Source organism: Oncorhynchus keta, unplaced genomic scaffold (assembly GCF_023373465.1).
Source record: "Oncorhynchus keta strain PuntledgeMale-10-30-2019 unplaced genomic scaffold, Oket_V2 Un_contig_9458_pilon_pilon, whole genome shotgun sequence".
Taxonomy (NCBI): domain Eukaryota; kingdom Metazoa; phylum Chordata; class Actinopteri; order Salmoniformes; family Salmonidae; genus Oncorhynchus; species Oncorhynchus keta.
Genome location: NW_026290553.1, coordinates 2,081 through 63,640, shown reverse-complemented (window position 1 = coordinate 63,640; position 61,560 = coordinate 2,081). Strand labels below are relative to the sequence as shown.

The 61,560-nt window shown below is 48.7% G+C and overlaps 2 long non-coding RNA genes and 1 pseudogene across 13 annotated transcripts; all 3 read left to right on the top strand.

Annotated features, from left to right (window-relative positions):
• Positions 1-934: 934 nt before the first annotated feature.
• Positions 935-4,008, top strand: LOC127927121 (uncharacterized). Of its 8 annotated transcripts, none has more exons than XR_008126187.1 (5): positions 935-1,215; positions 1,622-1,703; positions 2,132-2,547; positions 3,176-3,663; positions 3,899-4,008. It is a non-coding gene; the product is annotated as an uncharacterized LOC127927121 (long non-coding RNA). The 8 variants fall into 8 exon arrangements; XR_008126192.1 differs by lacking the exon at positions 3,899-4,008 and having other exon boundaries at positions 2,132-2,336; positions 2,466-2,547; positions 3,176-3,659; XR_008126188.1 differs by lacking the exon at positions 3,899-4,008 and having other exon boundaries at positions 2,132-2,336; positions 2,425-2,547; positions 3,176-3,659.
• A 665-nt stretch (positions 4,009-4,673) lies between these two features.
• On the top strand, positions 4,674-49,309 carry LOC127927122 (N-acetylglucosamine-6-sulfatase-like; annotated as a pseudogene).
• On the top strand, positions 41,718-44,708 carry LOC127927120 (uncharacterized). Of its 5 annotated transcripts, none has more exons than XR_008126182.1 (6): positions 41,718-42,013; positions 42,286-42,742; positions 42,806-43,530; positions 43,790-43,854; positions 43,924-43,986; positions 44,563-44,708. It is a non-coding gene; the product is annotated as an uncharacterized LOC127927120 (long non-coding RNA). The 5 variants fall into 5 exon arrangements; XR_008126181.1 differs by adding an exon at positions 44,373-44,437 and having other exon boundaries at positions 43,790-43,986; positions 44,563-44,664; XR_008126183.1 differs by lacking the exon at positions 43,924-43,986 and adding an exon at positions 44,310-44,372 and having other exon boundaries at positions 44,563-44,628.
• Positions 49,310-61,560: the final 12,251 nt, after the last annotated feature.

The window sequence follows — 61,560 nt, the reverse complement described above, 5'->3', positions numbered from 1 at the left end:
CTCAGTATGGAAACTGTCTCTGTCTCAGTATGGGAACTGTCTCTGTCTCAGTATGGAAACTGTCTCTGTTTCAGTATGGAAACTGTCTCTGTCTCAGTATGGAAACTGTCTGTCTCAGTATGGGAACTCTCAGTATGGGAACTGTCTCTGTTTCTATGGGGAACTGTCTCTGTCTCAGTATGGAAACTGTCTCTGTCTCAGTATGGAAACTGAAAAACTGTCTCTGTCTCAGTATGGAAACTGTCTCTGTCTCAGTATGGAAACTGTCTCTGTCTCAGTATGGGAACTGTCTCTGTCTCAGTATGGGAACTGTCTCTGTCTCTGTCTCAGTATGGAAACTCACTCTCCTGTCTCTGTCTCTGTCTCAGTATGGAAACTGACTCTCGTTCTGTCTCTGTTTCAGTATGGGAACTGTCTCTGTCTCAGTATGGGAACTGTCTCTGTCTCAGTATGGGAACTGTCTCTGTCTCAGTATGGGAACTGTCTCTGTCTCAGTATGGGAACTGTCTCTGTTTCAGTATGGGAACTGTCTCTGTCTCAGTATGGAAACTGACTCTCGTTCTGTCTCTGTCTCAGTATGGGAACCCAGATGCAGGAGGAGTGGAGCACGTTCCTCTGGGATGGGACTACTGGGTCGGACTGGTGAGACTACATTTATACACCATATTACTAACGTCACAAACATCAGTCTAGACTTGGTGAGAACAACATGTCACCTCAGCAGTCTAGTGAGTCTAATCTAATGGTCCACTTTGACCCCCAGAGACGTATTCCTGACTCAATCATTAATCAACGGTGCTGCGTCTGCTGCTCCTGGCCTGGTTCTTCCTCTGGGAAGGGAAAATCACATCAATCAAAGATTGTTGACATACTTTGTTTAATATATCTGCAAGGGTAACTTGAGGTTAGAGGTCACTAAAGGTCAGGATCAGGAGAAAGTTGAGAATGTCCCGGCAGAAACACGACAGTCAACTTTATCTCCTCTGTAGTCTACTGAATCTAGAAACACGACAGTCAACTGTCTGTGTTCTATTCAAGAGAGGAACTCTAGGTACTACACTGTCTGTGTTCTATTCAGGAGAGGAACTCTAGGACCTACACTGTCTGTGTTCTATTCAGGAGAGGAACTCTAGGTACTACACTGTCTGTGTTCTATTCAGGAGAGGAACTCTAGGTACTACACTGTCTGTGTTCTATTCAGGAGAGGAACTCTAGGTACTACACGGTCTGTGTTCTATTCAGGAGAGGAACTCTAGGTACTACACTGTCTGTGTTCTATTCAGGAGAGGACCTCTAGGTACTACACTGTCTGTGTTCTATTCAGGAGAGGAACTCTAGGTACTACACTGTCTGTGTTCTATTCAGGAGAGGAACTCTAGGTACTACACTGTCTGTGTTCTATTCAGGAGAGGAACTCTAGGACCTACACTGTCTGTGTTCTATTCAGGAAAGGAACTCTAGGACCTACACTGTCTGTGTTCTATTCAGGAAAGGAACTCTAGGACCTACACTGTCTGTGTTCTATTCAGGAGAGGAACTCGGTACTACACTGTCTGTTCTATTCAGGAGAGGAACTCTAGGTACTACACTGTCTGTGTTCTATTCAGGAGAGGAACTCTAGGACCTACACTGTCTGTGTTCTATTCAGGAGAGGAACTCTAGGTACTACACTGTCTGTGTTCTATTCAGGAGAGGAACTCTAGGTACTACACTGTCTGTGTTCTATTCAGGAGAGGAACTCTAGGTACTACACTGTCTGTGTTCTATTCAGGAGAGGAACTCTAGGTACCACTGTCTGTGTTCTATTCAGAAAGGAACTGTCTGTGTTCTATTCAGGAGAGGAACTCTAGGTACTACACTGTCTGTGTTCTATTCAGAGAGGAACTCTAGGTACTACACTGTCTGTGTTCTATTCAGAGAGGAACTCTAGGTACTACACTGTCTGTGTTCTATTCAGGAGAGGAACTCTAGGACCTACACTGTCTGTGTTCTATTCAGGAGAGGAACTCTAGGTACTACACTGTGTTCTATTCAGGAGAGGAACTCTAGGACCTACACTGTCTGTGTTCTATTCAGGAGAGGAACTCTAGGACCTACACTGTCTGTGTTCTATTCAGGAGAGGAACTCTAGGACCTACACTGTCTGTGTTCTATTCAGGAGAGGAACTCTAGGTACTACACTGTCTGTGTTCTATTCAGGAGAGGAACTCTCGGTACTACACTGTCTGTGTTCTATTCAGGAGAGGAACTCTAGGTACTACACTGTCTGTGTTCTATTCAGGAGAGGAACTCTAGGTACTACACTGTCTGTGTTCTATTCAGGAGAGGAACTCTAGGTACTACAACTACACACTGTCTGTGTTCTATTCAGGAGAGGAACTCTAGGTACTACACTGTCTGTTCTATTCAGGAGAGGAACTCTAGGTACTACACTGTCTGTGTTCTATTCAGGAGAGGAACTCTAGGACCTACACTGTCTGTGTTCTATTCAGGAGAGGAACTCTAGGTACTACACTGTCTGTGTTCTATTCAGGAGAGGAACTCTAGGTACTACACTGTCTGTGTTCTATTCAGGAGAGGAACTCTCGGTACTACACTGTCTGTTCTATTCAGGAGAGGAACTCTCGGTACTACACTGTCTGTGTTCTATTCAGGAGAGGAACTCTAGTCTGTACTAGGAACACTGTCTGTGTTCTATTCAGGAGAGGAACTCTAGACCTACACTGTCTGTGTTCTATTCAGGAGAGGAACTCTCGGTACTACACTGTCTGTGTTCTATTCAGGAGAGGAACTCTCGGTACTACACTGTCTGTGTTCTATTCAGGAGAGGAACTCTAGGTACCTACACTGTCTGTGTTCTATTCAGGAGAGGAACTCTAGGTACTACACTGTCTGTGTTCTGTATTCAGGAGAGGAACTTCTAGGTACTACACTGTCTGTTCTATTCAGAGAGGAACTCTAGGTACTACACTGTCTGTGTTCTATTCAGGAGAGGAACTCTAGGTACTACACTGTGTTCTATTCAGGAGAGAACTCTAGGTAACACTGTGTTCTATTCAGGAGAGGAACTACCTACACTGTCTGTGTTTTATTCAGGAGAGGAACTCTAGGGTACCTGTGTGTTCTATTCAGAAGAGGAACACTGTCTGTGTTCTATTCAGGAGAGGAACTCTAGGTACTACACTGTCTGTGTTCTATTCAGGAGAGGAACTCTAGGTACTACACTGTCTGTGTTCTATTCAGGAGAGGAACTCTAGGTACTACACTGTCTGTGTTCTATTCAGGAGAGGAACTCTAGGTACTACACTGTCTGTGTTCTATTCAGGAGAGGAACTCTAGGTACTACACTGTCTGTGTTCTATTCAGGAGAGGAACTCTAGGTACTACACTGTCTGTGTTCTATTCAGGAGAGGAACTCTAGGTACTACACTGTGTTCTATTCAGGAGAGGAACTCTAGGTACTACACTGTCTGTGTTCTATTCAGGAGAGGAACTCTCGGTACTACACTGTCTGTGTTCTATTCAGGAGAGGAACTCTAGGTACTACACTGTCTGTGTTCTATTCAGGAGAGGAACTCTAGGTACTACACTGTCTGTGTTCTATTCAGGAGAGGAACTCTAGGACCTACACTGTCTGTGTTCTATTCAGGAGAGGAACTCTAGGTACCTACACTGTCTGTGTTCTATTCAGGAGAGGAACTCTAGGTACCTACACTGTCTGTGTTCTATTCAGGAGAGGAACACTGTGTCTCTATTCAGAGAGGAACTACTACACTGTCTGTGTGTCTATTCAGGAGAGGAACTCTAGGTACTACACTGTCTGTGTTCTATTCAGGAGAAGAACTCTAGGTACTACAACTACACACTGTCTGTGTTCTATTCAGGAGAGGAACTCTAGGACCTACACTGTCTGTGTTCTATTCAGGAGAGGAACTCTAGGTACTACACTGTCTGTGTTCTATTCAGGAGAGGAACTCTAGGTACTACACTGTCTGTGTTCTATTCAGGAGAGGAACTGTAGGTACTACACTGTCTGTGTTGTATTCAGGAGAGGAACTCTAGGACCGACACTGTCTGTGTTCTATTCAGGAGAGGAACTCTAGGTACTACACTGTCTGTTCTATTCAGGAGAGGAACTCTAGGTACTACACTGTCTGTGTTCTATTCAGGAGAGGAACTCTAGGACCGACACTGTCTGTGTTCTATTCAGGAGAGGAACTCTAGGTACTACACTGTCTGTTCTATTCAGGAGAGGAACTCTAGGTACTACACTGTCTGTGTTGTATTCAGGAGAGGAACTCTAGGTTCTACACTGTCTGTGTTCTATTCAGGAGAGGAACTCTAGGTACTACACTGTCTGTGTTCTATTCAGGAGAGGAACCTAGGACCTACACTGTCTGTGTTCTATTCAGGAGAGGAACTCTAGGTACTACACTGTCTGTGTTCTATTCAGGAGAGGAACTCTCGGTACTACACTGTCTGTGTTCTATTCAGGAGAGGAACTCTCGGTACTACACTGTCTGTGTTCTATTCAGGAGAGGAACTCTAGGTTCTACACTGTCTGTGTTCTATTCAGGAGAGGAACTCTAGGTTCTACACTGTCTGTGTTCTATTCAGGAGAGGAACTCTCGGTACTACACTGTCACTGTCTGTGAATGGGAAGCCTAAGAAGCATGGAGGGAACTACAGTGAAGACTACCTGACAGACGTCTGTGTAAGAAGATCTGTTAGTCTGTCCTACTGAAGGACACAGAATATCCTGTCTAACTACCTCTGTCTCTGTCCTATTCAGGAGACTTCCTCCAGTCTAACTACCTCTGTCTCTGTCCTCTCTAGACTTCCTCCAGTCTAACTACCTCTGTCTCTGTCCTCTCCAGACCAACATGTCTCTAGACTGTCTGTCCAGTATAAGTCTAACTACCGTCCGTTTCTCATGATGGAACTTCGACCCCCGCCCCCACGCCCCTGGACCCCGCCCGCAGTACCAGGACCGCTGTCTGGACCTCAAGGCCCCTCGAGACCCCAACTTCAACGTCCATGGGAAGGTAGGCTCCAAACATAGAAACAACCACAACAACCATACCACAACAACCATACCACAACAACCATACCATACCACAACAACCATACCACAACAACTATACCACAACAACCATACCAACCACAACAGACCATACCACAACAACCATACCACAACTGTTACTATACTGAACACATACCACAACAACCATACCATACTCACAACAACCATACCACTAACAACCATACCATACCACCAACCAACCATACCAACTACCACAACAACCATACCATACCACAACAACCATACCACAACAACCATACCAACCCTACCACAACAACCATACCACAACAACTATACCACAACAACCACAACATACCATACCACCAACAACCATACCACAACAACCATACCACAACAACCATACCACAACAACCATACCATACCACAACAACCATACCAACCATACCACACCAACCATACCATACCACAACAACCATACCAACCAACCACACCAACTATACCAACCATACCACAACCAACCATACCATACACCAACCATACCACACCAACCATACCACAACACACCAACCATACCATACACCAACCATACCATACCATACCAACCATACCACAACAACCATACCAACCACAACAACACACCAACCATACCACACCAACATACCATACCACACCAACCATACCACACCAACCATACCAACCAACCATACCACACCAACCATACCATACCACACCAACCATACCAACCATACCATACCACACCAACTATACCATACCACACCAACTATACCAACCATACCATACCACACCAACCATACCACAACAACCATACCAACCACACCATACCACAACAACTATACCATACCATACACCAACCATACCACACCACACCAACCATACCATACCACACCATACCAACCATACCACAACAACTATACCACACCAACCGTACCACAACAACTATACCACAAAACAACCATACCACAACAACCATACCACAACAACCATACCACACCAACCATACCACAACATTTACATTTACATTTAACCATTTAGCAGACGCTCTTATCCAGAGCAACTTACAAATTGGTGCATTCACCTTATACATCCAGTACCAACAGCCACACAATAGTGCATCTAAACCATTTTAACCATACCTGACCAAGGAACCATCCATCCTACCATTCCATAAAGAGGTACCATACCAGGTGTCACCGAAGGTGGTGATTGACTACCAACAACCATACCACACCAACCATACCACAACAACCATACCACAACAACCATACCACAACAACCATACCACACCAACCATACCGCAACAACCATACCACACCAACCATACCACACCAACCATACCACACCAACCATACCACAACAACCATACCACAACAACCATACCATACCAACCATACCATACCACACCATACACCAACCATACCATACACCAACCATACCACACCAACCATACCACAACAACCATACCAACCATACCATACCACACCATACACCAACCATACCACACCAACCACACCACACCACACCAACCATACCATACCACACCATACACCAACCATACCACACCATACACCAACCATACCATACACCAACCATACCATACACCAACCATACCACACCAACCATACCACAACAACCATACCACACCACAACAACCATACCACAACAACCATACCACAACAACCATACCATACACAACCAACCATACACCAACCATACCATACCAACCACACCAACCATACCACACCAACCATACCACACCAACCATACCACACCAACCATACCACACCAACCACCAACCATACCACACCAACCATACCACACCCAACCATACCACACCAACCATACCACACCAACCATACCACACCAACCATACCACACCAACCATACCACACCAACCATACCAACCACACCAACCATACCACACCAACCACACCACACCAACCACACCAACCATACCATACACCAACCATACCACACCAACCATACCACACCACACCACACCAACCATACCACACCAACCATACCACACCAACCATACCACACCACACCAACCATACCACACCAACCATACCACACCAACCATACCACACCAACCATACCACAACAACCATACCATACACCAACCATACCACACCAATCATACCACACCAACCATACCACACCAACCATACCACACCAACCACACAACCACACCAACCATACCACACCAACCATACCACACCAACCATACCACAACAACCATACCATACCACACCAACCATACCATACACCAACCATACCACACCAACCATACCATACCACACCATACACCAACCATACCACACCAACCATACCACACCAACCATACCATACCACACCACACCAACCATACCATACTACAACCATACCATACACCAACCATACCATACCACAACCAACCATACCATACCAACCACACCAACCACACCACACCAACCATACCATACCAACCATACCAACCACACCACACCAACCATACCACAACAACCATACCAACCACACCACACCAACCATACCACAACAACCATACCAACACAACCATACCACAACAACCATACCATACCAACCATACCATACCACACCAACCACCATACCATACCACACCAACCATACCACACCACAACCATACCATACCATACACCAACCAACCACACCACACCAACCATACCACAACAACCATACCAACCACACCACACCAACCATACCACAACAACCATACCATACCAACCATACCATACCACAACAACCATACCACAACAACCATACCAACCATACCATACCACACCACAACAACCATACCATACACAACCATACCATACCATACCACACCAACCATACCACAACAACCATACCACACCAACCATACCATACCATACCAACCACCAACCATACCATACCACACCACAACAACCATACCATACACCAACCATACCATACACCAACCATACCATACCACACCAACCATACCAACCATACCATACCACACCAACCATACCACACCACACCAACCATACCATACCATACCAACCATACCACACCAACCATACCATACCACACCAACCATACCATACCAACCATACCAACCATACCATACCACACCAACTATACCATACCACACCAACTATACCAACCATACCATACCACAACAACCATACCAACCACACCATACCACAACAACCATACCAACCATACCATACCACACCAACTATACCATACCATACACCAACCATACCACACCATACCAACCGTACCACAACAACTATACCACACCAACCGTACCACAACAACTATACCACAACAACCATACCACAACAACTATACCACAACAACCATACACAACAACCATACCATAACAACCATACCACACCAACCATACCATACCACACCACACCAACCATACCATACCACAACCAACCATACCACACCAACCAACCATACCACACCACACCAACCATACCACAACAACCATACCATACCAACCACACCACACCAACCATACCATACCACACCAACCATACCACACCAACCATACCATACCACACCACACCAACCATACCAACCACACCATACCATACCACAACAACCATACCATACCAACCATACCATACACCAACCATACCATACCAACCATACCATACCACACCACACCACCAACCATACCACACCAACCATACCAACCACCATACCACACCACACCTACCATACCAACCACACCAACCAACTATACCACAACAACCATACCACACCACACCAACCATACCATACCACACCAACCATACCACAACAACCATACCATACCAACTATACCACACCAACCATACCACACAACCATACCACCACAACCAACCATACACAACAACCATACCACACCAACCATACCATACACCAACCATACCACACCAACCATACCATACCACACCATACCATACCACACCAACCATACCACGACCAACCACACCACACCAACCATACCACAACAACCATACCACACCAACCATACCAACCACACCAACCAACCATACCACAACAACCATACCATACCAACCATACCACCAACATACCATACCAACCATACAACCATACCAACCATACCATACCACAACAACCATACCATACACCATACCATACCACACCAACCATACCATACCACAACAACCATACCACAACAACCATACCATACCATACCAACCATACCATACCACAACAACCATACCACAACAACCATACCACAACAACCATACCATACCACACCACACCAACCATACCACAACAACCACACCAACCATACCACACCAACCATACCACACCAACCATACCACACCAACCATACCACACCATACCATACCACACCAACCATACCACAACAACCATACCATACCACACCAACCATACCACAACAACCATACCATACCACACCAACCAACCATACCACAAACCATACCATACCATACCAACCAACCATACCATACCACACCAACTATACCATACCATACCATACCACACCAACCATACCACCACACCATACCACACCACACCAACCATACACAACCAACCATACCACACCAACCATACCACACCAACCATACCACACCATACCACACCACACCAACCATACCACACCAACCATACCACACCAACCACACCACACCAACCATACCACACCAACCATACCACACCACACCAACCATACCATACCACACAACCACCATACCAACCATACCATACCACAACAACCATACCATACACCAACCATACCACACCAACCATACCATACCAACCATACCACACCACATACCACACCATACCACACCACACCAACCATACCATACACACAACCATACCACAACAACCATACCACACCAACCATACCATACACCAACCATACCACACCAACCATACCACAACAACCATACCATACCACACCAACCATACCATACACCAACCATACCATACACCAACCATACCATACACCAACCATACCACCATACCAACCATACCATACACCAACCATACCACACCATACCATACCACACAACCATACCATAACCACACCAACCATACCAACCATACCACACCAACCATACCAACTACCATACCACACCAACCATACCACAACAACCATACCATACCAATCATACCACACCAACCATACCACACCAACCATACCACACCAACCACACAACCATACCACAACAACCATACCATACCACACCAACCATACCATACACCAACCATACCACAAACCATACCACACCAACCACACCATACCACCAACCATACCACACCAACCACACCAACCATACCATACCAATCATACCACACCAACCATACCACACCAACCATACCACACCAACCACACCAACCACACCAACCATACCACACCAACCATACCACACCATACCATACCACACCAACCATACCACACCAACCAACCATACCACACCACACCAACCATACCATACCACACCAACCATACCATACCACCACACCAACCAACCATACCATACCACACCACACCAACCATACATACCACACCATACCACACCAACCATACCATACACCAACCACACCACACCAACCACACCAACCATACCACACCATACCACACCAACCATACCACAACAACCATACCACACCAACCATACCACAACAACCATACCACACCAACCATACCACACCACCATACCATACCACACCAACCATACCACACCAACCAACCATACACCAACCATACCACACCACCCACCAACCATACCATACACCAACCATACCACACCAACCATACCACACCAACCATACCACACCAACCATACCACACCAACCACACCAACCATACCACAACAACCATACCAACCAATCATACCATACCACACCAACCATACCACACCAACCATACCACACCAACCAACCATACCAACCACACCACCAACCATACCATACCACACCAACCACACCAACCACACCACACCAACCATACCATACCAATCATACCACACCAACCATACCACACCATACCATACCAACCAACCATACCACACCAACCATACCACACCAACCATACCATACCACACCACACCAACCATACCACACCACACCAACCATACCACACCACACCAACCATACCACACCAACCATACCATACCACACCATACACCAACCATACCACACCAACCATACCACACCAACCATACCACAACAACCATACCACAACAACCATACCATAACACACCACCACAACAACCATACCATACACCAACCATACCATACACCAACCACACCACACCATACCATACCACACCAACCAACCATACCACACAACCATACCAACACCAACCATACCACCACAACCAACCATACCACACCAACCACCAACCATACCATACCACACCAACCATACCACACCAACCATACCACACACCAACCATACACCAACCATACCATACCACACACCAACCACACCAACCACCACACAACAACCATACCACACCAACCACACCACAACAACCATACCACAACAACCATACCACACCAACCATACCACACCAACCATACCACAACAACCATACACAACACCAACCATACCATACCACCAACCATACCACACCAACCATACCACACCAACCACACCACACCAACCATACCACACCAACCATACCACACCAACCATACCACACCAACCATACCACACCAACCATACCACAACAACCATACCACAACAACCATACCACACAACCATACCACAACAACCATACCACACAACCATACCACACCATACCACACCAACCATACCATACACCAACCATACCATACCACACCAACCATACCATACACACAACCATACCATACCACACACCAACCATACCACAACAACCATACCACAACAACCAACCATACCATACACCATACCAATACACCAACCACACCACACCAACCATACCACAACAACCATACCATACCACACCAACCAACCATACCATACCACACCAACCATACCATACCACAACAACCATACCACAACTACACCAACCAACAACATACCACAACAACCATACCACAACAACCATACCACAACCATACCATACCACAACAACCATACCATACCACAACAACCATACCATACCACAACAACCATACCACTACCAACCATACCATACACCAACCATACCATACACCAACCATACCATACACAACCATACCACAACAACCATACCACACCAACCATACCATACCAACCACACCATACCAACCATACCACACCAACCATACCATACCACACCATACCATACCAACCATACCATACACACCAACTATACCATATACCAACTACACCAACCATACCACACAACCATACCAACCATACCACAACAACCATACCACACCATACCACACCAACTACCATACACCAACCATACCAACGACCAACAACTAACCACAACCATACCACACCAAACCATACCATACACAACAACCATACCACAACAACCATACCATACACAACCATACCACAACAACCATACCACCACACCAACCATACCATACCACACCATACCAACCATACCATACTACAACCATACCATACCACACCATACCACACCAACCATACCATACCACACCAACCATACCACAACACCAACCATACCAACCATACCACACCAACCATACCACAACAACCATACCATACCAACCATACCAACCACACCACACCAACCACCACAACAACCATACCAACCATACCATACCACACCACAACAACCATACCATACCAACCATACCATACCACAACAACCATACCATACCAACCATACCATACCACACCAACCATACCATACCAACCACACCACCAACCACACCACACCAACCATACCATACCACAACAACCATACCACACCAACCAACACCACACCAACCATACCATACCATACCACACCAACCATACCACAACAACCATACCACAACCACACCATACACCAACCATACCACACCAACCATACCAACCATACCACACCAACCATACACCATACCACCAACCATACACCTACCATACTACAACCATACCATACCACACCAACCATACCATACCAACCACACCACACCAACCATACCACAACAACCATACCATACCAACCATACCATACCACACCACACCAACCATACCATACCACAACCAACCATACCACACCAACCATACCACAACAACCATACCAACCACCACACCACACCATACCATACCAACCATACCATACCACACCAACCATACCAACCATACCATACCATACCACACCAACCATACCAACCACACCACAACCATACCATACCAACCATACCAACCACACCACACCAAACACCAACCATACCATACCACAACCATACCATACACCAACCATACCACACCAACCATACCATACCATACCAACCATACCATACCACACCAACCATACCATACCATACCACCAACCAACCATACCACAACAACCACACCACAACAACCATACCATACCACACCAACCATACCATACCACACCAACTAACCATACCACACCAACTATACCATACCACAACATACCAACCATACCATACCACACCAACCATACCACAACAACCATACCAACCACACCATACCACAACAACTATACCATACACACAACCAACCATACCACACCATACCATACCACAACAACCATACCACACCAACAACAACAACTATACCACACCAACACCATACCACACCAACCATACCACACCAACAACCAACCATACCATACCAACCATACCACCAACCATACCATACCACAACAACCATACCACACCACACCAACCATACCACACCAACCATACCACAACAACCATACCACAACAACCATACCATACCACACCAACCATACCACAACAACCATACCATACCATACCACACCACACCAACCATACCATACCACACCAACCATACCACACCAACCATACCACACCACACCAACCATACCATACCACACCACACCACACCAACCATACCACACCAACCATACCACACCAACCATACCACACCACACCAACCATACCATACCACACCACACCAACCATACCATACCACACCAACCATACCACAACTACCATACCACACCACACCAACCATACCACAACTACCATACCATACCACACCACACCAACCATAACATACAACACCAACCATACCACACCACACCAACCATACCATACCACACCAACCATACCATACCACACCAACCATACCACACCACACCAACCATACCACACCACACCAACCATACCACACCACACCAACCATACCACACCACACCACACCATACCAACCATACCACAACAACCATACCATACACCAACCATACCACACCAACCATACCACACCAACCATACCACACCAACCACACCACACCAACCATACCACATCAACCATACCACACCACACCAACCATACCATACCACACCACACCAACCATACCACACCAACCATACCATACACCAACCATACCACACCAACCATACCACACCAACCATACCACACCAACCATACCATACACCAACCATACCATACACACAACCATACCATACCATACCAACACCAACCAACCACACCACGACAACCACACCACGACAACCACACCACAACAACCATACCACAACAACCATACCACACCAACCATAAAATACACCAACCATACCATACACCAACCATACCACACCAACCATACCACACCAACCATACCATACCCATACCATACCAACCATACCATACACCAACCATACCATACCACACCAACCATACCATACCACAACAACCATACCACAACAACCATACCATACCAACCATACCATACCAACCATACCACAACAACCATACCATACCAACCATACCACAACAACCACACCACAACAACCATACCATACCACACCACACCAACCATACCACAACAACCATACCAACCATACCACACCAACCATACCACACCACACCAACCATACCACACCAACCATACCACAACAACCATACCATACCACACCAACCATACCACAACAACCATACCACACCACAACAACCATACCAACCATACCATACCACACCAACCATACCATACCATACCACACCAACCATACCACACCACAACAACCATACCATACCAACCATACCACACCAACCACCAACCATACCACAACAACCATACCATACACCAACCACAACAACCATACCAACCATACCATACCACACCAACCACCAACCATACCACAACAACCATACCATACACCAACCACACCAACCACACCAACCATACCACAACAACCATACCAACCACACCAACCACACCACAACAACCATACCAACCATACCATCCCACACCACAACAACCATACCATACACCAACCATACCACACCAACCATACCATACACCAACCACACCAACCACACCAACCACACCACACCAACCATACCACAACAACCATACCAACCACACCACACCAACCATACCAACCACACCACAACAACCATACCAACCATACCATACCACACCAACCACACCAACCATACCATACCACACCAACCATACCATACCACACCAACCATACCAACCATACCATACCATACCACACCAACTATACCAACCATACCATACCACACCAACCATACCACAACAACCATACCAACCACACCATACCACAACAACTATACCATACCATACACCAACCATACCATACCACACCATACCAACCGTACCACAACAACTATACCACACCAACCGTACCACAACAACTATACCACACCAACCGTACCACAACAACTATACCACAACAACCATACCACAACAACCATACCACAACAACCACACCACAACTACCATACCAACCATACCATACCACAACAACCATACCATACCAACCATACCATACCATACCACACCACACCAACCATACCACAACAACCATACCATACCACACCAACCATACCACAACAACCATACCACAACAACCACACCATACCACACCACACCAACCATACCATACCACAACAACCATACCACACCACACCTACCATACCACACCAACCATACCAGAACAACCACACCACACCACACCAACCATACCACACCAACCATACCACACCAACCATACCACACCAACCATACCATACCACACCACACCAACCATACCATACCACACCAACCATACCACAACTACCATACCACACCACACCAACCATACCATACCACACCACACCAACCATAACATACACCATACCATACCACACCAACCATACCACACCATACCACACCATACCACACCAACCATACCATACCACACCAACCACACAACACCAACCATACCACAACAACCATACCATACCACACCAACCATACCACACCAACCATACCATACACCAACCATACCATACCACACCAACCATACCATACCATACACCAACCACACCACGACAACCACACCACGACAACCACACCACAACAACCACACCACAACAACCACACCACAACAACCACACCACAACAACCATACCACAACAACCATAAAATACACCAACCATACCATACACCAACCATACCAACCACACCATACATACCATACCAACCATACCATACCATACACCAACCATACCACACCACACCACCCATACCATACCACAACAACCATACCATACCATACCAACCATACCATACCATACCAACTATACCATACCAACCATACCATACCAACCATACCATACCACAACAACCACACCACAACAACCATACCATACCACACCACACCAACCATACCACACCAACCATACCACAACAACCACACCAACCATACCACACCAACCATACCACACCACACCAACCATACCACACCAACCATACCACAACAACCATACCATAACCACACCAACCATACCACACCACACCAACCATACCACAACCATACCATACCACACCAACCATACCATACCACACCAACCATACCATACCACACCAAACATACCATACACCAACCATACCACCACACCAACCATACCATACACCAACCATACCACAACAACCATACCATACCACACCACACCAACCATACCATACCACACCAACCATACCACACCAACCATACCATACACCAACCATACACCAACCATACCATACCACACCAACCACACCACACCAACCACACCACAACAACCATACCACAACAACCATACCACAACAACCATACCACACCAACCATACCATACACCAACCATACCATACCAACCATACCACACCAACCATACCACACCATACCATACACCAACCATACCACACACCAACCATACCACACCAACCACACCACACCAACCATACCACACCAACCATACACCAACCATACCACACCAACCATACCACACCAACCATACCATACACCAACCATACCACAACAACCATACCATACACCAACCACACCACAACAACCATACCACACCAACCACACCACACCAACCATACCACACCAACCATACCACACACCAACCATACCACACCAACCATACCATACACCAACCATACCACACCAACCATACCACACCAACCATACCATACACAACCATACCACAACAACATACCACACCACACCAACCATACCATACCACACCATACCACAACAACCATACCACAACAACCATACCATACCACACCAACCATACCACAACAACCATACCATACCACACCAACCATACCACACCACACCACACCACCAACCATACCACACCAACCATACCACACAACAACCATACCACACCACCATACCATACCACACCACACAACCATACCACAACTACATACCACACCAACCATACCACACCACACCATACCATACCACACCAACCACACCACACCATACCATACCACACCAACCATACCATACCACACCAACCATACCATACCACACCACACCAACCATACCATACCACAACAACCATACCATACACCAACCATACCACACACAACCAACCAACCATACCATACACCAACCATACCACAACAATCATACCACACCAACCATACCACAACAACCATACCACACCAACCATACCACAACAACCACACCAACCATACCATACACCAACCATACCATACATTACATTTACATTTAAGTCATTTAGCAGACGCTACCAACCATACCAACCATACCACACCAACCATACCACACCAACCATACCATACCAACCACACCAACCATACCACACCAACCATACCACACCAACCACACCAACCACACCAACCAACCACAACAACAACCACCAACCATACCATACCACACCAACCATACACCAACCATACCACACCAACCATACCATACACCAACCATACCATACACCAACCATACCATACCACACCAACCATACCACAACAACCATACCATACCACACCACACCAACCATACCATACCACACCAACCATACCACACCACACCAACCATACCATACCACAACAACCATACCATACCACACCAACCATACCATACCACACCACACCAACCATACCATACCACACCAACCATACCACACCACACCAACCATACCACACCAACCATACCACACCACACCATACCATACCACACCAACCATACCACACCACACCATACCATACCACACCAACCACACCACACCACACCATACCATACCACAACAACCACACCATACACCAACCATACCACAACAACCATACCATACACCAACCATACCACACCATACACCAACCATACCATACACCAACCATACCACACCAACCACACCACACCAACCATACCACACCAACCATACCACACCAACCATACCATACCAACCATACCAACCATACCACACCAACCATACCACACCATACACCAACCATACCATACACCAACCATACCACACCAACCACACCACACCAACCATACCACACCAACCATAACAAACACCAACCATACCACACCACACCATACCATACCACACCAACCACACCACAACAACCATACCACAACAACCACACCATACACCAACCATACCACAACAACCATACCATACACCAACCATACCACACCAACATACCATACCACACCATACACCATACCATACACCACCAACCAACCACAACAACCATACCACACCAACCACACCACAACAACCATACCACACCAACCACACCACACCCACCATACCACACCAACCATACCACACCAACCATACCACACCATACCATACACCAACCATACCACAACAACCATACCACACCAACCACACCACACCAACCACACCACACCAACCATACCATACACCAACCATACCACAACAACCATACCATACCACACCAACCATACCATACCACACCACACCAACCATACCACAACTAACCATACCACACACAACCATACCACACCAACATACCACACCAACCACACCATACCATACCACACCAACCATACCATACCACACCAACCATACCACACCAACCATACCATACCACAACAACCATACCATACACCAACCATACCATACACCAACCATACCACACCAACCACACCAACCATACCATACACCAACCACACCACAACAACCACACCACACCAACCACACCACACCAACCATACCACACCAACCATACCATACACCAACCATACCACACCAACCATACCACACCAACCATACCATACACCAACCATACCACAACAACCATACCACACCACACCAACCATACCATACCACACCAACCATACCATACCACACCAACCATACCATACCACACCACACCAACCATACCACACAACAACCATACCACAACAACCATACCATACCACACCAACCATACCATACCACACCACACCAACCATACCACAACTACCATACCACACCAACCATACCATACCACCACACCATACCATACCACACCAACCACACCACACCATACCATACCACACCAACCATACCACACCACACCAACCATACCATACCACAACAACCATACCACACCACACCAACCATACCATACACCAACCATACCACACCAACCATACCATACACCAACCATACCACAACAAACCATACCACACCAACCATACCACAACAACATACCACACCAACCATACCACAACAACCACACCAACCATACCATACACCAACCATACCATACATTACATTTACATTTAAGTCATTTAGCAGACGCTCCCATACCAACCATACCACCACCATACCACACCAACCATACCATACCAACCACACCAACCATACCACACCAACCATACCACACCAACCACACCACACCAACCACACCACAACAACCACCAACCATACCATACCACACCAACCATACACCAACCATACACCAACCATACCACACCAACCATACCATACACCAACCATACCATACCACACCAACCATACCATACACCAACCATACCATACCACACCAACCATACCATACCACACCACACCAACCATACCATACCACACCAACCATACCACACCAACCACAACAACCATACCACACCACACCAACCATACCATACCACACCAACCATACCACACCAACCATACCACACCACACCAACCATACCACACCACACCAACCATACCACACCAACCATACCATACCACACCAACCATACCATACCACACCACACCACATACCATACCATACCCACACCAACCATACCATACCACACCACACCAACCATACCACACCAACCATACCACACCATACCATACCACACCATACCATACCATACCACACCAACCATACCATACCACACCACACCAACCATACCATACCACACAACCATACCACACCAACCATACCATACACCAACCATACCATACCATACCACACCAACCATACCATACCACACCAACCATACCATACCACACCAACCAACCATACCACAACAACATACCACAACAACCATACCATACCACACCCACACCACCAACCATACCACACCAACCATACCATACCATACCACACCAACCATACCACACCACACCAACCATACCACAACAACCATACCACAACAACCATACCACAACAACCATACCATACCACACCAACCATACCACACCACACCATACCAACCAACCATACCACAACAACCATACCACAACAACCATACCACACCACACCAACCATACCACACCACACCACACCAACCATACCACAACAACCATACCATACCACACCAACCATACCACACCAACCATACCACACCACACCACACCAACCATACCACAACAACCATACCACACCACACCACACCAACCATACCACCACACCACACCACCCACCATACCACACCAACCATACCACAACACCAACCATACCACACCACACCAACCATACCACACCAACCATACCACACCACACCAACCACCACACCATACCACACCACACCAACCATACCATACCACACCAACACCACACCACACCAACCATACCATACCACACCACAACCATACCATACCACAACAACCATACCATACACCAACCATACCATACACCAACCATACCATACACCAACCATACCACACCAACCATACCACACCAACCATACCACAACAACCACACCAACCAACCATACACCAACATACCATACCACACCATACCATACACCAACCATACCATACACCAACCACACCACACCAACCACACCACAACAACCACCAACCATACCATACCACACCAACCATACCATACACCAACCATACACCAACCATACCATACACCAACCATACCATACCACACCAACCATACCATACACCAACCATACCATACACCAACCATACCACAACAACCATACCATACCACACCACACCAACCATACCATACCACACCAACCATACCATACCACACCACACCACACCAACCATACCATACCACACCAACCATACCACACCAACCATACCATACCACACCAACCATACCATACCACATCAACCATACCATACCACACCACACCAACCATACCACAACAACCATACCATACACCAACCACACCACACCAACCATACCACACCAACCATACCACACCAACCACACCACACCAACCACACCACATCAACCATACCACACCACACCAACCATACCATACCACACCACACCAACCATACCACAACAACCATACCATACACCAACCATACCACAACAACCATACCATACACCAACCATACCACACCAACCATACCACACCAACCATACCACACCAACCATACCACACCAACCATACCATACACCAACCATACCATACCACACCAACCATACCATACCATACACCAACCATACCATACACCAACCACACCACGACAACCACACCACAACAACCATACCACAACAACCATACCACACCAACCATAAAATACACCAACCATACCATACACCAACCATACCATACCACACCACACCATACCATACCACACAACCATACCACACCACAACCATACCATACCACACAACCATACCATACACCAACCATACCACACCAACCATACCAACAACCATACCACAACAACCATACCACAACAACCATACCATACCAACTATACCACACACACAACCATACCACAACAACCATACCACACCAACCATACCATACCACAACAACCATACCATACCACAACAACCATACCATACCACACCAACCATACCACCACAACAACCATACCACACCAACTATACCACACCAACCATACCACAACAACCATACCAACCACACCACACCAACCATACCACACCAACCATACCACAACAACCATACCATACCATACCACACCAACCATACCATACACCAACCATACCAACCATACCACACCAACTACCATACCACCACAACAACTATACCAACCACACCATACCATACAACACCAACCATACCATACCACACACCAACCCATACCACACCAACCATACCACACCATACAACCACAACACCAACTATACCACACCAACCATACCACAACAACCATACCACACCAACCATACCACACCCATACCACACCAACCATACCAACCAACCACACCATACACCAACCATACCACAACAACCATACCATACACCAACCATACCATACCACACCAACCATACCATACCACCACACCAACCATACCACACCAACCATACCACACAACATACCATACCAACCATACCAACCACACCACACCAACCATACCACACCAACCATACCACACCAACCATACCACACACCAACCAACACCACACCAACCATACCAACCCATACCACACCACACCAACCCATACCACACCAACCATACCATACCACACCAACCAACCATACAACCATACATACCATACCACACCACACCAACCATACCACAACAACCATACCAACCACACCACACCAACCATACCATACAACCATACCATACACCAACCATACAACCATACCAACCATACCAACCACACCACACAACCATACCACAACAACCATACCATACCAACATACCATACCACACCAACCATACCAAATACCACACCAACCATACCATACCACACCAACATACCACACAACCATACCATACCAACCATACCATACCACATACCAACCATACCAACCATACCATACCACACCAACCATACCAACCAACCATACCACAACAACCATACCATACCACAACAACCATACCATACCAACCATACCACAACAACCATACCACAACAACCATACCATACCACACCACACCAACCATACCACAACCATACCATACCACACCACCACCATACCACAACAACCATACCACACCAACCATACCACAACAACCATATACCACAACCAACCATACCACAACAACCATACCACAACTACATACCAACCAACCATACCATACCACACCACCATACCATACCATACCACACCAACCATACCACACCAACCATACCAACCAACCATACCACACCACACCACCAACCATACCACAACAACCATACCACACCACCAACCACAACAACCATACCAACCAACCATACCACACCAACCACCAACCATACCACAACAACCATACCATACCACAACAACCATACCACCACACCAACCATACCACAACAACCATACCATACCACACCAACCACACCACAACAACACCACACCATACCAACCATACCATACCACACCAACCATACCACACACCAACCAACCATACCACACCACACCAACCATACCAACCACACCACACCAACCATACCATACCACACCAACCATACCACACCACACCAACCATACCACCACACAACCATACCCATACCATACCACACCACCACACCAACCATACCATACCAACACCAACCATACCACACCAACCATACCAACCATACCATACCATACACCAACCATACCATACCACACCAACCATACCACAACAACCATACCATACCACACCATACCACACCAACTATACCATACCACACCAACCATACCATACCACACCACAACCAACCATATACCACACCAACCATACCACAACCATACCACACCAACCACACACAACCATACCACAACAACCATACCACAACAACCATACTCATACCACCAACCATACCACAACAACCATACCACCCAACCAACCATACCATACCACACCACACCAACCATACCACAACAACCATACCATACCACACCAACCATACCACAACAACCATACCACAACAACCACACCATACCACACCACACCAACCATACCATACCACAACAACCATACCACACCACACCTACCATACCACACCAACCATACCAGAACAACCACACCACACCACACCAACCATACCACACCAACCATACCACACCAACCATACCACACCAACCATACCATACCACACCACACCAACCATACCATACCACACCAACCATACCACAACTACCATACCACACCACACCAACCATACCATACCACACCACACCAACCATAACATACACCATACCATACCACACCAACCATACCACACCACACCACACCAACCATACCACACCATACCACACCAACCATACCATACCACACCAACCACACAACACCAACCATACCACAACAACCATACCATACCACACCAACCATACCACACCAACCATACCATACACCAACCATACCATACCACACCAACCATACCATACCATACACCAACCACACCACGACAACCACACCACGACAACCACACCACAACAACCACACCACAACAACCACACCACAACAACCACACCACAACAACCATACCACAACAACCATAAAATACACCAACCATACCATACACCAACCATACCAACCACACCATACATACCATACCAACCATACCATACCATACACCAACCATACCATACCACAACAACCATACCATACCATACCAACCATACCATACCATACCAACTATACCATACCAACCATACCATACCAACCATACCATACCACAACAACCATACCACAACAACCACACCACAACAACCATACCATACCACACCACACCAACCATACCACACCAACCATACCACAACAACCACACCAACCATACCACACCAACCATACCACACCACACCAACCATACCACACCAACCATACCACAACAACCATACCATACCACACCACACCAACCATACCACAACCATACCATACCACACCAACCATACCATACCACACCAACCATACCATACCACACCAACCATACCATACCACACCAAACATACCATACACCAACCATACCATACACCAACCATACCATACACCAACCATACCACAACAACCATACCATACCACACCACACCAACCATACCATACCACACCAACCATACCACACCAACCATACCCAACCATACACCAACCATACCATACCACACCAACCACACCAACCACACCAACCAACACCACAACAACCATACCACAACAACCATACCACAACAACCATACCACACCAACCATACCATACACCAACCATACCATACCAACCATACCACACCAACCATACCACACCATACCATACACCAACCATACCATACACCAACCATACCACACCAACCACACCACACCAACCATACCACACCAACCATACACCAACCATACCACACCAACCATACCACACCAACCATACCATACACCAACCATACCACAACAACCATACCATACACCAACCACACCACAACAACCATACCACACCAACCACACCACACCAACCATACCACACCAACCATACCACACACCAACCATACCACACCAACCATACCATACACCAACCATACCACACCAACCATACCACACCAACCATACCATACACCAACCATACCACAACAACCATACCACACCACACCAACCATACCATACCACACCATACCACAACAACCATACCACAACAACCATACCATACCACACCAACCATACCACAACAACCATACCATACCACACCAACCATACCACACCACACCACACCACACCAACCATACCACACCAACCATACCACAACAACCATACCATACCACACCAACCATACCATACCACACCACACCAACCATACCACAACTACCATACCACACCAACCATACCACACCACACCATACCATACCACACCAACCACACCACACCATACCATACCACACCAACCATACCATACCACACCAACCATACCATACCACACCACACCAACCATACCATACCACAACAACCATACCATACACCAACCATACCACACCAACCACACCAACCATACCATACACCAACCATACCACAACAATCATACCACACCAACCATACCACAACAACCATACCACACCAACCATACCACAACAACCACACCAACCATACCATACACCAACCATACCATACATTACATTTACATTTAAGTCATTTAGCAGACGCTCCCATACCAACCATACCACACCAACCATACCACACCAACCATACCATACCAACCACACCAACCATACCACACCAACCATACCACACCAACCACACCAACCACACCACACCAACCACACCACAACAACCACCAACCATACCATACCACACCAACCATACACCAACCATACCACACCAACCATACCATACACCAACCATACCATACACCAACCATACCATACCACACCAACCATACCACAACAACCATACCATACCACACCACACCAACCATACCATACCACACCAACCATACCACACCACACCAACCATACCATACCACAACAACCATACCATACCACACCAACCATACCATACCACACCACACCAACCATACCATACCACACCAACCATACCACACCACACCATACCATACCACACCAACCATACCACACCACACCATACCATACCACACCAACCACACCACACCACACCATACCATACCACAACAACCACACCATACACCAACCATACCACAACAACCATACCATACACCAACCATACCACACCATACACCAACCATACCATACACCAACCATACCACACCAACCACACCACACCAACCATACCACACCAACCATACCATACACCAACCATACCACACCAACCATACCATACCAACCATACCACACCAACCATACCACACCATACACCAACCATACCATACACCAACCATACCACACCAACCACACCACACCAACCATACCACACCAACCATACCATACACCAACCATACCACACCACACCATACCATACCACACCAACCACACCACAACAACCATACCACAACAACCACACCATACACCAACCATACCACAACAACCATACCATACACCAACCATACCACACCACACCATACACCAACCATACCATACACCAACCACACCACAACAACCATACCACACCAACCACACCACAACAACCATACCACACCAACCACACCACACCAACCATACCACACCAACCATACCACACCAACCATACCACACCATACCATACACCAACCATACCACAACAACCATACCACACCAACCACACCACACCAACCACACCACACCAACCATACCATACACCAACCATACCACAACAACCATACCATACCACACCAACCATACCATACCACACCACACCAACCATACCACAACTACCATACCACACCAACCATACCACACCATACCACACCAACCACACCATACCATACCACACCAACCATACCATACCACACCAACCATACCACACCAACCATACCATACCACAACAACCATACCATACACCAACCATACCATACACCAACCATACCACACCAACCACACCAACCATACCATACACCAACCATACCACACCAACCACACCACAACAACCACACCACACCAACCATACCACACCAACCATACCATACACCAACCATACCACACCAACCATACCACACCAACCATACCACACCAACCATACCATACACCAACCATACCACAACAACCATACCACACCACACCAACCATACCATACCACACCAACCATACCACACCACACCACACCAACCATACCACACCAACCATACCACAACAACCATACCATACCACACCAACCATACCATACCACACCACACCAACCATACCACAACTACCATACCACACCAACCATACCACACCACACCATACCATACCACACCAACCACACCACACCATACCATACCACACCAACCATACCACACCACACCAACCATACCATACCACAACAACCATACCATACACCAACCATACCATACACCAACCATACCACACCAACCATACCATACACCAACCATACCACAACAATCATACCACACCAACCATACCACAACAACCATACCACACCAACCATACCACAACAACCACACCAACCATACCATACACCAACCATACCATACATTACATTTACATTTAAGTCATTTAGCAGACGCTCCCATACCAACCATACCACACCAACCATACCATACCAACCACACCAACCATACCACACCAACCATACCACACCAACCACACCACACCAACCACACCACAACAACCACCAACCATACCATACCACACCAACCATACACCAACCATACACCAACCATACCACACCAACCATACCATACACCAACCATACCATACCACACCAACCATACCATACACCAACCATACCATACCACACCAACCATACCACAACAACCATACCACACCACACCAACCATACCATACCACACCAACCATACCACACCAACCATACCACAACAACCATACCACACCACACCAACCATACCATACCACACCAACCATACCACACCAACCATACCATACCACACCAACCATACCACACCAACCATACCATACCACACCAACCATACCATACCACACCAACCATACCATACCACACCACACCAACCATACCATACCACACTAACCATACCACACCAACCATACCACACCAACCATACCACACCACACCATACCATACCACACCAACCACACCACACCATACCATACCATACCACACCAACCACACCACACCATACCATACCATACCATACCACACCAACCATACCATACCACACCAACCATACCACACCACACCACACCAACCATACCACAACAACCACACCACAACAACCATACCATACCACACCACACCAACCATACCACACCAACCATACCACACCACACCACACCAACCATACCACAACAACCATACCACAACAACCATACCATACCACACCAACCATACCATACCACACCAACCATACCACACCAACCATACCACAACAACCATACCACAACAACCATACCACACCACACCAACCACACCACACCACACCAACCATACCACAACAACCATACCATACCACACCAACCATACCACACCAACCATACCATACCACACCATACCAACCATACCATACCACAACAACCATACCACACCACACCAACCATACCACACCAACCATACCACACCAACCATACCACAACAACCATACCACAACAACCACACCATACCACACCAACCATACCACAACAACCATACCATACCACACCACACCAACCATACCATACCACACCAACCATACCACAACAACCATACCATACCACACCACACCAACCATACCATACCACACCACACCACACCAACCATACCACACCAACCATACCACAACTACCATACCATACCACACCACACCAACCATACCACACCAACCATACCACACCACACCAACCATACCATACCACACCAACCATACCACACCAACCATACCACACCATACCACACCAACCATACCACACCACACCAACCATACTATACCACACCACACCACACCAACCATACCATACCACAACAACCATACCATACACCAACCATACCATACACCAACCATACCATACACCAACCATACCATACACCAACCATACCACACCAACCATACCACAACAACCATACCACACCAACCATACCACAACAACCATACCACACCATACCATACACCAACCATACCATACACCAACCATACCATACACCAACCACACCACACCACAACAACCACCAACCATACCATACCACACCAACCATACCATACACCAACCATACACCAACCATACACCAACCATACCATACACCAACCATACCATACCACACCAACCATACCATACACCAACCATACCATACACCAACCATACCATACCACACCAACCATACCACAACAACCATACCATACCACACCACACCAACCATACCATACCACACCAACCATACCACACCACACCACACCAACCATACCATACCACACCACACCAACCACACCACACCACACCAACCATACCACAACAACCATACCACAACAACCATACCATACCACACCAACCATACCATACCACACCACACCAACCATACCATACCACACCAACCATACCACAACTACCATACCACACCACACCAACCATACCACACCAACCATACCACACCAACCACACCACACCATACCATACCACACCAACCACACCACACCATACCATACCACACCGACCATACCATACCACACCAACCATACCACACCAACCATACCACACCAACCATACCATACACCAACCATACCACACCAACCACACCAACCATACCATACACCAACCATACCACACCAACCATACCACAACAACCATACCACAACAACCACACCACACCAACCATACCATACACCAACCATACCATACATTACATTTACATTTAAGTCATTTAGCAGACGCTCCCATACCAACCATACCACACCAACCATACCACACCAACCATACCACACCAACCACACCACACCAACCATACCATACCAACCACACCAACCATACCACACCAACCATACCATACCACACCAACCACACCAACCACACCACAACAACCACCAACCATACCATACCACACCAACCATACCATACACCAACCATACACCAACCATACCATACCACACCAACCATACCACACCAACCATACCATACCACACCAACCATACCATACACCAACCATACCATACACCAACCATACCACACCAACTATACCACACCAACCATACCATACCACACCAACCATACCACACCAACCATACCATACACCAACCATACCATACACCAACCATACCATACCACACCAACTATACCACACCAACCATACCACAACAACCATACCATACCACACCAACCATACCATACACCAACCATACCACACCAACCATACCACACCAACCATACCACACCAACCATACCATACACCAACCATACCACACCAACCATACCATACCACACCACAACAACCATACCATACCACACATACCATACCACACCACACCAACCACACCACACCACACACCAACCACACCACACACCACCCATACCACCGCAGCACCACACCACACCACCCATACTACACCCTCCATACCACCACAGCACCCAATACTACACCACCCATACCACCACAGCACCCATACCACACCACCACACCACCCATACCACCGCAGCACCCATACCACACCACCCATACCACCGCAGCACCCATACCACACCACCCATACCACCACACCACCCATACCGCCATACCACCGCACCACCCATACCGCAGCACCCATACCACCACAGCAACCACACCACCCATACCGCCATACCACCACAGCACCCATACCACCAAAGCAACCATACCACACCACCCACACCACCCATACTACACTACCCATACCACCACCGCAGCTCCCATACCACCGCAGCACCCATACCACCGCAGCACCCATACTACACTACCCATACCACCACCGCAGCACCCATACCACCGCAGCACCCATACCACCGCAGCACCCATACCACCGCAGCACCCATACCACCGCAGCACCCATACCACCACACCACCCATACCACAGCACCCGTACCACCACAGCACCCATACCACCACAACCTCAACATCATCACCACCCCCAAACACCGTGCAAGTCTTCAATACCTGCATCTCTTCATCCTCTCTACCGTTTTAGTGGGGAACGTCTCTTCATCCTCTCTACCGTTTTAGGGGGGAACGTCTCTTCGTCCTCTCTACCGTTTTAGGGGGGAACGTCTCTTCATCCTCTACCGTTTTAGGGGGGAACGTCTCTTCATCCTCTCTACAGTTTTAGGGGGGAACGTCTCTTCATCCTCTACCGCTTTAGGGGGAACGCTCTTCATCCTCTCTACCGCTTTTAGTGGGGAACGCCTCTTCATCCTCTCTACCGCTTTTAGGGGGAACGCCTCTTCATCCTCTCTACCGTTTTAGGGGGAACGTCTCTTCATCCTCTACCGTTTTAGGGGGAACGCTCTCTTCATCCTCTCTACCGCTTTAGGGGGAACGCTCTTCATCCTCTACAGTTTTAGGGGGAACGCCTCTTCATCCTCTCTACCGCTTTAGGGGGAACGCCTCTTCATCCTCTACCGTTTTAGGGGGAACGCCTCTTCATCCTCTCTACAGTTTTAGGGGAACGCCTCTTCATCCTCTACCGCTTTAAGGGGGAACGCCTCTTCATCCTCTACCGCTTTAAGGGGAACGCTCTCTTCATCCTCTCTACCGCTTTAGGGGGAACGCCTCTTCGCCCTTCTACCGTTTTTTAGGGGGAATGTCTATTCGTCCTCTACAGTTTTAGGGGGAACGCTCTTCGTCCTCTCTACCGCTTTAGGGGGAACGCCTCTTCGCCCTTCTACCGCTTTTAGGGGGAACGCCTCTTCATCCTCTACCGTTTTAGGGGGAACGCTCTTCATCCTCTCTACCGTTTTAGGGGGAACGCCTCTTCATCCTCTCTACCGTTTTAGGGGGAACGCCTCTTCATCCTCTACCGCTTTAGGGGGAACGCCTCTTCATCCTCTCTACCGCTTTTAGGGGGAACGCTCTTCATCCTCTACCGTTTTAAGGGGGAACGCCTCTTCATCCTCTACCGTTTTAGGGGGAACGCTCTTCGCCCTCTCTACCGTTTTTTAGGGGGAACGCTCTTCGCCCTTCTACCGTTTTAGGGGAACGCTCTCTTCATCCTCTACCGCTTTAGGGGGAACGCCTCTTCATCCTCTCTACCGCTTTAGGGGGAACGCCTCTTCATCCTTCTACCGCTTTAGGGGGAACGCTCTTCATCCTCTCTACCGTTTTAGGGGGAACGCTCTTCATCCTCTACCGTTTTAGGGGGAACGTCTCTTCATCCTCTCTACCGCTTTAGGGGGAACGCCTCTTCATCCTCTCTACCGCTTTAGGGGGAACGCCTCTTCATCCTTCTACCGTTTATGGGGAACGCCTCTTCATCCTCTACCGCTTTAGGGGGAACGCCTCTTCATCCTCTCTACCGTTTTAGGGGGAACGCCTCTTCGTCCTCTCTACCGTTTTAGGGGGAACGCTCTTCGCCCTTCTACCGCTTTAGGGGGAACGCCTCTTCGCCCTCTACCGCTTTAGGGGAACGCTCTTCATCCTCTCTCTACCGCTTTTAGGGGGAACGCCTCTTCATCCTCTACCGCTTTAGGGGGAACGCCTCTTCATCCTCTACCGTTTTAGGGGGAACGATCCTCTCTCTACCGCTTTAGGGGGACGCCTCTTCATCCTCTACCGCTTTAGGGGGAACGCTCTTCATCCTCTACCGCTTTAGGGGAACGCTCTTCATCCTCTACCGCTTTTAGGGGGAACGCTCTTCATCCTCTACCGCTTTAGGGGAACGCCTCTTCATCCTCTCTACCGTTTTAGGGGAACGCTCTCTTCATCCTCTACCGCTTTAGGGGGAACGCTCTCTTCATCCTCTACCGTTTAGGGGGAACGTCTCTTCGCCCTCTCTACCGTTTTAGGGGGAACGCCTCTTCGTCCTCTCTACCGTTTTAGGGGGAACGCTCTCTTCATCCTCTACCGCTTTAGGGGGAACGCCTCTTCATCCTCTCTACCGCTTTAGGGGAGAACGCCTTTCATCCTCTCTACCGTTTAGGGGGAACGCTCTCTTCATCCTCTCTACCGCTTTTAGGGGGAACGCCTCTTCATCCTCTACCGCTTTAGGGGAGCGTCTCTTCATCCTCTACCGTTTTATGGGGAACGCCTCTTCATCCTCTCTCTACCGTTTTAGGGGGAACGCTCTTCATCCTCTCTACCGTTTTAGGGGGAACGCTCTTCGTCCTCTCTACCGTTTTAGGGGGAACGCTCTTCATCCTCTCTACCGCTTTAGGGGGAACGCCTCTTCATCCTCTACCGCTTTAGGGGGAACGCCTCTTCATCCTCTACCGCTTTAGGGGGAACGCTCTCTTCATCCTCTCTACCGTTTTTTTAGGGGGAACGCCTCTTCATCCTCTACCGCTTTAGGGGGAACGCTCTTCATCCTCTCTACCGCTTTAGGGGAACGCTCTTCATCCTCTACCGCTTTAGGGGGAACGCCTCTTCATCCTCTCTACAGTTTTAGGGGGAACGCTCTTCATCCTCTACCGTTTTAAGGGGAACGCTCTTCATCCTCTACCGTTTTAAGGGGGAACGCCTCTTCGCCCTTCTACCGCTTTTTTAGGGGGAACGCCTCTTCGCCCTTCTACCGCTTTTAGGGGGAATGTCTATTCGTCCTCTACAGTTTTAGGGGGAACGCTCTTTTCGCCCTTCTACCGTTTTAGGGGGAACGCCTCTTCGCCCTTCTACCGTTTTAGGGGGAACGCTCTTCATCCTCTACCGTTTTAGGGGGAACGCTCTTCATCCTCTCTACCGCTTTTAGGGGGAACGCCTCTTCATCCTCTACCGTTTAGGGGGAACGCTCTTCATCCTCTCTACCGCTTTAGGGGGAACGCCTCTTCGCCCTTCTACCGCTTTAGGGGGAACGCTCTTCGTCCCTCTACCGTTTTAGGGGGAACGCTCTTCATCCTCTCTACCGTTTTAGGGGGAACGCTCTCTTCATCCTCTACCGTTTTAGGGGGAACGCTCTTCATCCTCTACCGCTTTTAGGGGGAACGCTCTCTTCATCCTCTCTACCGTTTTAGGGGGACGCTCTTCATCCTCTACCGTTTTAGGGGGAACGCCTCTTCATCCTCTACCGTTTTAGGGGGAACGTCTCTTCATCCTCTACCGTTTTAGGGGGAACGCTCTCTTCATCCTCTACCGTTTTAGGGGGAACGCCTCTTCATCCTCTCTACCGTTTTAGGGGGAACGCTCTTCATCCTCTACCGTTTTAGGGGGAACGCTCTTCATCCTCTACCGTTTTAGGGGGAACGCCTCTTCGTCCTCTCTACCGTTTTAGGGGGAACGCTCTTCGTCCTCTACCGCTTTTTTAGGGGGAACGCTCTTCATCCTCTACCGTTTTAGGGGGAACGCCTCTTCATCCTCTCTACCGTTTTAGGGGAGAACGTCTCTTCATCCTCTCTACCGCTTTTAGGGGGAACGCCTCTTCATCCTCTCTACCGCTTTAGGGGGAACGCCTCTTCATCCTCTACCGCTTTAGGGGGAGCGCTCTTCATCCTCTACCGTTTTATGGGGGAACGTCTCTTCATCCTCTCTCTACCGTTTTAGGGGGAACGCCTCTTCATCCTCTCTACCGTTTTTAGGGGGAACGCCTCTTCGTCCTCTCTACCGTTTTAGGGGGAACGCCTCTTCATCCTCTCTACCGTTTTAGGGGAACGCTCTTCATCCTCTCTACCGTTTTAGGGGAACGTCTCTTCATCCTCTCTACCGTTTTAGGGGGAACGTCTCTTCATCCTCTACCGTTTTAGGGGAACGCTCTTCATCCTCTACCGCTTTAGGGGAACGCCTCTTCATCCTCTCTACCGCTTTAGGGGAACGCTCTTCATCCTCTACCGTTTTAGGGGGAACGTCTCTTCATCCTCTCTACCGTTTTAGGGGGAACGCTCTTCATCTCTACCGTTTTAGGGGGAACGTCTCTTCATCCTCTCTACCGTTTTAGGGGGAACGCTCTCTTCATCCTCTACCGTTTTAGGGGGAACGCTTCTTCATCCTCTCTACCGCTTTTAGGGGGAACGCCTCTTCATCCTCTCTACCGCTTTAGGGGGAACGCCTCTTCGTCCTCTACCGTTTTAGGGGAACGCCTCTTCATCCTCTACCGTTTTAGGGGGAACGTCTCTTCGCCCTCTCTACCGCTTTTAGGGGGAACGCTCTTCGTCCTCTCTACCGTTTTAGGGGGGAACGTCTCTTCGTCCTCTACCCTTTTAGGGGGGAACGTCTCTTCGTCCTCTACCGTTTTAGGGGGGAACGTCTCTTCGTCCTCTCTACCCTTTTAGGGGGGAACGTCTCTTCGTCCTCTACCCTTTTAGGGGGGAACGTCTCTTCATCCTCTCTACCGTTTTAGGGGGGAACGTCTCTTCATCCTCTACCGTTTTAGGGGGGAACGTCTCTTCGTCCTCTACCGTTTTAGGGGTGGCGTGTAGCCTAGCGTAGGGCCAGTAACCGAAACGTTTCTGGTTCGAACCCCCGAGACGTTCTTCTCTTGAGCAAGGCAGTTACCCCTAACAATAATGCTTTACGGGAGCTGATGTCGTTGACGTGGATTTAGGCAGTCCTCCGCACCTCAGGGGTTGGGTTAAATGCTGAAGACACATTTCAGTGCTTTCAGACTCTGTATCCCCTCTCCTTTCCCACTGTCTGATGGCCACGTCTGACCTCTCAACACACCAGAGACCTACCAGTTAATTAGTGCTCTGTCTGTCCCATAATGACCTCTCAACACACCAGAGACCTACCAGTTAATTAGTGCTCTGTCTGTCCCATAATGACCTCTCAACACACCACAGAGACCTACCAGTTAATTAGTGCTCTGTCTGTCCCATGTCACACCACAGAGACCTACCAGTTAATTAGTGCTCTGTCTGTCCCATAATGACCTCTCAACACACCAGAGAGACCTACCTACCAGTTAATTAGTGCTCTGTCTGTCCCATAATGACCTCTCAACACACCAGAGACCTACCTACCAGTTAATTAGTGCTCTGTCTGTCCCATAATGACCTCTCAACACACCACAGAGACCTACCAGTTAATTAGTGCTCTGTCTGTCCCATAATGACACACCACAGAGACCTACCAGTTAATTAGTGCTCTGTCTGTCCCATAATGACCTTCTCAAGGACAAGCACTGGCTGATCAGACAGGCCAAAACTCCCATGACGAACTCCTCTATCGAGTTGCTGGACGAGGCCTACAGGAAACGGTTAGTAGTACCTCTTCTCTCTCCTCCCATCTTCTCTCACAACACCACACTATCCTTTATGAGTTATAATGTATCCTTTATGAGTTATAATGTATCCTTTATGAGTTATAATGTATCCTTTATGAGTTATAATGTATCCTATATGAGTTATAATGTATCCTATATGAGTTATAATGTATCCTATATGAGTTATAATGTATCCTTTATGAGTTATAATGTATCCTTTATGAGTTATAATGTATCCTTTGAGTTATAATGTATCCTTTATGAGTTATAATGTATCCTTTATGAGTTATGTATCCCCCCCTATCCTTTGAGTAATGTTTGCCCTCCCCCCCACAAGGTGGCGTACTCTGCTGTCAGTGGATGACTTGGTGGAGAAGGTGGTGAAGAGGTTAGAGGTCAGAGGGGAACTGGACAACACTTACATCATCTTTACCTCAGACAACGGATACCACACAGGTACATGACACACCTGACACAGGTACATCTCCACCCCCTCCTAAGAGGATAGCTACCACTCTGCTGACCCCCCCCCACCCCACCCCCCCAGGTCAGTTCTCTCACTCCACTCCGCTGACACCCTCCTCCTCCTCCCCCCCCAGGTCAGTTCTCTCTCCCACTCTGCTGACCCCCCCCCCCCCCCCCAGGTCAGTTCTCTCACCCACTCTGCTGATCCCCCTCCTCCTCCCAACCCCCAGGTCGTCTCCTCTCACTCCACTCTGCTGACCCCCCAGGTCGTTCTTCACTCCACTCTGCTGATCACCCCCACCCTCTCCTCCTCCCACCCCCCCAGGTCAGTTCTCTCTCCCCTGATACCACTCTGCTGACCCCCTCTCCCCAGGTCAGTTCTCTCTCTCCACTCTGCTGACTTCCTCAGGTCAGTTCTCTCTCCCCTGGATACCACTCTGCTGACCCTCAGGTCAGTTCTTCTCCCCCTGGATACCACTCTGCTGACCCTCAGGTCTGTTCTCTCTCCCCTGGATACCACTCTGCTGACCCCCTCAGGTCAGTTCTCTTCTCCCTGGATTACACTCTGCTGACTTCTCAGGTCAGTTCTCTCTCCCCTGGATACCACTCTGCTGACCCCCCTCCCCCAGGTCAGTTCTCTCTCTCCACTCTGCTGACCCCCTCTCTCCCCAGGTCAGTTTCTCTCTCCACTCTGCTGACCCCCTCCTCCTCCCCCCCCCCAGGTCTGCCTCTCTCCACTCTGCTGACCCCCTCCTCCCCACCCCCAGGTCAGTTCTCTCCACTCTGCTGACCCCCTCCTCCTCCCACCCCCCAGGTCAGTTCTCTCTCTCCCCTCTGCTGACCCCCTCCTCCTCCCACCCCCCCAGGTCAGTTCTCTCTCCCCCTGGATAAGAGGCAGCTGTATGAGTCTGATATAAGAGTTCCTCTGCTGATCCGAGGGCCCAACATCAAGCCCTAATCCAGACCACCGGGCTGGCGGTCCAGAACGTTGACCTGGGTCCTACCATCCTGGACATGGCCGGGTACAACGCCAGCAAGACTTCCATGGACGGCATGTCCTTCCTGTCTGTACTGGTGAGAACCCACTATACTATATATAACACCTAGTACAACATCATGTCCTTCCTGTCTCTGTACTGGTGAGAACCCACTATACTATATAAACACCTAGTACAACGGCATGTCCTTCCTGTCTGTACTGGTGAGAACCCACTATACTATATATAACACCTAGTACAACGTCATGTCCTTCCTGTCTGTACTGGTGAGAACCCACTATACTATATATAACACCTAGTACAACGTCATGTCCTTCCTGTCTGTACTGGTGAGAACCCACTATACTATATATAACACCTAGTACAACGTCATGTCCTTCCTGTCTGTACTGGTGAGAACCCACTATACTATATATAACACCTAGTACAACGTCATGTCCTTCCTGTCTGTACTGGTGAGAACCCACTATACTATATATAACACCTAGTACAACGTCATGTCCTTCCTGTCTGTACTGGTGAGAACCCACTATACTATATATAACACCTAGTACAACGTCATGTCCTTCCTGTCTGTACTGGTGAGAACCCACTATACTATATATAACACCTAGTACAACGTCATGTCCTTCCTGTCTGTACTGGTGAGAACCCACTATACTATATATAACACCTAGTACAACGTCATGTCCTTCCTGTCTGTACTGGTGAGAACCCACTATACTATATATAACACCTAGTACAATGTCAATGCAGCCTAGCACAACGCAGCCTAGCGCAACGCAGCGGCCTAGCGCAACGCAGCGGCCTAGCGCAACGCAGCGGCCTAGCGCAACGCAGCGCAGCGGCCTAGCGCAGCGCAGGGGCCTAGCGCAGCGCAATGCAGCGCAGGGGCCTAGCGCAACGCAACGGCCTCGCGCAACGCAACGCAGCGGCCTCGCGCAACGCAGCGGCCTCGCGCAACGCAGCGGCCTAGCGTAACGCAGCGTTTAGCGTAACGCAGCGTTTAGCGCAACGTAGCGGCCTAGCGCACGTGCAGCGGGGTTTAGCGCAACGCAGCGGCTAGCGCACGCAACGCAGCGCACGCAGCGCAGGGGCCTAGCGCAGCGCAGCGCCTAGCGCAGCGCAGCGGCCTAGCGCAACGCAGCGGCCTAGCGCAACGCAGCGGCTCTAGCGCACGCAGCGGCCTAGCGCAACGCAGCGGCCTAGCGCAGCGGCCTAGCGCAACGCAGCCCAGCGGCCTAGCGCAACGCAACGCAGCGGCCCAACGCAGCGGCCCAGCGCAGCGCAGCCTAGACATGGTGGCAGGTGTGTGTATTCTCTGTGTCAGGAGGGATCAGTGTTTAACTGTTGTGTGTGTATTCTCTGTGTTTAACTGGTGTGTGTATTCTCTGTGTTTAACTGGTGTGTGTATTCTCTGTGTTTTAACTGGTGTGTGTATTCTCTGTGTTTAACTGGTGTGTGTATTCTCTGTGTTTAACTGGTGTGTGTATTCTCTGTGTTTAACTGGTGTGTGTATTCTCTGTGTTTAACTGGTGTGTGTATTCTCTGTGTTTAACTGGTGTGTGTATTCTCTGTGTTTAACTGGTGTGTGTATTCTCTGTGTTTAACTGGTGTGTGTATTCTCTGTGTTTAACTGGTGTGTGTGTGTATTCTCTGTGTTTAACTGGTGTGTGTATTCTCTGTGTTTAACTGGTGTGTGTATTCTCTGTGTTTAACTGGTGTGTGTATTCTCTGTGTTTAACTGGTGTGTGTATTCTCTGTGTTTAACTGGTGTGTGTATTCTCTGTGTTTAACTGGTGTGTGTTCTCTGTGTTTAACTGGTGTGTGTGTGTTCTCTGTGTTTAACTGGTGTGTGTGTGTTCTCTGTGTTTAACTGGTGTGTGTATTCTCTGTGTCAGGAGGGATCTGTGTTTAACTGGTGTGTGTGTTCTCTGTGTTTAACTGGTGTGTGTATTCTCTGTGTCAGGAGGGATCTGTGTTTAACTGGTGTGTGTATTCTCTCTGTTTAACTGGTGTGTGTATTCTCTGTGTCAGGAGGGATCTGTGTTTAACTGGTGTGTGTGTTCTCTGTGTTTAACTGGTGTGTGTGTTCTCTGTGTTTAACTGGTGTGTGTATTCTCTGTGTTTAACTGGTGTGTGTATTCTCTGTGTTTAACTGGTGTGTGTGTATTCTCTGTGTTTAACTGGTGTGTGTGTTCTCAGGAGGGATCTGTGAACAGCACTACGTGGAGAACAGACTTCCTGGTGGAGTATGAAGGGGAGGGGTCTAATGTGTCTGATCCCGCCTGCCCCCTGCTGGGTCCTGGGGTCTCCGTATGTTTCCCTGACTGTGTGTGTGAGGACTCCTTCAACAACACTTACGCCTGCGTTCGTACCGTCGCCCCCTCTGTCAACCTCCAGTACTGCGAGTTTGATGACAACGAGGTAAAAGGGAGAGAACTGTTTAGTCACTAGGGATGTGTAGACATGTCTCACCAGCTAATATCTCTCTGTGTTCCCAGGTGTATAACATTACAGTAGACCCCTACCAGGTCATTAGTAATAACTAACTCTCTCTGTGTTCCCAGGTATATAACATTACAGTAGACCCTACCAGGTCATTAGTAATAACTAACTCTGTGTTCCCCAGGTGTATAACATTACAGTAGACCCCTACCAGGTCATTAGTAATAACTAACTCTGTGTTCCCCAGGTGTATAACATTACAGTAGACCCCTACCAGGTCATTAGTAATAACTAACTCTGTGTTCCCCAGGTATATAACATTACAGTAGACCCCTACCAGGTCATTAGTAATAACTAACTCTGTGTTCCCCAGGTGTATAACATTACAGTAGACCCCTACCAGGTCATTAGTAATAACTAACTCTGTGTTCCCCAGGTATATAACATTACAGTAGACCCCTACCAGGTCATTAGTAATAACTAACTCTCTCTGTGTTCCCCAGGTGTATAACATTACAGTAGACCCCTACCAGGTCATTAGTAATAACTAACTCTCTCTCTGTGTTCCCCAGGTGTATAACATTACAGTAGACCCCTACCAGGTCATTAGTAATAACTAACTCTCTCTCTGTGTTCCCAGGTGTATAACATTACAGTAGACCCCTACCAGGTCATTAGTAATAACTAACTCTCTCTCTGTGTTCCCAGGTGTATAACATTACAGTAGACCCCTACCAGGTCATTAGTAATAACTAACTCTGTGTTCCCCAGGTGTATAACATTACAGTAGACCCCTACCAGGTCATTAGTAATAACTAACTCTCTCTCTGTGTTCCCCAGGTGTATAACATTACAGTAGACCCCTACCAGGTCATTAGTAATAACTAACTCTGTGTTCCCCAGGTGTATAACATTACAGTAGACCCCTACCAGGTCATTAGTAATAACTAACTCTCTGTGTTCCCCAGGTATATAACATTACAGTAGACCCCTACCAGGTCATTAGTAATAACTAACTCTCTCTCTGTGTTCCCCAGGTGTATAACATTACAGTAGACCCCTACCAGGTCATTAGTAATAACTAACTCTGTGTTCCCCAGGTATATAACATTACAGTAGACCCCTACCAGGTCATTAGTAATAACTAACTCTCTGTGTTCCCCAGGTATATAACATTACAGTAGACCCCTACCAGGTCATTAGTAATAACTAACTCTGTGTTCCCCAGGTATATAACATTACAGTAGACCCCTACCAGGTCATTAGTAATAACTAACTCTCTCTCTGTGTTCCCCAGGTGTATAACATTACAGTAGACCCCTACCAGGTCATTAGTAATAACTAACTCTGTGTTCCCCAGGTGTATAACATTACAGTAGACCCCTACCAGGTCATTAGTAATAACTAACTCTCTCTCTGTGTTCCCCAGGTGTATAACATTACAGTAGACCCCTACCAGGTCATTAGTAATAACTAACTCTGTGTTCCCCAGGTATATAACATTACAGTAGACCCCTACCAGGTCATTAGTAATAACTAACTCTCTGTGTTCCCCAGGTATATAACATTACAGTAGACCCCTACCAGGTCATTAGTAATAACTAACTCTCTCTCTGTGTTCCCCAGGTGTATAACATTACAGTAGACCCCTACCAGGTCATTAGTAATAACTAACTCTGTGTTCCCCAGGTGTATAACATTACAGTAGACCCCTACCAGGTCATTAGTAATAACTAACTCTCTCTCTGTGTTCCCCAGGTGTATAACATTACAGTAGACCCCTACCAGGTCATTAGTAATAACTAACTCTGTGTTCCCCAGGTGTATAACATTACAGTAGACCCCTACCAGGTCATTAGTAATAACTAACTCTCTCTCTGTGTTCCCCAGGTGTATAACATTACAGTAGACCCCTACCAGGTCATTAGTAATAACTAACTCTGTGTTCCCCAGGTGTATAACATTACAGTAGACCCCTACCAGGTCATTAGTAATAACTAACTCTGTGTTCCCAGGTGTATAACATTACAGTAGACCCCTACCAGGTCATTAGTAATAACTAACTCTCTCTCTGTGTTCCCAGGTGTATAACATTACAGTAGACCCCTACCAGGTCATTAGTAATAACTAACTCTGTGTTCCCCAGGTGTATAACATTACAGTAGACCCCTACCAGGTCATTAGTAATAACTAACTCTCTCTGTGTTCCCAGGTGTATAACATTACAGTAGACCCCTACCAGGTCATTAGTAATAACTAACTCTCTGTGTTCCCCAGGTGTATAACATTACAGTAGACCCCTACCAGGTCATTAGTAATAACTAACTCTCTCTCTGTGTTCCCCAGGTGTATAACATTACAGTAGACCCCTACCAGGTCATTAGTAATAACTAACTCTGTGTTCCCCAGGTGTATAACATTACAGTAGACCCCTACCAGGTCATTAGTAATAACTAACTCTGTGTTCCCCAGGTATATAACATTACAGTAGACCCCTACCAGGTCATTAGTAATAACTAACTCTCTCTCTGTGTTCCCCAGGTATATAACATTACAGTAGACCCCTACCAGGTCATTAGTAATAACTAACTCTCTGTGTTCCCAGGTATATAACATTACAGTAGACCCTACCAGGTCATTAGTAATAACTAACTCTCTCTGTGTTCCCCAGGTATATAACATTACAGTAGACCCCTACCAGGTCATTAGTAATAACTAACTTGTGTTCCCAGGTGTATAACATTACAGTAGACCCCTACCAGGTCATTAGTAATAACTAACTCTGTGTTCCCCAGGTATATAACATTACAGTAGACCCCTACCAGGTCATTAGTAATAACTAACTCTCTGTGTTCCCCAGGTATATAACATTACAGTAGACCCCTACCAGGTCATTAGTAATAACTAACTCTCTGTGTTCCCAGGTGTATAACATTACAGTAGACCCTACCAGGTCATTAGTAATAACTAACTCTGTGTTCCCAGGTATATAACATTACAGTAGACCCCTACCAGGTCATTAGTAATAACTAACTCTCTCTCTGTGTTCCCCAGGTGTATAACATTACAGTAGACCCCTACCAGGTCATTAGTAATAACTAACTCTGTGTTCCCCAGGTGTATAACATTACAGTAGACCCCTACCAGGTCATTAGTAATAACTAACTCTCTCTCTGTGTTCCCCAGGTGTTTGTAGAGGTATATAACATGACAGTTGACCCCTACCAGCTCATTAACCTGGCTAAGACCATCGACCAGGAAGTCCTGGAGAAGATGAACCACAGACTGATGATGCTCCAGTCCTGTTCTGGACAGTCCTGTAGGACCCCTGGGGTCTACGATACACGGTACACTGACCAACCACCCCTCTCCTCTCTACAGACCACCCAGCTCTACCCCTCTCCTCTCTACAGACCACCCAGCTCTACCCCTCTCCTCTCTACAGACCACCCAGCTCTACCCCTCTCCTCTCTACAGACCACCCAGCTCTACCCCCTCTCCTCCTCTCTACAGACCACCCAGCTCTACCCCCCCTCCTCCTCTCTACAGACCACCCAGCTCTACTCCTCTTCTACAGACCACCCAGCTCTGCCCCTCTCCTCTCTACAGACCACCCAGCTCTACCCCTCTCCTTCTCTACAGACCACCCAGCACTACCCCTCTCCTCTCTACAGACCACCCAGCTCTACCCTCTCCTCTCTACAGACCACCCAGCTCTACCCCTCCCTCCTCTCTACAGACCACCCAGCACTACCCCTCCTCTCTACAGACCACCCAGCTCTACCCCCCCACCCTCCTCTCTACAGACCACCCAGCTCTACCCCTCTCCCTCTGCCACAGACCACCCAGCTCTACCCTCTCCTACAGACCACCCAGCTCTACCCCTCTCCTCTCTACAGACCACCCAGCTCTACCCCTCTCCTTCTACAGACCACCCAGCACTACCCCTCTCCTCTCTACAGACCACCCAGCTCACCCCCCTTCCTCTCTACAGACCACCCAGCTACAGACCACCCAGCTCTACCCCCTCCCTCTCTACAGACCACCCAGCACTACCCCCTCCTCTCTACAGACCACCCAGCTCTACCCCCACCCCTCCCTAACCACCCAGCTCTATTACAGACCACCCAGCTCTACCCCTCCTCTCTACAGACCACCCAGCTCTACCTCTCCTCTCTACAGACCACCCAGCTCTACCCTCTCTCCTCTCTCTACAGACCACCCAGCTCTACCCCTCTCCTCTCTACAGACCACCCAGCTCTACCCCACAGACCACCCAGCTCTACCCCTCTCCTACAGACCACCCAGCTCTACCCCTCTCCTCTCTACAGACCACCCAGCTCTACCCCTCTCCGCTCTACAGACCACCCAGCTCTACCCCTCTCCTCTCTACAGACCACCCAGCACACCCTCCCTAGCTCTGCCCTCTCCTCTCTACAGACCACCCAGCACTACTCCCTCCTCTCAGACCACCCAGTCTACCCCTCCCCAGACCACCCAGCTGACCACCCAGCACTATCTCCTCTCTACAGACACCCAGCTTACAGACCACCAGCTCTACCCTCTCCTCTCTACAGACCACCCAGCTCTACCCCTCTCTCTCTACAGACCACCCAGCTCTACCCCTCTCCTCTCTACAGACCACCCAGCTCTACCCCCTCTCCTCTCTACAGACCACCCAGCACTAACCTCTACAGACCACCCAGCTCTCCTCTCCTCTCTACAGACCACCCAGCCTCTACCCTCTCCTCTCTACAGACCACCCAGCACTACCCCTCTCCTCTCTACAGACCACCCAGCTCTACACCCCCTCTCCACAGACCACCCAGCTCTACCCCTCTCCTCTCTACAGACCACCCAGCTCTACTCCCCTCTCTCTACAGACCACCCAGCTCTACCCCCTCTCCTCTCTATACCCCCTCTCCTCTCTACAGACCACCCAGCTCTACCCCTCTCCTCTCTACAGACCACCCATCTCTACCCCTCCTCTCTACAGACCACCCAGCTCTACCCCTTCCTCTCTACAGACCACCCAGCTCTACCCCTCTCCCTCTCTACAGACCACCCAGCTCTACCCCTCTCCTCTCTACAGACCACCCAGCTCTACCCCCACCCTCCTCTCTACAGACCACCCAGCTTACCCTCTCCCTCTACAGACCACCCAGCCTACCCCCGTCCCCTCTACAGACCACCCGGCTCTACCTCCTCCTCTCTACAGACCACCCAGCACTACCCTCTCCTCTACAGACCACCCAGCACTACCCCCTCCTCTCTACAGACCACCCAGCTCTACCCATCTCCTCTCAGACGACCCAGCTCTACCCCTCTCCTCTCTACAGACCACCTAGCTCTACCCTCCTCTCTAGACCACCCAGCTCTACCCCCTCTCCTCTCTACAGACCACCCAGCTCTACTCCCCACCCCTCCTCTCTACAGACCACCCAGCTCTACCCCCTCTCCTCTCTACAGACCACCCAGCTCTACTCCCCTCCTCTCTACAGATCACCCAGCTCTACCCCTCCTCTCTACAGACCACCCAGCTCTACCCCCTCCTCTACAGACCACCCAGCTCTACCCCCCCTCTCTCTATAGACCACCCAGCTCTAACCCTCCCTCCTCTCTACAGACCACCCAGCTCTAACCCTCCCTCTCCTCTCTACAGACCACCCAGCTCTAACCCTCCCTCTCCTCTCTACAGACCACCCAGCTCTAACCCTCTCCTCTCTACAGACCACCCAGCTCTAACCCTCTCCTCTCTACAGACCACCCAGCTCTACCCCCTCCCCTCTCTACAGACCACCCAGCTCTACCCCCAACCCTCTCATAGACCACCCAGCTCTAACCCCTCTCCTCTCTACAGACCACCCAGCTCTTTCCCCACCCTCTCCTCTCTATAGACCACCCAGCTCTAACCCCCCCCTCTCCTCTCTACAGACCACCCAGCTCTAACCCCCCTCTCCCTCTTTACAGACCACCCAGCTCTTTCCCCCCCACCCTCTCCTCCTCTACAGACCACCCAGCTCTACCCTCCCACCCCTCTCCTCTCTATAGACCACCCAGCTCTAACCCCTCCTCTCTACAGACCACCCAGCTCTACCCCCAACCCTCTCCTCTCTATAGACCACCCAGCTCTACCCTCCCACCCCTCTCCTTCTCTATAGACCACCCAGCTCTAACCCCCTCTCCCTCCTACAGACCACCCAGCTCTCCCCCCACCCCTCTCCTCTCTACAGACCACCCAGCTCTACCCCCCTCTCCTCTCTATAGACCACCCAGCTCTTCCCAGACCACCCAGCTCTCCCCCCACTCCTCCCTCTCTACAGACCACCCAGCTCTACCCCCCCCTCTCCTCTCCCCCAGACCACCCAGAACTAACCCTCTCCTACAGACCACCCAGCTCTACCACCCCTCCTCTCCCCAGACCACCCAGAACTAACCCTCTCCTCTCCACCCAGCTCTTCCCAGACCACCCAGCTCTACCCCCCACTCCTCTCCTCTCTACAGACCACCCAGCTCTCCTCTCCCCAGACCACCCAGAACTAACCTCTCCTCTCTACAGACCACCCAGCACTACCCCCATCTCCCTCTACTCCTCCCACCCCTCCCTCTATAGACCACCCAGCTCTACCCTCCCACCCCTCTCCTCTCTATAGACCACCCAGCTCTAACCCCCTCTCCCTCTACAGACCACCAGCTCTTCCCCCACCCTCTCTCCTCCTACAGACCACCCAGCTCTACCCCCTCTCCTCTCTATAGACCACCCAGCTCTTCCCCCCCACCCTCTCCCTTCCCCAGACCACCCAGCTCTACCCCCCACTCCTCTCCTCTCTACAGACCACCCAGCTCTACCACCCCTCTCCTCCCCCCAGACCACCCAGCTCTAACCATCTCCCTCTCCCAGACCACCCAGAACTAACCCTCTCTCTCTACAGACCACCCAGTCACCACCCCCCTCTCCTCTCCCCAGACCACCCAGCTCTAACCATCTCCTCTCCCCAGACCACCCAGAACTAACCCTCCCTTCTACAGACCACCCAGCTCTACCCCACCCTCTCCTCCACGGACCACCCAGCTCTACCCCACCCTCTCCACGGACCACCCAGCTCTACCCCACCCCTCCTTCCCCACGGACCACCCAGCTCTACCTCTCCTCCACGGACCACCCAGCTCTACCCCACCCTCCTTCCCCAGACCACCCAGCTCTAACCACCCCTCTGTTCTTATCTCTGCAGATATACGTTTGACCCTCACCTGATGTTCAGTAACAGGAGCCACCGGCGCAACAGGCTGAGACGGGCCTGAGGAGAGGAGGGCTGTCTGAGCCCGTGCTGCTGTTCCCTAGTGTCTGAGACCTCAGCCCTGTAGGGGTTGGAGGGGGACCTTCTGTAAACTCCACACTACAGCACTTTTAACAGTCTGGACACAACATGTCTACCCTGTGTTTGGACACAGTATCACCCATTGATTGGTTATTTTAAGACACTGTTTGACTGATTTTAATTTTACATGTTGTGTTTGTTAATTACGTGAGGAAAATCAATGACCTCAAATCAGCTGTTTTTCAAATAATTAACAAGTCTTGACCTGCTACAGTAGGACTAGAAACCATTCTGGTTGTTCCTCTTTCTCTCAGTAGGACTAGAAACCATTCCTGTTGTTCCTCTTTCTCCCAGTAGGACTAGAAACCATTCTGGTTATTCCTCTTTCTCTCAGTAGGACTAGAAACCATTCTGGTTGTTCCTCTTCTCCCAGTAGGACTAGAAACCATTCTGGTTGTTCCTCTTCTCCCAGTAGGACTAGAAACCATTCTGGTTGTTCCTCTTCTCCCAGTAGGACTAGAAACCATTCTGGTTATTCCTCTTCTCCCAGTAGGACTAGAAACCATTCTGGTTGTTCCTCTTCTCCCAGTAGGACTAGAAACCATTCTGGTTATTCCTCTTTCTCAGTAGGACTAGAAACCATTCCTGTTGTTCCTCTTTCTCCCAGTAGGACTAGAAACCATTCTGGTTATTCCTCTTTCTCTCAGTAGGACTAGAAACCATTCCTGTTGTTCCTCTTTCTCCCAGTAGGACTAGAAACCATTCTGGTTGTTCCTCTTTCTCTCAGTAGGACTAGAAACCATTCTGGTTATTCCTCTTTCTCTCAGTAGGACTAGAAACCATTCTGGTTATTCCTCTTTCTCTCAGTAGGACTAGAAACCATTCCTGTTGTTCCTCTTTCTCCCAGTAGGACTAGAAACCATTCTGGTTATTCCTCTTTCTCTCAGTAGGACTAGAAACCATTCCTGTTGTTCCTCTTTCTCCCAGTAGGACTAGAAACCATTCTGGTTGTTCCTCTTTCTCTCAGTAGGACTAGAAACCATTCTGGTTGTTCCTCTTTCTCTCAGTAGGACTAGAAACCATTCCTGTTGTTCCTCTTTCTCCCAGTAGGACTAGAAACCATTCTGGTTGTTCCTCTTTCTCTCAGTAGGACTAGAAACCATTCTGGTTATTCCTCTTTCTCTCAGTAGGACTAGAAACCATTCCTATTGTTCCTCTTTCTCCCAGTAGGACTAGAAACCATTCTGGTTGTTCCTCTTTCTCCCAGTAGGACTAGAAACCATTCTGGTTATTCCTCTTCTCCCAGTAGGACTAGAAACCATTCCTATTGTTCCTCTTTCTCCCAGTAGGACTAGAAACCATTCTGGTTGTTCCTCTTTCTCCCAGTAGGACTAGAAACCATTCTGGTTGTTCCTCTTTCTCCCAGTAGGACTAGAAACCATTCCTATTGTTCATCTTTCTCCCAGTAGGACTAGAAACCATTCTGGTTGTTCCTCTTTCTCCCAGTAGGACTAGAAACCATTCTGGTTGTTCCTCTTTCTCCCAGTAGGACTAGAAACCATTCTGGTTGTTCCTCTTTCTCCCAGTAGGACTAGAAAACATTCTGGTTGTTCCTCTTTCTCCCAGTAGGACTAGAAACCATTCTGGTTGTTCCTCTTTCTTCCAGTAGGACTAGAAACCATTCTGGTTGTTCCTCTTTCTCCCAGTAGGACCAGAAACAGGTCATTTTGGAGTCACTTTTATTGTAAATAAGAATAGAATATGTTTCTGAACGCTTCTACATTAATGTGGATGCTACCATGGTTACGGATAATCCTGAATTAATCCACTTTTAATGTAGAAGTGCTCAGAAACATGTTCCATTCTTATTTAAAAAGGTAAAAGTGACTCCAAATGACCATTATTTGTATTGGGCACAAAATGATCTGATCTACAACCAAAACAAACAGCCAATGCATCCACGTTTATAGAGTCACAGCTGGATGTCGTCATTGTGTTCTAAGAATCTGGGACAATGTGAAACAGTGGAGGGGGAGGAGTCTAGTGGTACGGACAGAAACAGTGGAGGGGGAGGAGTCTAGTGGTGTGGAGGGGGAGGAGTCTAGTGGTACGGACAGAAACAGTGGAGGGGGAGGAGTCTAGTGGTACGGACAGAAACAGTGGAGGGGGAGGAGTCTAGTGGTGTGGAGGGGGAGGAGTCTAGTGGTGTGGAGGGGAGGAGTCTAGTGGTGTGGAGGGGGAGGAGTCTAGTGGTGTGGAGGGGAGGAGTCTAGTGGTGTGGAGGGGAGGAGTCTAGTGGTGTGGAGGGGAGGAGTCTAGTGGTGGAGGGGAGGAGTCTAGTGGTGTGGAGGGGGAGGAGTCTAGTGGTGTGGAGGGGAGGAGTCTAGTGGTGTGGAGGGGAGGAGTCTGAGGAGACTGAGGGCCTTTCACTGAACATCTTCTGATGTGTTGCCATGGCAGCACATCAACCAGCATCAACTGTGTGTGTTTGTAATTCCAGAGGGTTTCTTGTTGATTATAACTGATTTTATAGATTTCTATCTACAGGGTGCATTTAGTTACGTTACAGAAATAAATGTCCACTTTAATTTCCGTTAACCTGTTTGGATTGTCTCTACACAGTCAGACTAATCACACACGGCTAACCTGCCAATCATATAATTCAACCGTATCCATTGGCCAGTCTCTGATCCATTGGCCAGTCTCTGATCCCATTGGCCAGCCTCTGATCCCATTGGCCAGCCTCTGATCCCATTGGCCAGCCTCTGATCCCATTGGCCAGCCGTCTGTCAAAACGTTTCCATGGTTTTGCACATTTATTTTCTTCTCGATAGTAGTTTTTTGTTATGCGGTTGTTCCATTTCTGGGTGTTTTATCCAATAAACTAACGGTATTCTGAAATCACTTCCTGGTTCGTGGTGTTTTAAAATGTACTGTTGGAAAACAGAGATCTGACCACAGTCATAGTACAACATGTTACCCCAGTGGTCACTAACCCTGGTCCTAGAGAAGGGGTGCAGGGGTTTGTTCCAGCACAGCACTAACTTATTACCCCAGTGGTCACTAACCCTGGTCCTAGAGAAGGGGTGCAGGGGTTTGTTCCAGCACAGCACTAACTTATTACCCCAGTGGTCACTAACCCTGGTCCTAGAGAAGGGGTGCAGGGGTTTGTTCCAGCACAGCACTAACTTATTACCCCAGTGGTCACTAACCCTGGTCCTAGAGAAGGGGTGCGTTCCAGCCCAGCACTAACTTATTACCGCAGTGGTCACTAACCCTGGTCCTAGAGAAGGGGTGCAGGGGTTTGTTCCAGCACAGCACTAACTTATTACCCCAGTGGTCACTAACCCTGGTCCTAGAGAAGGGGTGCAGGGGTTTGTTCCAGCACAGCACTAACTTATTACCCCAGTGGTCACTAACCCTGGTCCTAGAGAAGGGGTGCAGGGGTTTGTTCCAGGTTGATTCGTCCAGGTTTTCCCAAACTGGGGTGCCGTCGGGGGTACGCCAAATAAAAATGTGATTCACATTTTCAAACGGTCCGTTTATATTTTCCAATGTTTTTTTTCCTCTCGCCTGATCAGCCTCGTCTCACTGCCAGTGGTCCTTCTGTAGCTCAGTTGGTAGAGCATGGTGCTTGTAACGCCAGGGTAGTGGGTTCGATTCCCGGGACCACCCATACGTAGAATGTATGCACACATGACTGTAAGTCGCTTTGGATAAAAGCGTCTGCTAAATGGCATATATTATCAATACAATCAATCACCATCTAGTGTTCAGTGTAATAACACAGTCAAACAGAGGTATCCTAGTCAAATAATTAACATCCAATCACATGAACCGTTGCTCATCCAATCACGTTAACCGTTGCTCATCCAATCACATGAACCGTTACTCATCCAATCACATGAACCGTTGCTCATCCAATCCGTTAACCGTTGCTCATCCAATCACATTAACCGTTGCTCATCCAATCATTAACGTTGCTCATCCAATCACATGAACCGTTGCTCATCCAATCACGTTAACCGTTGCTCATCCAATCACGTTAACCGTTGCTCATCCAATCACGTTAACCGTTGCTCATCCAATCACGTTAACCGTTGCTCATCCAATCACATTAACCGTTGCTCATCCAATCACATGAACCGTTGCTCATCCAATCACATGAACCGTTACTCATCCAATCACGTTGAAAAATAAACCACGAGTTTGAGCGAGAATAAAGACTTTTGAGTAGTAAGACGTGTAAAAGCAACAGATAGCATTAATTAGAAGGAGCTAGAAGTGTTTTATATGGTGAGCTACCGAGTGGCTGGGACAGGCAAGACCCATACTACTGTGGAGGACTTCATTCTTCCTGTTGGCTGGGACAATACTGGGGAAAAAGGCCCAAAAACTATACAGACAATTTTTCATCAAACACTGTTTCCCGACGCATCAGTGACATGGCAGGAGATGTTTTGAAACAATTACTGCTTCACACAACATCCAGTGAAAATATATGCATTACAGCTGGATGAGTCAACAGGCCTGGCACAGCTCCTGGTATATGTCCGTTACAGCTGGATGAGTCAACAGACGTGGAGGGCCTGGCACAGCTCCTGGTATATGTCTGTTACAGCTGGATGAGTCAACAGACGTGGCACAGCTCCTGGTATATGTCTGTTACAGCTGGATGAGTCAACAGGCCTGGCACAGCTCCTGGTATATGTCTGTTACAGCTGGATGAGTCAACAGACACCTGGCACAGCTCCTGGTATATGTCTGTTACAGCTGGATGAGTCAACAGACGTGGCCTGGCACAGCTCCTGGTATATGTCTGTTACAGCTGGATGAGTCAACAGACGTGGCCTGGCACATGTCTGTTACAGCTGGATGAGTCAACAGACCTGGCACAGCTCCTGGTATATGTCTGTTACAGCTGGATGAGTCAACAGGCCTGGCACAGCTCCTGGTATATGTCTGTTACAGCTGGATGAGTCAACAGACACCTGGCACAGCTCCTGGTATATGTCTGTTACAGCTGGATGAGTCAACAGACGTGGCCTGGCACAGCTCCTGGTATATGTCTGTTACAGCTGGATGAGTCAACAGGCCTGGCACAGCTCCTGGTATATGTCTGTTACAGCTGGATGAGTCAACAGACGCCTGGCACAGCTCCTGGTATATGTCTGTTACAGCTGGATGAGTCAACAGACGTGGCCTGGCACATGTCTGTTACAGCTGGATGAGTCAACAGACCTGGCACAGCTCCTGGTATATGTCTGTTACAGCTGGATGAGTCAACAGACCTGGCACAGCTCCTGGTATATGTCTGTTACAGCTGGATGAGTCAACAGACCTGGCACAGCTCCTGGTATATGTCTGTTACAGCTGGATGAGTCAACAGGCCTGGCACAGCTCCTGGTATATGTCTGTTACAGCTGGATGAGTCAACAGACCTGGCACAGCTCCTGGTATATGTCTGTTACAGCTGGATGAGTCAACAGGGCCTGGCACAGCTCCTGGTATATGTCTGTTACAGCTGGATGAGTCAACAGGCCTGGCACAGCTCCTGGTATATGTCTGTTACAGCTGGATGAGTCAACAGGCCTGGCACAGCTCCTGGTATAGGTCTGTTACAGCTGGATGAGTCAACAGACGCCTGGCACAGCTCCTGGTATATGTCTGTTACAGCTGGATGAGTCAACAGACCTGGCACAGCTCCTGGTATATGTCTGTTACAGCTGGATGAGTCAACAGACCTGGCACAGCTCCTGGTATATGTCTGTTACAGCTGGATGAGTCAACAGACCTGGCACAGCTCCTGGTATATGTCTGTTACAGCTGGATGAGTCAACAGACCTGGCACAGCTCCTGGTATATGTCTGTTACAGCTGGATGAGTCAACAGACCTGGCACAGCTCCTGGTATATGTCTGTTACAGCTGGATGAGTCAACAGGCCTGGCACAGCTCCTGGTATATGTCTGTTACAGCTGGATGAGTCAACAGACGTGGCTCAGCTCCTGGTATATGTCTGTTACAGCTGGATGAGTCAACAGACCTGGCACAGCTCCTGGTATATGTCTGTTACAGCTGGATGAGTCAACAGGTCTGGCACAGCTCCTGGTATATGTCTGTTACAGCTGGATGAGTCAACAGGCCTGGCACAGCTCCTGGTATATGTCTGTTACAGCTGGATGAGTCAACAGACACCTGGCACAGCTCCTGGTATATGTCTGTTACAGCTGGATGAGTCAACAGACGTGGCCTGGCACAGCTCCTGGTATATGTCTGTTACAGCTGGATGAGTCAACAGGCCTGGCACAGCTCCTGGTATATGTCTGTTACAGCTGGATGAGTCAACAGACGCCTGGCACAGCTCCTGGTATATGTCTGTTACAGCTGGATGAGTCAACAGACGTGGGCCTGGCACATGTCTGTTACAGCTGGATGAGTCAACAGACCTGGCACAGCTCCTGGTATATGTCTGTTACAGCTGGATGAGTCAACAGACCTGGCACAGCTCCTGGTATATGTCTGTTACAGCTGGATGAGTCAACAGACCTGGCACAGCTCCTGGTATATGTCTGTTACAGCTGGATGAGTCAACAGGCCTGGCACAGCTCCTGGTATATGTCTGTTACAGCTGGATGAGTCAACAGACCTGGCACAGCTCCTGGTATATGTCTGTTACAGCTGGATGAGTCAACAGGGCCTGGCACAGCTCCTGGTATATGTCTGTTACAGCTGGATGAGTCAACAGGCCTGGCACAGCTCCTGGTATATGTCTGTTACAGCTGGATGAGTCAACAGGCCTGGCACAGCTCCTGGTATAGGTCTGTTACAGCTGGATGAGTCAACAGACGCCTGGCACAGCTCCTGGTATATGTCTGTTACAGCTGGATGAGTCAACAGACCTGGCACAGCTCCTGGTATATGTCTGTTACAGCTGGATGAGTCAACAGACCTGGCACAGCTCCTGGTATATGTCTGTTACAGCTGGATGAGTCAACAGACCTGGCACAGCTCCTGGTATATGTCTGTTACAGCTGGATGAGTCAACAGACCTGGCACAGCTCCTGGTATATGTCTGTTACAGCTGGATGAGTCAACAGGCCTGGCACAGCTCCTGGTATATGTCTGTTACAGCTGGATGAGTCAACAGGCCTGGCACAGCTCCTGGTATATGTCTGTTACAGCTGGATGAGTCAACAGACCTGGCACAGCTCCTGGTATATGTCTGTTACAGCTGGATGAGTCAACAGACACCTGGCACAGCTCCTGGTATATGTCTGTTACAGCTGGATGAGTCAACAGGCCTGGCTCAGCTCCTGGTATATGTCTGTTACAGCTGGATGAGTCAACAGACCTGGCACAGCTTCTGTTACAGCTGGATGAGTCAACAGACCTGGCACAGCTCCTGGTATATGTCTGTTACAGCTGGATGAGTCAACAGGCCTGGCACAGCTCCTGGTATATGTCTGTTACAGCTGGATGAGTCAACAGACGTGGCTCAGCTCCTGGTATATGTCTGTTACAGCTGGATGAGTCAACAGACCTGGCACAGCTCCTGGTATATGTCTGTTACAGCTGGATGAGTCAACAGGTCTGGCACAGCTCCTGGTATATGTCTGTTACAGCTGGATGAGTCAACAGGCCTGGCACAGCTCCTGGTATATGTCTGTTACAGCTGGATGAGTCAACAGGCCTGGCACAGCTCCTGGTATATGTCTGTTACAGCTGGATGAGTCAACAGGCCTGGCACAGCTCCTGGTATATGTCTGTTACAGCTGGATGAGTCAACAGGCCTGGCACAGCTCCTGGTATATGTCTGTTACAGCTGGATGAGTCAACAGGCCTGGCACAGCTCCTGGTATATGTCCGTTACAGCTGGATGAGTCAACAGACGTGGAGGGCCTGGCACAGCTCCTGGTATATGTCTGTTACAGCTGGATGAGTCAACAGGCCTGGCACAGCTCCTGGTATATGTCTGTTACAGCTGGATGAGTCAACAGACCTGGCACAGCTCCTGGTATATGTCTGTTACGTTTATGGGGGGTCAATTAGGGAAGACATTCTCTTCTGCAAACCACTGGTAACCAGGACAACATTAGAGGATATTTTTAAAGTACTGGACAGCTTTGTGACATCAAGTGATCTTTGGTGGTCAAGATGTGTTGGTATCTGTACTGATGGTGCAAAAGCCATGACAGGGAGACAGTGGAGTGGTAACGCACGTGCAAGCAGTTGCTCCCGATGCCACTTGGGTAAACTGCAGCATCCACCTAGAGGCTCTTGGGTACACTGCAGCATCCACCGAGAGGCTCTTGGGTACACTGCAGCATCCACCTAGAGGCTCTTGGGTACACTGCAGCTTCCACCTAGAGGCTCTTGGGTTCACTGCAGCATCCACCTAGAGGCTCTTGGGTACACTGCAGCATCCACCTAGAGGCTCTTGGGTACACTGCAGCATCCACCTAGAGGCTCTTGGGTTCACTGCAGCATCCACCTAGAGGCTCTTGGGTTCACTGCAGCATCCACCTAGAGGCTCTTGGGTTCACTGCAGCATCCACCTAGAGGCTCTTGGGTTCACTGCAGCATCCACCTAGAGGCTCTTGGGTACACTGTAGCATCCACCTAGAGGCTCTTGGGTACACTGCAGCATCCACCTAGAGGCTCTTGGGTTCACTGCAGCATCCACCTAGAGGCTCTTGGGTACACTGTAGCATCCACCTAGAGGCTCTTGGGTTCACTGCAGCATCCACCTAGAGGCTCTTGGGTACACTGCAGCATCCACCTAGAGGCTCTTGGGTTCACTGCAGCATCCACCTAGAGGCTCTTGGGTACACTGCAGCATCCACCTAGAGGCTCTTGGGTACACTGCAGCATCCACCTAGAGGCTCTTGGGTTCACTGTAGCATCCACCTAGAGGCTCTTGGGTTCACTGCAGCATCCACCTAGAGGCTCTTGGGTACACTGTAGCATCCACCTAGAGGCTCTTGGGTTCACTGCAGCATCCACCTAGAGGCTCTTGGGTACACTGCAGCATCCACCTAGAGGCTCTTGGGTACACTGCAGCATCCACCTAGAGGCTCTTGGGTTCACTGCAGCATCCACCTAGAGGCTCTTGGGTACACTGTAGCATCCACTAGAGGCTCTTGGGTTCACTGCAGCATCCACCCAGAGGCTCTTGGGTACACTGCAGCATCCACCTAGAGGCTCTTGGGTACACTGTAGCATCCACCTAGAGGCTCTTGGGTACACTGCAGCATCCACCTAGAGGCTCTTGGGTACACTGCAGCATCCACCGAGAGGCTCTTGGGTACACTGCAGCATCCACCTAGAGGCTCTTGGGTACACTGCAGCATCCACCTAGAGGCTCTTGGGTACACTGCAGCATCCACCTAGAGGCTCTTGGGTACACTGCAGCATCCACCTAGAGGCTCTTGGGTACACTGCAGCATCCACCTAGAGGCTCTTGGGTACACTGTAGCATCCACCTAGAGGCTCTTGGGTACACTGCAGCTTCCACCTAGAGGCTCTTGGGTTCACTGCAGCATCCACCTAGAGGCTCTTGGGTACACTGCAGCATCCACCTAGAGGCTCTTGGGTTCACTGCAGCATCCACCTAGAGGCTCTTGGGTACACTGCAGCATCCACCTAGAGGCTCTTGGGTACACTGCAGCATCCACCTAGAGGCTCTTGGGTTCACTGCAGCATCCACCTAGAGGCTCTTGGGTTCACTGCAGCATCCACCTAGAGGCTCTTGGGTACACTGTAGCATCCACCTAGAGGCTCTTGGGTTCACTGCAGCATCCACCTAGAGGCTCTTGGGTACACTGCAGCATCCACCTAGAGGCTCTTGGGTACACTGTAGCATCCACCTAGAGGCTCTTGGGTTCACTGCAGCATCCACCTAGAGGCTCTTGGGTACACTGCAGCATCCACCGAGAGGCTCTTGGGTACACTGTAGCATCCACCTAGAGGCTCTTGGGTACACTGCAGCATCCACCGAGAGGCTCTTGGGTACACTGCAGCATCCACCTAGAGGCTCTTGGGTTCACTGCAGCATCCACCTAGAGGCTCTTGGGTACACTGCAGCATCCACCTAGAGGCTCTTGGGTTCACTGCAGCATCCACCTAGAGGCTCTTGGGTTCACTGCAGCATCCACCTAGAGGCTCTTGGGTTCACTGCAGCATCCACCTAGAGGCTCTTGGGTACACTGCAGCATCCACCTAGAGGCTCTTGGGTACACTGCAGCATCCACCTAGAGGCTCTTGGGTTCACTGCAGCATCCACCTAGAGGCTCTTGGGTACACTGCAGCATCCACCTAGAGGCTCTTGGGTACACTGCAGCATCCACCTAGAGGCTCTTGGGTACACTGCAGCATCCACCTAGAGGCTCTTGGGTACACTGCAGCATCCACCTAGAGGCTCTTGGGTTCACTGCAGCATCCACCTAGAGGCTCTTGGGTACACTGCAGCATCCACCTAGAGGCTCTTGGGTACACTGCAGCATCCACCTAGAGGCTCTTGGGTACACTGTAGCATCCACCTAGAGGCTCTTGGGTACACTGCAGCTTCCACCTAGAGGCTCTTGGGTACACTGCAGCATCCACCTAGAGGCTCTTGGGTACACTGCAGCATCCACCTAGAGGCTCTTGGGTACACTGTAGCATCCACCTAGAGGCTCTTGGGTCACTGCAGCTTCCACCTAGAGGCTCTTGGGTACACTGCATCCACCTAGAGGCTCTTGGGTACACTGCAGCATCCACCTAGAGGCTCTTGGGTACACTACAGCATCCACCTAGAGGCTCTTGGGTAGACTGCAGCATCCACCTAGAGGCTCTTGGGTAGACTGCAGCATCCACCTAGAGGCTCTTGGGATACACTGCAGCATCCACCTAGAGGCTCTTGGGTACACTGGTGCCACCTAGGGCTCTGCCTGACAGCTTGAAATATGTTTTGGACACTACAGTGAAAATGGTTAACTTTGTTTAGAGCAAGGCCTGCAGCATCCACCTAGAGGCTCTTGGGTATTTTCTGCACTATGCAATGATATGGACAGCAGCACCATGTAACTCTTTACAACATACAGAGGCTCTTGGGAGCTGGCATCACCTAGGGCAAAGTATTGACACATTTTTTAAATTGAGAGACCTAGAGGCTCTAAAGTTTTCTTTACCCTGCACTATAGGGCTTTGACTTGTCCACCTGAGGCTCTTGGGTACCCTGATGATGAGTTTCTCACACGACTGGCCTGTCTTGGGGATGTTTTCTCCTGAATGATCTGAATCTAGGATTACTTGGGACTCTCCACAACTATCTTGGGTGTGCAGGACAAAATTGAGGCCATGATTAAAAGTTGGAGCTCTTCTCTGTCTGCATTAACAAGGACAACACACAGGTCTTTCTATCATTGTATGATTTTTTGTGTGCAAATGAACTCAAGGTTACGGACAATGTCAAATGTGATATAGTGAAGCAGATGACAAACACAACTGGATATGTTTCCCCTTAAAGCATGCCCCTGCCTCCAGTCCACTTGACTGATATCTGAACAAGACAGCCTCATCGAAATTGCAACAAGCGGTTCTGTGAAAATGGAATGTAATCAGAAGCCACTGCCAGATTTCTGGATTGGTCTGCGCTCAGACTATCCCAAATCTGCTGTTAAGACACTGAATGCCTGAATCTTTATATTACTTGTGCACATACAGTGGGGCAAAAAGTATTTAGTCAGCCACCAATCTCTTCTGCATTAAGATGAGAGGCCTGTAATTTTCATCATAGGTGAAGCACTTCAACTATAACAGACAAAATGAGGGGAAAAATCCAGAAAATCACATTGGTATTTTATGAATTTATTTGCCCCGTAAATTATGGTGGAAAATAAGTATTTGGTCACCTACAAGCGGTTCTGAGCAAGATTTCTGAGCCACTGCCAGACCTATAACTTCTTCTTTAAGAGGCTCCTCTGTCCTCCACTCGTTACCTGTATTACATGTTTTGCCCCACTTTACCTGTGAGAGTGGATTCTCGGGCCTCATTAGCATGAAAACTAAATACAGGCACAGACTGGGTGTGGAAAATGATTTAAGACTGAGACTCTCTCCAATACAACCCAACATTAATATGTGGTGAGCTATTCACCATTTTCAATGACCAAATAGGTGGTTAATTAAAGAGCAAAAATAGATTATTAGTTATTGTGCCCTGTTCTGGTAAGAGCTCTTTCTCACTTCCCACGAGTCGGGTTGTGACAAATTCAGGTTGAATAGAGGGGGTAGACAGCTGGAGGTTGAATAGAGGGGGTAGACAGCTGGAGGTTGAATAGAGGGGGTTGAATAGAGGGGGTAGGCAGCTGGAGGTTGAATAGAGGGGGTAGGCAGCTGGAGGTTGAATAGAGGGAGTAGACAGCTGGAGGTTGAATAGAGGGGGTTGAATAGAGGGAGTAGACAGCTGGAGGTTGAATAGAGGGGGTAGAATAGAGGGGGTAGGCAGCTGGAGGTTGAATAGAGGGAGTAGGCAGCTGGAGGTTGAATAGAGGGAGTAGACAGCTGGAGGTTGAATAGAGGGGGTTGAATAGAGGGAGTAGACAGCTGGAGGTTGAATAGAGGGGGTAGGCAGCTGGAGGTTGAATAGAGGGAGTAGACAGCTGGAGGTTGAATAGAGGGGGTAGACAGCTGGAGGTTGAATAGAGGGAGTAG